At 36.1% G+C, this 62,734-nt stretch overlaps 1 pseudogene; it reads left to right on the forward strand.

Annotated features, from left to right (window-relative positions):
* Window positions 1–44,152: 44,152 nt before the first annotated feature.
* Window positions 44,153–59,277, forward strand: LOC123252397 (annotated as a pseudogene).
* Window positions 59,278–62,734: the final 3,457 nt, after the last annotated feature.

The following is a 62,734-nucleotide window of genomic DNA, read 5'->3' on the forward strand; positions in this document are numbered from 1 at the left end:
TATATATATGTATATACACACATATACATATACATATATATGTTTGTTAAATGATGCTTTCTCTTCTATAGTGAGGGAAGGGAGGATGGGAGATACCTGGGAATTTTAATGTAAAACACAAACTAATTATTTTTTAAAGTGTCAATAAGTACAATGGAAGAAATTAATCCTCTTAAGGAGCTTACAATCTAATGAGGGACTTTTAAGTTCCTTAAGGATAGGGAATTATTTATTGTTTTTCTTTATATTCCTAGCACCTAACACAGTGCTTGGCATTTTAAGGTTCCTGGTATTTAATCAATGCTTGTGGAGAAGGAAATCCAGAAAGAACAGTCAGGACAGCATTGAAAGCTACTGGCTGAAATTATTATGTCTTTTTTTTAAGCAAGTTGTATAGAATAGAGACCATTCATTTCATTTATAATCCCCCCTTTTTTAGTGTATATATAGAAATGACCCATTTATTTTATTTTTGTTAATTTAATTGACTTTTTATGGAGCAGTAGTTCTGCTACAGTGAATTCAGATCACTTCTGAGCCTCAGTATTACTTGTCAAGCTTTTCCTTACATCCCAACCTTCCATATAAAGGAGTATGAGGCTAGGGAATCAATGTGAGGGAAATTTCTCCAAAACTATTCCCCCAATATAATGATGAAAGTCTTCAGAAAGTTTCACTTTCACAATAACCATTGAAGTGAATATCTTTGTTGATGGCCACATGACTAAAATCAGGGAGGAAGTTGGATCATAAGTCAATAAGATCTGAAATTATTGAATAAGAATTCTGATATTTTGTATGAATTTCAATTATTCTCCATATACCACATACTCTTTGATCCTAACCAACTAAAAGTTGAGCAAATATAATTTCCAGATTTCAAGTACCCAAAAGGCATGACTAGGTCAGGAGAGACACTAGTTATTACACCTGAGTATATATGCATATCCCTATGTATATATTCATATGAATAATGTTTAGAGCTGATAATTATTCCCATGTAGGTTGGTGAATTCAAAAAGGGAGATAATATAGAGAAGGGGGGAAATAAAGAGGTCTAGGATATCTTTATATAGATTTAAAATCTGACAGAGGAGACTGAGAAGAGACAGTAAGACAGGTTGGAAGAAAATCAAGAATAAGCAATATTCCTGAAATCCAGGAAAGAGAAAGCATATAAAAAAAAGGTGATCAATAGTGTGAAATGCTACAGAAAGGTCAAGAAGGATGAAGACTGAGAAAATGCCATTAAATTTGGCAATTAAGAGATCATTGGTAAATTAGGAGAGGTCAGTTTCAGTTGAATGATAAGATGGACGTCAGATTTGAGAGAGCTTGGAGAATAAGAAGAGAAGTGGCTGCACCTAGTATGGATGGTGTGGTCAAATAATTCTTTTCCAGAAAGGAATGGGATTGAGAGATATAGTTTGATAACTAGAAGGAATGGTAGAATCAAGTGAATGTTTCTTTTTGTTTCATTTCTTTTTCATGAGAGAAGCATGGGTATGTGAATAGGCATCAGAAAATACAGGTAAGGAAGTCTGAAGAATAGAGAATTGTGTTGATGAGAACAGGGTCTATCATCTAAAGAATATTGTAGTGAGTGGATAAAGGATGCCTATGAAGTTTATGGCCTTTAAAAGGAGAAGGGCCACTTCTTTACATGAGAGAGAGGTATATGCGGAGATAATAAGGGGAGACATCTTAGGAGTATGAGATGGGCAATAAGGGATAAGAATAAATTCATAGGGAAAAGCCTCATTTTCTTTTCAATGAGGTATGAGGCAAAATTCTAAGGTTAGAAGGGAAGGTAGGGGTTGCCATGGGAGTCTTGAGGAGAGAAAAATTTTGGAAGAGACACTATTGAGACTGGGCTTGAAAACTAGTTAAGAAAGAGTAGAAAGATTGTCTTACCTTCAAGTGGGAGCCTAGCAGAGAAGATACACTATAAATCTGCAGTATTCTCAGCTAGCACACTTTCATGAATGCATAAAATTTTTAAATATGTTTTTATATATTTCAATGGAAATGATTATGATCCTGTGCAAAAGATGCTGGACCTGAATTTGAGTCCTGACTCTGTCACTTTCTAGTTGTCTAGTTCAGAAATTTTCCTTTACCTTTAAGAGCTTGTTCCTTTAATTATAACATGGCAGGATTGGGTTAAATAAGGTATAAGGTTGCTTCTCTCTTTAAAGATTCTAAGACTCTTTTTTCATTTACAACAAACCTCTAAGGCAGACATAATTTCACTTCCAACCAGCATTTTGTAGATAAAGAAACTGAAACTAAAAAAAGCAATGAGACCTACTCAAAATCTCCTAGTTCAAGATTAGTTCTTTGACTATTTACTCATATACTTAAATGGCTGAGGAGATGCAAAACTTATTTAAAATCACCACAGATTCTACCCAGTGCACTGTAAACCTACCTTGCTTTCTTCTATCACCCCAGGAGTCCTGATGGAGAACTCTGGCTGTCCAACTTTTACACCTTTTCCTGGCCCTCTGACCATATGACCATCTAATTTTCTCTTCAACTCAATTCTGCTTCCTACTAGTGAAATAATTCTTTTAGTAGATCAAAATTAAACTTGAGTAAAACAATGTGGAGTATGACTGGCTCTGAGGGTCATGCTGTTAATAAGAATAATCCACAAAAAATAAATAGACACCTTCTCAAATTATGTGGAATGGATTGCAAAGGGTTAAATATGGTCAATATCAGCTTTTAAAAAATTCTGCCATATGACATTGCTATAAAAATCACACCATACTCTCTATGGAAGGAAAGAAACTTAGTTAATGGAAAAAATGATTAGAGGTAGAAGGCAGCCCGGCAGGTCTAATGGTCTCAATTTTGTTCACAAAATAACTTATAAACCATTCATAGTATTCTACCAACACCTCCTTCTCTTGATTTATAATCTCTTTTTTTATGGGTTCAGAATGGAATCAATGATCTGGAAGAGCACAGGAGTGTAATGTTTCCCAGAAGAGATGGTATTAGAAAAAAATATGCTGCCCTTGCAGCTTTTGACACACCTTCCTATTGGTCTACAGGTTGTTTTCTTTCTTGGCTACAATATGAAAATGTAAAACCAGAAGATCTTAATAAATGCTCCAAAGTGTGACCAACTAATTTTATTAACATCAGTTTTCTCTGAAATGATGTCACCTACATTTATTGTGCAGGGAAAGTGGCCTGAATGAGGACACTAACTAGGTGACTTTTTGAGGCTAGTAAAATTGATCTTCCCTCTCTCAAAGCCTTGATGTAATTTCCTTCCTAATTTTTTGAGAGTATTTTAATTCATTTCAATCAACAAATCTTTATTAATTTAGACTTAGAAGGCACTAGTATTTAGCTAGGTGCTAGGGATAAAACAAACAAACAATCACTATATAAACCCTCTTCTCTACCAAAAAACCTTTATGACTATGCTTTTGTGGACAAAACTTAGGCAAATGTTGTTTCATGTTATATTTAAAGAAAGATATTTTAGTGGAAAAATTCATTCTTTAACAAGAATATATTTAATATTCAGTTTCATTTTCTGCAACAAAAATCCCAGTTTATAAACAACTCTATGACAGTCAAAAAAAGAGCTTAACCTTGAGTCAGGAAGATCTGAGTTTGACCCTGTCCCCAGAGGCTTATGAGTGTGAACCTGGGCAAATTCCTTTGCCTCTGTCTACCTCAGTTTCCTCATCTGTTAAAAAGAGGTAATAATAGTCACCTATTTTCCAGGGTTATGAGAACAAAATGTCATATTTATAACCTTCAGGAAGTACAGAATTGCTAACTCACTGTTAATGTAAGGAAGAAAATGCTATATATATAACATTTTTGTCAAAAGTCATTCTCACTTGTGACCCATGGCATACATTAATACCTGGTGGATGTTTGGGGCTAGAGGTATAATCCACAGAGACAACTAGGACTTAGGAACATGTGATCTCATTATCATTATGTAATAATTGATTTAGCTAACTGGTCACTACATGACCATAATAAAAATTGACACCTGGAAGGGAACAAGCTGCCTTCTATAGCAGAACTACCAATATGATGACCTTAAGCTAAACTATGTTTACTCTAATGACCTTGTCATTCTTAATTATCTAATAGATGTGATTATAAACAGTCACCCTCTATTTGAGAAAATAAATTCTTTTCAAAATCCACTATCTTCACTGTTGCCATGGGCAGAGGTAATTAATAACCATCATGGCTATGTTTCTGTATAAAAACTTAAAGCTAAAATTGTTTCATATTACCTTAAAGAGGGTAACAAATACTCTAAGAGAGTTGATTTTTTTCTATAGTTTTAAGGGATATCTGCTTATAAGAATTTTAGCAACCTATGACTGTTAGTATCTATTAAGAATCTGCTATGTACTTAGAATTCTGACAGTTCTTTTTTTTAAATAAGGTCCAACAAAGCAGCATACATAGCTAATATACAATGATCATGTTGACTGATATTTCAAATGAAGTTATTTAAAATGGTACAAATAAGACACAGAGTGTATGGGTGAAGCCACAGCTCAGAGGTTACTTGGCTGAACCCCAACAGGTAAAATTAGGGGCAACTAGAAGGGAGGGTGGAGGGAGATAGGCTACTGTAAAGGGACAGGAATGAAGAATTTCTAGCATGACTTCACAAAGATTTCTCTGAGGCTCTGCCCTACACCTGAGGAATTCCCTTGGCATGCTGTCCTTAGTCTCATCTTATTTCTGATTAACCTCCTCACTTCTGGTCAATGGTTCCCACTGGTTTGGAACTATGATCCTGGATTAACCTCTTAATACTTAATTACTCCACAATCAGGCCGAGTTTGGAGCTTTTATTCCTGATTGTTCTTTTCCCTTCTTGAACCATAGTAGTTATTGTTCAGTTGTTTCAGTAGTGTCTGACTTTTTGTGAACCCATTTGGGATTTTCTTGGCAAAGATATGGTTTGCCATGTCCTTCTCCAGCTCATTTAAAGATCTGAGACAAACAGGGTTAAGTAACTTGCCCGGCATCACACAGCTAGTTATGTGTCCAAAGCCAGATTTGAACTAAGGAAGGTGAGTTTTCCTGTCTCCAGGACTGGCTGCCTATCCACTATGCCACCTAACTCCTCCTTTGAACCATTAAAAACTTGGATTTCCCTGGGACTTTGATGACTGTTTTCCCTGAATAGCACTAACTTTGGATGTCTAAAAATAATGCATAACACAAGTTAGAGGAGAACACCCCAGTGGGTTACGGTAGCAAACCTTACCCCACCACTGAATAACTCAAGCATAAGAACAGACATAAATGTGGAGCACCATCTTTCTATATTGCAATTAATCCCTAACCAGCCCCCAGGAGTAGCTTCCAAATGAAGTCGGAGACATCTTCTATTTTATTATTGTGGGAAGAAGAATGCATGCAAACCTGACCAAGCAGAGGCACAGTGATCCATAAATCATTGCCAGTAGCATCCTTGCTCTTCCAGCATGTGAGCACAGTCTCTTTAACAACTAATGTGGTTTGTGGCAGCCATATTTTTGCCTTAGCTCATCAGCCTGGGAAACATTATCATTAACTACAAGAGAATGAGAGCAGTTCATTTGTTGCATGTGTGTCTTCTTCTCTTCTATTGTATTTTACACAGAAGAAGACTTAGAGATCATCTAGTTCCACATACTCATTCTGTATACAAGGAACCTAGAGATGAGAGAGGTAAATTCACTTATAGCTATTTAGTGACCTAACATGGATGAGAATCCAGGTCTCTTACCTCTAATCCAGTGTTCTTTTTATTAAATCATACTTCTTACTGTTATTTGTTATTTTATCCATGTAAGCACCCCCTCTACAAATACAGATTGTAACCTCTCTAGAAATAGTGAGAAAAAAATGTATCTGTGATTATATTTCTATACAGAATTCCCTTTTGAAGAAATATTCTTTACCATTGCAAATGGGATATTTCTCTGCAATTTATATCCTCAGTACCAGGGCATTAAGGGGTTAAGTAATTTTTCCTGACCCAGAAAATTTGTTTCTGATGTGCAACTTAAACTCAAGTCTTCCTGACTTTAAGGCTGGGTTCTCTAGTCACTAAACTATATTGCCTCTAATGTCTCTAAAGCCTTACTAAATTTTCTTTATGAAAATTTCACCAAAACCTACTTACTAGCCATTCCTGTGGTTATAAGGCAGGTCTGGGACAATGCAGTGTATCCCTGGGCATCCTTCACATAACTTTTCAGCTCAGTAAGATCTACCAGAGTCTCAAATCCATGAGCCTTGTCTCTGAGAACTCAGGTTATCCTTGTATCATAATGAAGTATCATGATAGAACTTTAACAGATAATGCTATTTCAAGTCTTGCTAAAATGTTCAAGTCCATTTTCTTACCTTAAGTCAACCTGGTAACCATGAATAAATCTTTCTTTACTGCTTAAACATTCTATTTCATCTCATATTTATCCCTTCAAACACAAATTCTTAATGTTCATATGTCCATAATGCTAATATTCCTTGTAAATAGTGAGAGAAGAAAGATTTAGTTGAATAATACTCATGTATTCTTGACTAAGAGTCCAGCACTCTATCCCTGATCCTGGCTGTCCCCAGAACATCCCATGAAAGCTAATATTTATTTTGCTAATTAGAATAATAACAATAACTTAACCTATAAAGAATTTGAGAGACTATAAAGTATGCTTTATAACATTTCCTCCCTTGAGTCTCACAACAACCCTAAAGGGTGGTACTACCAATATTATTACCCCCATTTTACAGGTGAGGAAACTTGACATTGGTCACCTAATTAATAGCGAGCAGAGATGGGATTTATAGTTGTCCTCCACATCTGGCTCCTCTACCCAGTGTGCTAGAATGTCAACAGACTATTGCCATTTTCCCATTTCCTTTACAAGTGAAGATTAACTCTGCATTCAAATTAAGGTTGAACTTCTGGTAAAGTAAGAGTAATTATTAACTGAGTTTTTATTATACAGTTCAATTCAGTTTTCAAGTCAAGCAATACTATTATGTTCAAGGTAGAGTACAAGGTGCTTTGGGAGCTACAAAAATGAGCAATACATACTGTCTGCCAGTAAAATGAAGTAGTGGCATCTCTACTTTCTCTTCTAGTTCTAAAACAATTCCCCAATTTTTGATTCAGTGAAAAAGAGTTGGGGTGGGAGTTAGATGGGAGATTCAGTAGGCATCCAGGATGCTGATGACTTCATCTAAAGTAAATTGGAAAATTCTTTACCCATGCTAGTCAACAAACATTTACAAAGTATTTACTATGTGCTAGGCATTGTACTAAGTCCTGAGAATAAAAAGAAAGGCCAAAACCCAGTTCTTGCCCTCAAACAGCTCATAGTCTAATGGGAAAGAAAACATACACAATAATTAAAGACATGCAAGACATGTGCAGAGTAAATACAATGTGATCTCTGAGAGGAGATGCTGCCATTTGAGGCAATTAAAAAGGGCTTCTTGAAGAAGATGGGATTTGAATTAAAGCCTGGACCTCTTTTCAGAGATGCATGTAGAGATTTTGACAGCAGCAAAAGTCATTCTATGTTGAAAATGAACCAGATCCACAAAAAGAGTCAATATAGGGAGTAGGCAGCCACAAAGATCAAGAGAGAGAGAGAGAGATCTTAAACCTCATTCTGTATATTCTGTGGTTTTTTTTTCTAACTTGACTGATGGGGATGGCTTTAGCTGGTTAAAGTTAATGATTCAAGCAAAGTTGACTGGTGCTGCCACAGTCTATATTCTGAACTCAATTTGCCCCAGTTTTGAAGGTTTTTAATCCTATGGGGTGGAGATTTTCTGAATCAACCAAATTATTACTCAACTTCAACCCAGACAAACATCAATTCACATCCTCTCTCCAAGGTGAAAAATCTAGCTGTTCAATGTTTTGTACTTATTCTTAAAAAAAAAAAATAGGGACATTTCGAAAGTTCACATTTTCAGGGTCAATCAAGGACTTTTCATTAAAAAAAAAAAAGGATTCAACTTTGCAAAACATAGAGGTCACAGAACTGAATGAGAAAATCCTCCGAAGAATAGGTCAGTGGCATAGATAATATTAAATAAGGGTTGGCATGCACTTTGAGGAACTGTGGCCTAACTGAGCAACTCACGCATAGTGGTTTTCATTAAAAAGTTGCCATTTATCTTATCATGGCAAGTTTATCTTACCATGAGCTGTCATTGAAAGGATAGAGAAATATTGTGACTTATTGCAGTAAGGCAGATATCGAAAAAAGACAGATGGCAACTTCTTAATGACAGCCACCGTTCTCTAGGGCTTATTCATGTCTCCAGATTCATAAGCAACAACTATCAATACCAACCTCTGAGGATGATATGAAGTGAGACATTAATAGAGAAAATGTTATATTAGTATTAAAAGGAGAAAGTTTCAAGAAGGCAATCTACCTTCCATTGGAATCAGTCAGTTTCCCTTAAACTGGGAAAAATATAATCTAAAACCATCCTCCCCTCAAAAAAAGTCATGTTTATTACTATTCTGATCAATTGTTTATATAACTTTCTTCTGCTAAATTTTGTGATTAGATAGATCAAAACTATCTAAAAATCCTGATGAAACAGACCAATGTTTCTAGTGATGAAATGGGGAATTTAATATCTGATAGCTATGCCCTAATTAAATTGCAAAATTTTGAATTGTCACTATAATATTACTTATTTCAACTTGCCAAGAAGATTACCCATGTGTTCATAAACCCAGATGCACAGAATGATAACAGCCAGCCCTGACTCTATGATTGCTTGTACACAAGGAATGATTCATAGGTTTATAAGATTTCTATCAGAAATCCATTTTCAGAGATCATCTCTTTCCTTTCTCAAGTGAAGAATATAAGGCCCAGCATGGCTAAATAAATTTGTCTAACGTCATGTGAGTAGAAAGTTGCTAAACTAGGATTCAAACCCAGATCCTCCAAGTACAAGTCCAATTCCCTTTGAAGTACGCATGATTTTTCCTTGTTTGTATTAAAGTGAATAAGATAGACATGTCATCTTTCAGTGAAATCCCATAGATTGTTCCAATCCACCAGGGATTCTCTCTTTTCTTGCCTCAATGACACTCCTCTATATTATACACAAGTCATTCTTCAAACAACATTTATGTTTGGTTTTACTCATTTCACTCTCCATGATTTCATGTGGGTCCTTCCATTTTTTCCAAAATTGACCTGCTCATCAGTCCTTATGGAGCAATTGTATTCCTTCACAATCCTATGCCACAATTTATTTAGCCATTTGCTAATTGATAGGGATCCCCTCAATTTCCAATTCTGTGACATCAAAAAGTAAGCTGGGTAGCTCAGTGGATTGAGAGCCAGGCCTAGAGATGGGAGGTCCTAGGCTCAAATCTGGCCTCAGACACTTCCCAGCTGTGTGACCCTGGACAAGTCACTTAACCCCCATTGCCTAACCCTTACCACTCTTCTACCTTGGAACCAGTACATAGTATTGATTCTAAGGTGGAAGATATTTTTTTAAAGAACATATATGTTATTTTCCTTTTTCCCTGATCACCTTAGAAAATAAACCCAATTCTGGTATTGCTGTGCCAAAAGGCAAACACTGACCTCTAATTCTTTGGACATAATTCCAGCTTTCTCTCCAAAATGATTGGTCCGGCTCAAAGTTCCACCAAAAGTGTATTGATGTCCTCATTTTTCCACATCCCCTCTGACATTTGTCATTTTGCCTTTTTTTTTTTACCATTTTAGCCAATCTGATAGGTATGAGATGACATCTCAGAGTTATTTTGATTTTCATTTCTCTTAATAATTTGTTCAAACAAGCAAACAAACAAAAAACAACTTTCTTGCCCACACAGTGGTCAAGTGGGCTAGGCACTTAAGGGGGGTTCTAAATTTAAATCAAATCGCCACTGCTTTCAAAGAACTTATATAGTGTTAGGAGGATAGCATCCAAAAAACTTTGCAGTATCATAATATATATGTATGTATATGATGCTAATATTTAATTATTATTTTATTAGTGAAGTGTAGAACAAAGTGCAAAGTGAGAGTCACTTACCTTTCTTGATTCTGTTTTCTCACCTATAAAATGAAGGCAGTAGGCAGGTCATATCTAAGGCTCCTCCCAGCTCTAGGCCTTTAATATTTAATTTTAACCAGAAGAAATGTTTAAAATGCCCACACATTATGTTCTGAGCATATTTCTCAATCACCTGCCCAGTGCTTACTCTAATGATGTAGCTGTTGGATTTCAGTGTTTCTTTCACCACTCCTTTAAAAAAAAAAAAGAAAGAAAAGAAAAACTGGATGAGCCATGATCATTGCCTTCCTCCCCTGCTCATTCTGACTTTGCTTTTTTTGAATAACCTGAAAGTCATTCCCGTTTAAATTGCCTTTCTCCCTTCAGTGCCTAGCTCTGAGCATTTTTCTTTATTTTCTCCATTTATCAGATGCTTAAAAACTACATAGAACGAAGTTAACTAATTGTCCATTAGATCCCATGGATCTTTCATCTATTTAAGGATGTCTCCTTGATGCAGCTCCCTCTCATTAGACAGAGCTTTAAGCTTTGCTGTGCATACGCCGATGGTATCCTTGCGTCTGCAGCAATGGGCACTTAAGCTCCAGGAAGCCCTGTTTAGACGGGGGAATTTTAATAGAGCAGTCCAGATCCAACCTCTCACTCTTGTCTAAGTACCTGCTGTTGATGATCACTTTGCTCCCTGCTGCTCTAAGTGGAGTCATTAAGAGGGAGTGCAACTTTAAGCAAGACTGGGAGAGGGTGAATACTCCTGTTTGATGGAAGGTCAGCTTCTACTAGAGCTTCCACATTTATTTTCTTTCCATTCCCATTCATTTCCTCATGCTGAGGGATTGAGAGCCATTTGAGGTCATAGTATCCATCCCCCTGCTGACAGCAAAAACAGTTGCAGGAAATGCATTTCCTCTCTCAGGGACAAGGTTACTGGAAGAAAGTGCTGAGCAAAGAGGCTTTTGCTGGCATGTGTAGTTGGCAGGGAGGATGAGAGGAAGAGAAAACTATGTCATCTTTTCCTATTTTCAGTAGCCATTTGGGTCAGGTAACTATACAGTAGGGAAAAGAAAACCCACAATGAATTTTTAGTCAAGGAGATTTCCAGTTTAGTATCCTACATTGACATAGAGTTGAATTTAGGGTATAGAATAAGAATAGTCCTTTGAGACCATCTAGTTCAACCCTCTCTTTTCCAGATGAGGATCTGAGGGCTAGAGAGGAGAATTGACCTGCCCAAGACCATACAGGCGATTTGAACTAAATGAAAGTAAATTCAATTTGCATTTATTGAGTGCTTATGTGATGAGAACTCTGCTACATGCTTTAGGGTGTACCAAAAAATGTGGCGATATCCAAAACTTGATAAGCTTGTAGTATCTTTCTTTCTATAACGTATATGTATATGCAATGATTATCTATGAATCAAATAAGCATGCTATGGCCATCTTTGGGTTAAGAGTCTGGCATTTATTGCTCTCCTGAATCTAACTCCAATTAACCTTCCCAGCCTCATTCACATAACTGCCCATCACACTTTGTGATCCATGCAAACTGGATCTTAGTTCTCCAGTCTTGTCCGGCATTTGGCCATCTCTCTCTGTCTCTGTGTCTCTGTCTCTGTCTCTTTCTATCATATCATTCATGACTTACTCATATTTCTTTATCTCTTCCTAGGGAAATCTTAATTTTCCAAGGTCCAATTAGGTTTCACCTCTTCCTTTGAAATCTCCTCAGGAGAAAGGGCTACTCTTATTCAAATATTTTGGCCATTTTGCCTGATATGTGCACTTACTCTGATCATATCTAACCTCTATCGTATTTATTTTGGTTATATCCCTTCTATTCAACAATGAGCCCCTTAACGGAGAAAAAGAGAACATTTTGATTTCAATAAAGGAACTATTCTTAAAGGAACTTATTCAGAAAGGGTAGCAGAAGCACATCCACAAATAGTTAACTGGCATAATTCCTTGACCAAAGTCAAAATAACTAATGGGTATGTAGAATTTTAAGTTTTCAAAGCATTTCACATTTATTATCTCATCTGCACCACACACAATATCCCTCCATGATAGGGACTATTATTATCCCCATTTTGCACATAAGGAAACTGGGGCCTGAAAAAATAAAATGAATTATCTGGAGCTACATAGCCAATAAGCTTCTGTAGAAGAATGGGAACTCAGTTTTCCTGACTCAAAGTCCATTAGCCACCAGGAAGTAAGCATATATCAAATATTTGTTCACCTGGATTAAATTAAAAATACAAAATTGACTATTAGTAAGTAATAAAAAGTAAGATAAGTGAGTGTTCTATACAGTCAAGATGGACCTTCTTAAGGGAAGAATCTTGAGCTTTGCATTGTTGGTTGGGGAAGGCTTCAGAGAGAAACTGGATTTTGAAATAGATCTTCAGGGTGCTTCAGATGGAGAGAGAACAGTAGAAGCAAAGTCCTAATTAACTTCCCTTTAGTCTCAAGAAAACTGAAGCAAATAAACACATGAGAAGGAGCCTCTTTTTGTTTACATAAGAATTTTTTTTTCTGGACTTAAAAGTTAGTATGGGCTGCATGTCCCTACTTCATTACCCATATAGCCCTGGTGCCCATGCATTTTATTAATCCCTATTTCTATTTTAGATTTATAAAATTACACCCTCCACTTTCAATAGCCTCAGGGTGCAAGTACCAATAAAATTCCCATTGATTAAAGTATTAAAATACATGAAAAGGAACAATAGCCAGCAGCAATAATGATTAAACACATAAGCATCAAACAAAATAAAATAAAACTGTATAAAAATAACAGCCTTCTCCAATCTACTCTTTAACATGGAACAGACCAGCAGATCTATGCAATTATTTAAGTTTAAAAAAGGAAGAAAACTGTTGTAACCTAATAGAAACAGAGGACAGATTGATCCAAAAGCATACCTACCTGTTTGGCTAAATTTAGGGAACTAGCTGATTTAGTTATTCATGTTTCATCTCCAGAAAAAAACTGGTTCAAAGAGACTGCCTGAGCCATTATATGTCTGCAGTTCATTGTGTTTTGAACACTGCTGCTCAATTTCTTCTTTCAACAGGGGATGAAGATACCCCTACCCTCCTCCCCAAGGCTACCACTACTTTCCAGAAATGACAAAGGGAAAAACAAAACAATAAAGGAAAAGTATTTTTAAAAGATACTTTATTCAAATGTTATTTGTTCTAATTATGAGTTTTCCCAGAAACCTCTTGGGAAGCTTTAATTCTTCCTCATATTTTCTTGCTGTGTAGGAAATTCCTATTCTCACTGACAGACATGGTGGCCACACAATGGTCTTCATATTTATTGAACGGAGCAAATGAATAAGAAATGAAACTTGAAAAGCCCCACATCGAATCTAATTGCTCAGTAACGGACTGGGTTATGATTTTTGCTTAATACTATATATTTTGAAACCCATGAGAGTACCCTAGGTCAAATGACCTGATCTTCTATTAAAGATGCTAATCTCACCTGACTTGGTTTGTTTAGGTTTGAAGCTCTTTAGCTCAAATATGGAGATTAAATGTTGCAAACTGTGTCAACACTTCAGAAGTTGTGAGCATATATTTACACACATACCAGTATAAACATGCAGCATACAGCCTACTGAAAAACGATCTTTTTCTCCAGGCCCCGAGGCCAGACGAAGAAATACATGGGCCCTTTGAGGCTTTGCAGCCAAAGTTATATATGTATCCCCAGACCAGATCCTTTGTGACCCAATCTTATCTGCATATGTAGAGGGTTCTCAATGGCTCACATCTACATATAAACTTGCTCTTTATATTAAGCAAAGAACAATGGCTTTTAATGTCAACATATCTGAATGTAAATTCTACTACTACTAACATTGCTACTAGTCACTTACCCCCACTGTCTCAGTTTCCTCATCTGTAAAATCATCATAATAAAATTTTCATTATTTTTCTTGATAGTTATAAGGTTCAAATCAGTTAATATGTGCAAAGTGTTCAATAAATCCTCAAGTACTACAAATATATACGCAATTACTATTCGCTGCAAATTTTCAGGGGAGATGGTTAGGTATGCATTGTTTTAGAGGCAAAGATGCCATGTATCTGTATATTCATGGTCACTCATATATTTGAAGTGATTTAACTAATTGGAAGAACACTGGGAAGTCCTGCCTGCCTCAGATGAGGCTAGTCCCATCAAATCTGGTGAGGTGTCTGAAATTCTACTATTAGAGAGATTTTTTACGATTAAGTCCTTTTCCCCCTAAGGGTTCTGTTAAAATGCATATCTTACTTGCAAAAGGAGACTTCATTATAACATGGGTCTACATCAGCACAAATCAATCTATCAGATGATCTGTCAGAGATCAAGGTTTTAGGGGAATGAGATATAGGACAGTGATGGCAAACCTATAACACACGTGTCAGTGCTGACACACATAGCCATTTTTGATGACACACTACCACATACAGAGAAGTATGGGGCCGCATGCCAAGGATTTAACATTTGCTGTAGTGTAGTGTAGACACTCTGTACACTATAGACAACAATTCTACCTATATTAATTTACCTATTTTAGTGTATTTTAGTGTATTTTGTTATTTAAACTATAAATATTGCAAAATTATATATTTTTTCACACACCACCCGAGTTATGCTCGGTTTTTTGGTTAATTTTGACACACCAAGCTCAAAAGATTGCCCATCGCTGATATAGGAGAAGAAAGAGGCAAGAAAAAGCCTCATGCCTAATGCTAGTATCATATTCTGGGGATTATATCCAAATTATCCTCTGTAGAGTTTGTTGAGTGCAGTTGTTTGCATATTGTCTCCCCTTTGGACTAGCTCCTTGAGGATCCCCAGTATGCTCAGCACAGTGCTCTCACATAGTAAGTACTTAACAAAGGTTTATTGACTGACTCTTTTCAATATGATGTGCTTCTTGGGAAATCCTGTTGCCAAGGGAAGGAAAAGGGGTGTACACTTATAGCAGTGAAGGGAAGGGCCAGACTAGAGCTTGATGGGATATTAGCCAATGGAACACCAAAGCGGGATTCAAGAAGAGGGTATGAAGGTGATGGAGGTATACACTACAAGTGTGCTGTGGAAGCCTAGTTCATCATTTCTCCTCTGCCTTGGATGTCTTCACGGCCAAACCTAAGATGTATATAATGAGCATCATTGCATCCAGGAAATGTCCTTAAACAGCTGAAAGAGCAGCAGAATCGAATGCACAATTAGTTAACTTCATTGTATTTGGGTTGTTAAGATGACTGGTTTGATCGACCATTTGCAAGGCAATCAATCGCTCAGCAAGCACAACCAGAGTGACAACAGCAGCTTCTTGGAGTACAAACCTACATCAATTAAGGGCAAAGGGTTGGAGAAAGATGAGGTGAGCAGAGTGCAGGCACAGCCACCCCTTTCCTTGTGTTTTCCCACACTCGGTACTGTCCTTTTCTACATTCTTTCAATTACCTACAAGGCCTCTATTCTCTCTTAAGTTATATTTTTAATAATATGATTATTATATCATACATTATTATATTATATATTCTATTAGATTAGATTAGAATAGAGGGAATGATAGATTTGCAGAAGGTTTGGGCTATGTAAATGCTTTGCAGGCAGCTTGGCACACGCATGGAACCGGATGGGTTCACATTATGGAATGGCAGAAACACTTAAAAAGGGACATTTGAATTCCAAGGGGGTCCACTGATCTCTGGACACAGAGGAGAGCAGAGGCTTACTTCTTGTGGCCACCTTGATATCAAACTACAGGAGGAAGCTGAGTTCCTGACTAAGCTTGGAGGTTCTTAAAAATCAAGAAGACTTCCCTGATCCTGATCCTGTGACCTCTATTCCCATCTTGATCATCTGTTCTGTGTGAGCTGCCATGACCCTATCTATCTAGCCTAAACCAAGCCAGACCAACTGGGCTCCAGTCTTTGGGCCTCTAGCCAACCCATCTGATTAAACTGAGCTAATCCTGTTTAATTCAGTGGACCAGCTAGTCAGGAATAGTTAGCTAGATTCAATTTAGGCAGATAGAGTATAGAGAGAATAACCCAATCTATTGGGAATGAAGTGACCTTTGTAGGTCAGTCTGGGGGGGAGGAGAATAAGAATTTTAGAGTAAGGGCATCCATCTCCCTACTCCACTCACCCATCTTGTGCTTTATTCAACAAACCAAGATCTTAGTGTATAACCTATTGAAAGAGCAGTCAGATCATGTTGTCATCAAACCACAGGAACTGAGGTCTACCATCTTGGCTTCAGCCTGTGGTCAACCAACACTGGGTCTTCAACACTGCTCCAAACCTCAACCCAATATCTGGTGACTTTTACCAGGTTCCCCCACTCACTTATTTCAATTAATAATATATTATTATAATATATTATATTATTGTAGTGTATTATATTATTAATGTGATTATTCTATTGTATTATATTTTATTAATACTAATATGGTTATATTTATAATATCTTGAGAAGGAATCAGACATCAGTCATTCACATTTTGGCATCTATACTTAAGTCACGTGATGTCCTTCCAATGTTTCAGAGCTGTTATAAACAATTGTGAAATGAAAGATTTTATCTCCTTTTAAAAGAAAAGAAAGCACTGTCATACAAGTAAGGGAGTGTGTGCTTTTCAGCATTTAGATCCTCTCTAGGTCCCTATAGAATTTGGAGTCAGAGGAAATGGATCTGATTTCTGTGTGACCTGGGTAAAGAACTTAACATCTCTGGAAGGCATTTTCCTCGTCTATAAAATGATGGGGTTGGTCCAATCCAAATCTACAATTATATTCTACTTATATTCCTTTGGTCAAACACAGAGGCCATAAAGTGTCTGCTAGGTGGCACAGAGTACTGAGCCTTGAGTCAAGGAAACTCATCTTTCCTGAGGTCAAATCTGGCCTCAGGAACTTTCTGTTTGTGTTATACTAAGCAAGTCACTCAACCCTGTTTGCCTTAGTTTCCTGATCCGTTAAAGGACCTGGAGATGAAATGGCAAACTACTGCAGTATCTTTGCCAAGAAAACCTCAAATGGGGTCGAAAAGAATAGGACATAAATGAAAATCAGCTGAACAATGACAACAAAAGTCAGAAAAGCAATGTTCAGGGTCTAGAGAGGCAGCATGGAGTTGAAGCATAAACATTTGGATTAAGGGGTTAGAAGTCAGAAGTCAGGACCTGACTCTGGACACTTACCGCATATGTGACTCTAATGCTCAAAGCCTCACTTCCTTTTTCTCTAAAATGGGAGGAAGAATACTCACAGTGCACCTCCACACCAAGGATTTAACTTTAAGGGAAGCAGTTTGCCAGCCACATTGTACATGCTAGTTGTGAGATACTATTATATTGATTTAGAATGGAATCTCTCTTCCCATTTCCAAATTGTACTAGATTATTCATTTCTACATTTTATTGTTGGGGTTTTTTTTTTGGTTAAAAAAATTTAAAAAAATAAAAAAAATCTTCCTGCTGAAATGCTTGATGGTAAACAAATCCAAGAAACTTTGGTGGAGATTATACACTCCTGACAGCCTAAATGTGATAAGTATATCAAGATTCAGTGTCCCATTATTAGTTTCTCTGTACAAGAGAACACCACAGCTGCCAGATCTGAATCATTATCCTCATTTTTCCTGATATAATCAGTATGAAAATGGGGACTACCTGGATATTGCCTCGATGCTAGCTGTTCTAACTAAATAAGCGGGACCAGAGCTATGGCATCACTGACTGATTAGCCGGCTGATTAATGTCTATTCTTTATTTTCATTCTCTGGCTGCAGACAATGCATATGACCCTGATCCATTAGAACTGGCACCTGCCCTGGAATTCAGGCCTCTCTGAGAGGTTTGCTGGGACTTTGGAAGAACATTAAATTCCTAGGCCTCTCAGGATGACTAACTTCTGGCAGAAACTTCCTTTTAATCCCTCTTTCATGTTTCATGTCGACTGAACCTATAGCCCAAAGGAAACACCCCAAAGCTGTGATACTAATTTGATTCAGCTGCATTTGAGCCTGTATGGAACACCCTCTACAGGACCCGTACTGGTCGAAGTGCTGTAGGCAATAGTTCCCAGTAGGCAGGAGCTCTGAGCAATGGGCCAAGGTTAGAGAAAGGCAGGCTTCTGAGTGACATAGAAGAAAAGCTCTCTCACAATAAGAGGAGCTTGGGCTCCTTCATCTGGAAGCCACAGGATCATAGATTTAGGGCTGGAAAATATCTCAGAATCCACCTCACCCAACCCTCTTGTTTTACAGATGTGAAAGGTCAGGATGGCTAAGTCACCTTCCCAACAACACACAGCTCATAAGTAGCAGATGTGGGATGTGAACCCAGGTGTTCTGGCTATAGAATCACTGTCTCTCCTTGCACCATGCTCATAGATTCTCCCTGAATGGAAAACATCCAAGTGTACAAGATAACCGCTGAGACCCCTGAAAACTCTAGGATGCTAGGATTCTGAAAGGAAAAAATAAACAAATCTAATGTTTAGCTTCTGTTCTCCAGGGGCTAATAATGTCATTGGGAACACAATGCATATACACATGAAACACTGAGGATATAATTCAAGAGAATATCTAGAAAAATTGATAGAATAATTGGCTATGGATAAAAGGTAGAAGCTTAATGAAAGACAAAGGAATTGAAAAGGGTTGGAAAAGATTTTTACAATGTTCTAGATATGAAGTAGTTGTTTGTCCTTCATTTTTGAAGAGAGCCAAAGGTATTATGGAAATATTTTGACTCTAGAGTGAAGTGAACTTAAGTGAAGCAGAGCTGCACAAAGCCATCAGCTTCACTCTTCCAGAGTCAGAGAAATCCGGGAGCAAGGTAAAAGCCAGGATGACTGGCGATGGCCAGAATGCTATGGATGATCTTGGCTTCTTTTATGTCTGACCTAGCTCTAAGCTCTCTACAGGTCCTGTTTCAGCTACTTTCAAGGCCATTGGAACAAATTATTCTCATCTACCTAGTCATGCCTGTGGCAGATATCCTTCTAACTCCCCAATGGGTTTGAGGCCTGCAGGGTACCCTCAATCTGGTTTAGCCCACCTGTAAAAATGAGGGCATGTAAAAACTTGTAAAAAACTGGGACATGGCTGCTGCACATGCTTCTTGGAGCCACAGATGAGAGTTGGGTGACATCCCGACACCAAAGGTAAATGAGCAGCCTTGAAAAGGGCTAGGCAAGGCCTCATACAAGATGTGCTAGTCCTCCCTGAATAGACCATATACCCTAATGATATAGTGGAAAGAGCACTGGATTTGGAAATAAAACAGCCAAATGCAAATCCCACTTTTATTGATAATACCTGTATGGCCTTGGACCAGTCATTTCTCTTTTCTCTGCATTTGTTTCTTCACCTATAAAATTAAGAGGTTAAATCAGGGGGGCAGCTGGGTAGCTCAGTGGATTGAGAGTCAGGCCTAGAGACGGGAGGTCCTAGGTTCAAATCCAGCCTCAGACACTTCCCAGCTGTGTGACCCTGGGCAAGTCACTTGACCCCCATTTCCTACCCTTACCACTCTTCTGCCTAGGAGCCAATACACAGAAGTTAAGGGTTTTAAAAAAAAAAAGAAGTTAAATCAGATATCCTCTAAGGTCCCCTTTAGCTCTAGATCAATAATCCTATAGTCCTACCTTCTACAGGAAGCCTCCTCTAATATCTCTTAGTTCAAGTACCTTTCCTCTGTAAATTATTTCCTATTCATCATACACAAAGCTAACTTTGTGTAAATTTGCTAGCATGTTGTCTCTTCTATTAGATTGTAAGCTCCTTAAGGGCAGAACTGTTTTATTATTTATATCTCCAGAACTTCAAACAGAGCCTAGCACATAATTGGAGCTTAATAAATATATATTGAGTGATTGATCCTATGATTATCTTTATTTCAGCCAATTACTGATGACTGTGACATGTAAATTAAACATTAGCTATTAGTGATAACTTAGTATATATTGAGCGAGATGTTTAGTTCTAAGGGCAGAGACATACAGTTTAGATAAGGCTCAGTCTTTGCCCTTGTACAGTGGTAAAAATACATGCCCTAGTTAACTTGGAAAAATATACAGTATTCTTGGATCATAAAATATCAAGCCATTCCCCAATTGATAAATGGGTAAGGGACACGAATAGGCAATTTTTAGATAAAGAAATCAAAACTATTGATAAGCACATGAGAAAGTGCTCTAAATCTCTAATAATTAGAGAAATGCAAATCAAAATAACTCTGAGGTACCACCTCACACCTAGCAGATTGGCTAAAATGATAGAAGGGGAGAGTAATGAATGCTGGAGGGGATGTGGCAAAATTGGGACATTAATGCATTGCTGGTGCAACTGATCCAACCATTCTGGATAGCAATTTGGAACTATGCTCAAAGAGCTATAAAAAACTGCCTGCCCTTCAATCCAGCCAAAGCATTGCTGGGGTTATACCCCAAAGAGATCATAGATAAACAGACTTGTATGAAAATATTTATGGCTGCGCTTGGGTGGTGGCAAAAACTGGAAAATGAGGGTATGTCCTTCAATTGGGGAATGGGTGAACAAATTGTGGTATATGCTGGTGAGGGAATACTATTGCACTCAAAGGAATAATAAACTGGAGGAATTCCATGTGAACTGGAAAGACCTCCAAGAATTGATGCGGAGTGAAAGGAGCAGAGCCAGAAGAACACTGTACACAGAGACTAATACACTGTGGTAAAATAGAATGTAATGGACTTCTGTATTAGCAGCAATGCAATGACCCAGGACAATTTTGAGGAATTTATGGAAAAGAACGCTACCCACATTCAGAGGAAGAACTACAGGAGAGGAAACACAGAAGAAAAGCAACTGCTTGAACACATGGGTTGAGGCGGGTATGGTTGGGGATGTAGACCCGAAATGAGCACACCAATGCAACTATCAATAATATGTAAATAAGTTTTGATTGATCACACATGTTAAAACCAATGGAAATGCGAGTTGGATATGGGGGGGGGCTGAGAGGGGTGAAGGGGAAAGTAAAAACAAGAATCATTTAACCATGGAAAATTTTTCTAAAAAAATAAAATATTTTTTAAAAAGTATTCTTGGTTCATCCATAGTAGGCTTTGGTTTACTATTGCATGGCTTAAGACAACCTATTTCACCTACTGGAAAACAAAGTTCAAAACATGAATCCTATTGATGTTATAAAACATCATCTTTTTTTATGTGTGGAAGAAAATAACTCACACTTGTAGGAAACTTAGCTCTTTATAAATCATTATTTTTATTACAACCCTGAGAGGTCAGTAATGTCATTATTACTAAAATACAGGCTAGTACTATGGAAAGATGACTAGAGTTGAGTTCTAGTTGTGACCAGAGAGATCATAAGTTGAATGGCTTCAAGTAAGCTATTTAATGCTTCTGAATTTATTTTCTAAGACTAATATCACTTGTTTTAAGAAATATGTAGGTTACTGAGATCTAGAGTTGAGATGAGCAGGTGACTGGTTACATCACCAAGGAATACAGAAAGAAGTTAAGCTGCTGAAGAATAAATAGGAAGCCAAAATACAGAAAATGCCAAGGAGTTGACATTTTGTGTGATTCTAATTATTTTCCCTAATCTTAGCCTACTGAATGGTAGAGACTTTTAAATCTGGCACAATTCTTCCAGACTTAGTCAATCCATCCTTCTGTTCCTTCTTGAAATACTGGGCCTAAGTAGTTTTACCCTTTGTTGCCAAGTAAAACAAGTTTAATCACTCTTCTATAGGATAACCCTTCAAATACTTGGAACAGCCGTGACACTCCAAAGTTATTTCTTCTCCAAACTAAACACCCTTACTTTAACCAGTACTCATATAAATTGTCTCGTCACCAAACCACAATATTTATCCTCCTCTAATGTACTAACTTTTCAAAAAACCTCAAAAAATAAGGTCTTTAAAAATGGGCACAATACTCAAGATACAGTTTGCTCTTTACCAACACATCTTTAATATTATCTTTTCTTATTGGACATTTAGTTTATTTTGCCATTATCTTACATTTTTATTTTAGTAGTTTTCTAAAGCCATCAAATCTTAGTAGATAGTACTATGACTTTGACAAGTCACTTAATTCTTTATGTCTCAGGTTCCTCCTTTGTCAAATGGGAGTGTTTGACTTGCGAGCCTTTCATGTCCCTTCTAGCTCTGAATCTAGATCTTATGATTCATTCCCATGAAATAATGTTGTAAAATGTAAGATAGCATAAAATCTAGAGCCCTAATTATTATTATATTTAATGAGTGTTACAGGAATTCAGAGCAAAGAGTGATTATTTGGAATAGAGAGACATCAGGGAAGTCTTCATAGAGTAGATGGGATTGGGTTAGACTTTTAAGGAAAAGTGGAATTTTAACTGGCCTCCAGGAATGGGAAATGAATACTAGGGGAGCAATGTCAGCAAAGATTTCCAACTCAGGACCATCTGGGTCATAGTAAGGAGATCACTCTGACTAGAATAAAGTGTTAAAATATCAGGACTTGGAAAATTCTGCAAGGTAGAAGAACTATATATTCTTACTGTTTTATAGTATCATATAGACATCCTGGGAATTCCCAAATGTTTTTTTCAAGGGTAACTGCTGGGGTTCTTATTCAGCAAATCTTTTCATTTGTTTGACATCTGTCATCTAAGTGCTCCTTTTTAACAAAGATTATGTCTGAGATAAAACATTTGGCAGCATTAGAAAAGTGGTCAACTCAATAATGAATGGGTATGAAGAAGCTGAGAGTAATTAGCTATTTCAACACCAAGATATTGGATACTTGCAGAGCCACCACTGGAAATGTGAACTCTCTCCATCATTAGCATGAGGAGCAAACATAAGTACTCTAAAATTTATAGAAATTTCAGTAGACTTAATTAGGATGGTAGACCTTTCATGGACAGAGGCCTTTAGATGGCTTGAATATTAAAAAGTAAAATCCAGGTAAGGGCTTAGTCCTGTATAGTAGGGGTTTCTGAAAAGAAACTTCCTTCCTGTTCCTTCCTGTGTGAGGGTATTTATGTTTTTCCTCAAACCAAAACCCTCCAATTTGAGCCTTCTATCTCCTTTAAGCAAAGTCTCCTAAAGGCCAGGCTGAGTTGTCTTCCATCAGTGGAAGGAATCTATCATTACCTCCTAGACACCAGCACTGGTGAAGAAGTGGCATGCCTGTAGAGGCGGCATTCAGGCTACTGCTCTGCTCCCCCATTTCCCAGCATCTGAGGGTATTTTTACATGCCCCTCCCCTCTTTCCATATGCCCAAAGCAATCACTTACTCCTTCAGCTCTCTCTGGTAATCCGGGGACTCATAGACAGCTTAAAATTTCCCTCTGGGTGCTTGACATCAGAAAAGATTCACCATAGGTGAGAAGACTTCAGCTGGGCATCTTCCATTTGGTCCCAAACAACCACTTCCATCTCTGACAGCACAAGGAAACTTCTGCCTCTTGCAATCATTACATCTCCCAGCTGTAATATAAAGAACATCCAGTTAAGAGATGAGAAACTCAAAGAACTGTGGGAGGAGAAACACAGAAGAAAAACAATTGCTTGAACACATGGGCTGATGGGGATATTATTGGGGATGAAGACACTAAAGGATAACTCTAGTCCAACTATCAATAATATGGAATTAGGTCTTAATCAATGATACATGTAAAACCCAGTGGAATTGTGTGTCGACTATGGGGGGGTTGGAGGAGAGAGAAAGAACATGAAACATGTAACTAGGGGAAAATATTCAAAATTTAAATTAAAAAAGAGAGAGAGAGAGAGAGAGAGAGAGAGAGAGAGAGATGAGAAACTCTCCCTTTAACTTCAGGCCTCACAGCTGCTACACATTTACTTTGAGAATAGAGGTGTGACACCCTCTACTCAATGATAAACAGTTTCAAATCTGGTCATACTCTATAAGCCAGTGACTCAAATCCTGGAGCTCCTCATCCAAACCCTGTGCCATAAACTCTACCAACTGATTCATCATTCCCATCCTCCTCAACGCTCCAACCCCATAGTCTCAACCTAACTCCATTCGGGCCTTCCACTGTGCCCTCTGGAATATCTGGAATTTTAAGCAGAAAACTTCCCTTTAGCTTAAATCTTTTCTTATTCAACTCCTTCCCTCTACTAAGTCTTACTGAAAACTGGCTTCTTCAGGCTGACAAAGTTCACCTGACCACATATTTCAGTAGTGGCTACAACTGCTCTCACCCTCCTGGACTCTCTGGTAAATGTGGGGGAGTTAGAATACTTCATTCTCCACACTGCCACTTCCAACTTCTCTTCCTTCTTCCCTGACTTAGCAATTTCTCTTCCTTTAAGGCTAATGCTACTCATATCTACCACCTAATCAAAATCCTGGTAGCTGTTGTTCACTACAACCCCTTTTCCCTATCATACATTGTCACACTTCTTTGCTCAATGAGTTTAATATCTGGTTCACATTTTTTCTTACCTCCCTAATTCCTGTACCCTTAGTCAAGAACATTATATGTATATGACAAGTCTCAGCCTTGAATCACTCCCACAATTCATAATCTATGCCCATATACATGTGCTGCTAAATAAAGGCAGAGAAAATCACGCAACCTTTCTTATTGGGTCCACTCCAAAATTATGTTATATTATCTCAACTATTACCTCACTACAAATAGTAAAAAAAAATTAACATCCACTTTGAGTCTTTAGCAAAGTTGCAGAATATAAAATAAACCTATAAAAATCATCAAGATTTCTCTATACCACCAATAAAGCCAAACAGCAAGAAATAGAAAGAAAAATCCCTTTTAAAATAACTGAATACATTATAAAATACCTCCAAGTCCACCTGCAAAGATAAATATGATCACAACTTCAAAAACTTCTCACACAAATAAAATCTGATCTAAACAACTGGAAAAGCATTAATTGCTCATGGGAAGGCCAAGCTAGTATAATAAAAATGACAGTTCTTCCCAAATTAATTTACTTATTTAGCACCATATCAATCAATATTAAAAAAAATATCTCAAAAAGCTAAAAAATTAATACCAAAATTCTGATATCTGGGAGAATAAAAGAGCTAGATTATCAAGGGAATTAATGAAAAAAATGAAGGTGATTTAGAAGTTCCAGATATCAAATTATAAAGTGTCAATCATTAAAGCAAACTGGTACCAGCTAAGAAATAGAATGGAAGAATAATGGAATAGATGAGATGCTCAAAATGTAAATGAACATAATAACCTAATTTTGGTAAACACAAAGATCCAAGCTTTAGGAAGAAGTCATTACTCCTGGGAAAACTAGAAAACAGAATGGTAGAAATTAGGCAAAGACCAAAATTTCAGGCCATGTACCAAGGTAAATTCAAAATGGATATACAATTTAGAAATAAATGTTGACATGATAAACAAATCAGGGGAACACGAAATAGTTTACCTTGTCAGACTTTGGATAAGGGAAGAATTTGGGTCAAAAAAAGACATAGAGAAGGTTATGAGATGTAAAACAGATAACTATAATAACATTAAATTAAAAAATTTTCTCCACAAACAAAAGCGAAGCATCCAAGATTAAAAGTCAAACAACAAATTGGAAAAAAAATCTTTATATCAAGTGTCTCTCTCAAATTCTCCATTTTTTAGATATATAGAGAACTATGTTAAACTTACAAGGCTATAAAGCATTTGCCAATAAACAAATGGTCAAAGGATTTAAGCTGACAATTCTCAGATGAGAAAATTAAAGCTGTCCTTTAGTCATATGAAAAACTTCTACAAATCACTGTGGAGTGCAGAAGTTCAAATAATTCTGAGGCACCAATACACACTCATCTGACTGATTAACATGACGAAAAAGGAAAATGATAAATGTTGAGGGGATGTCACTAACACTCTGCTGATATAGCTGCAAACTAATCCAATTCTGACAAGCAATCTGAAACCATATCCAAAGGGCCACTAAACTGTTTGTACTCTTTGACCCAGCAATACCACTACTACGATTGTATCCTAAAGAGATTAAAGATCTACCTCAACAAAATATTTTTATCAGTTCTGTTTGGGGTGGCAAAGAACTAAAAACCAAAGGAATGTCCATCAATTGGGGAACTGCTGAATAAGTTGTAGTATATGCTAGTACTGTAATACTATTGTTCCATAAGAAATGACAAACAAGATCACCAAAAAACCTGGAAAGACTGATATGAAGTGATTCAAAGTGAAGTGAACAGGACCAAGAGAACATTGTACACAGTAACAACAGTGTATGGATGATCATCTGTGAATGACTTGACTACTATCAGCATTGCAAGGATCCAGGTTAACTCCAAGAGACTCACGATGAAAAAGGATATCTACCACCACAAAAGGAATAGATGAAGTTCTAATGCAAATTGAAATATATTCCATTCTTTATTTTATTTTTTTCCATGAAATTTTCTCTAGGGTAAGCAATATATGTCTTAACAAGGAAATATGGATTTTACACAAATATGTATATAACCTATATTATTGCCTTCTTGAGGAGAAATACAGGGGAGAGAGAGAGAGAAGAGAGAATAGAGATTGTGAAATATAAGAAAATGAATATTAAGAAATCTTACTGAATTGCAATCTAGAAAGAAAAAAATAACAATCCACTTCCTACCTAATTTTCTCTTTCCTTCTCTCTGGGCCCTACCCCAAATATTAAAAAGGCAAACAATATTATTCACATTGTACATGTGAAACCATGCAAAACAAATGTTAATATTAGCCACATTGGGGTGAAAAACAAGTAAATAAAAAAGTGAAAAATAGATTTCAATATACACTCAGAGTTCATGAATTCTCTCTCTGGCAGTGGACCTCATTTTTCATGGAGACTTTTATAATTGTCATGGGTTCTTTATTAATTAGAGTAGCTAAATTTTTAATATTTGATCATCATTAAAATATTCCTTTTACTGTGTAAAATGCTATCTTGATTCTACTCATTTCATTTTGCATCAGTTCATAGTATTTTTGAAACCATCTCCCTTGTCATTTCTTATGTTACAATAAAATTCCATCCCAATTGTATTCAATAACTTCCTGGACTATTCCCCAATCAATGGGGATCCCCTCAATTTACAATTCTTTGCCACCACAAAAAAAATCTGCTAAACATTCCTTGGTACATAGAGATATTTTTTTCCTTTTTATCTTTAATCTCATTGGGTTTTTTTTTAATATAGTAATGGTTTTGTTTGATAGAACATATACACAATTTTTCAGTTCTTTGTGTTTAATTCCAAATTGTTTTCAAGATTTGTTGGGCCAGTTAATTACTCCACCAAAACTGCATTAGTGTACTTATTTTTTCAACATCACCTCCTTCATTTTTCATTTTTTGTCACTTTAGCCAATCTGATAAGTATGAAGTGGTACCTCAGAACTATTTTAATATATATTTGTTTAATAAAAGGTGACTTAGAACATTTTTCCCATTTAATGATTGATAATTTTGATTTTTTTCTGCCAGTTCATAGATGTTGAACATTTATCAACTGGGAAATGGCTCTTATTTTTAAAAATTTGGCTCAATAACATACATATTTGAAAAATAAATCCTTTATCTGAGAAATTTGCTATTAAAATCTGTGTATTTATTTGTTATATATTTCTCTCCATCATATATTTTTTGTTTTTCCTTCTTTTTCTTTTTTCAACCTTCTCCCTCCTAAAAAGTCTATTTTATTTCAGATCCCAACTGCTTTAGTCCCCTCTCCCTTTTATCACCCCTCACTTTCTCAGCTTCTTCCCAGACTACTTCATTTTTAATAAAACGGATTTCTAATTGTGAGTGTACATTCTTCCCTCTTTGAATCAAATCAGATGAGAATGAGGTATGAGTGATGCCTGTCCCCACATTTTCCTCTCTATTGTATAAATTCATTCTTGCATGCCTCTTTTGTGTGAGGCCTTGTTTCTCTTTTTTTTTTAAATAATTCTTCCTCTCCCTTTATCTGTAACCCAGTTCATTCCTTTCTATCCTTCTATTTTTTTAAGATCATCCCATTTTGACTCATATCCATGACTCTGTCTATGTAGACTACTTTTAACTGCTCTAATAATGACAAAAGTTTTTAGGATGTATCATTCTCAAATGTATCATCTTCACACATTGGAATATAAACAGTTTAACCTTACAGAGTCCTTTATGATTTCTCTTTTATGATCACCTTTTTATTCTTCTCTTGTATCTCATAGTTGAATGACAAAATTTCAATTCTGATTCTGATCATTTTCTAGGAATGCTTGAAGGTCTGCTCTTTCATTAAAATATCCATCCTCCACCCTTTAAGGATTATACTATGTTTGATGAGGTAGGTTATTTCAGATATAATCAATCCTATTTCTTTTGTCTTCTAGAGTATACCTTCCACAACTTTAATGTAGTATCTGTTAAATGACTGTGGCTTCATGGAATTTGAATGTTTCTTTCTGAGAACTCAAACTATTTTCTCTTTGACCTGGGAGCTCTGTAATTTAGCTAAAAATTCCTGGGGGTTTTCATTTTGTGTCTCTTTTAGGAGGTGATCAGTGGTTTATTTTTATTTCTCTTTTGCCCTCTGGTTCTAAGAAATTTGGACAATTTTCCTTCAAAATTTATTTAAATGTGATGTCTAGGATTTCTGTCATCACTTTAAGAAAGCTGAATTATTTTCAAATTATCTTTCCTCAATCTATTTTCCAGATTGCTTTTCCCCCAATAAGATATTTCATTAAAATTTTTGTAATGATTTTGATTTTGTTTTATCACTATTAATCTCTCATGGAGTAACTGGTTTCTACTTGTCCAATCTAATTTTTTAAGAAATTATTTTCTTCAGTGAACTTTTGTCCTTTTTCCATTTGGCTATTCTGCTTCTTAAGAAACTCTTTTTTTTTTTCAGTGAATTTTGTATCTTTTTTCCAATTTTGCCAATTCTACTTTTTAAAGAATTATTTTGTAATGTTATTCATTTTCAAAGAAAGAATTGTTAGAGTCATGTAGACTGAAGTATGATTTCTTCACTATTTATTTCTGTTGCTTTTTCCCCTACTTAGCTAATATGGAAATATGTTCTGAATGAATGTATATTAATAATACATTTTTTACCTTCTCAATGGATGACAGAGAAAAGGAATTCAGGACTCATTTTTTAAAAATTAATGTTAAAAAACTAAATAATATTAAAAATTAACCTTTGACATAGGTTATTCATTTAGACTCTTCATTTCTTGGAATCAAAGATTATAGCTAGTGTTTTCTGTGTATTAAAAATAAAGCAGTTTTGCAAATGACCGCAGGTTTAATATGTGCTTTTTTGGGTTGTAGTTAATTACATATTATAATACTATTTTAATACAAGAAAAGTATCCATAGTGTTATTTTTTATGATGTTCATTTTTTAAGAAGGGGCTATTTTTAAGTAGTTTTATTCCTCTTCTAGCAATCATTAATTCTCGTTAATAATTTTATTGAATTGTTCTCATTTCTTCCCCTATTCTTTTTCCTCTGACACATTTATTTTATTTATTTGCCTTTTTAAAATGTATTTCTTTAATTCTTCTAGGAATTCTTATTGGGCTTATGTTCAATATTATTTTTTCTTTGAGATTTTGCTCATAGATGTTATTACAACATTTTCTTCTTCTGAAGTTGAATCTTAAATTTCTATGTCACCATAATAACTTTTTATGTTCAGGTTCTTTTTTGTTGATGGAGTCATTTACTCATTTTTCCAGCTCATTTCTTAACTTTGAAATTTCTATTAGGTTTGGTCTCTGATCACTTCTAGTGGTAGTGGCAATAGGCTGTCACTGTCCCAAGCTTCACTCTTTTTTTCTTGCTATTTTCACAACTAGTTCTGTGGAGGCTGTAATTTTTCTGTTTCCAAAGTGGTTTGATCTAGGGAAGAAATATGGTTACTGCTCTCCTGGTCTTATTCTAGTCCATACCTAGTTATGGCCCTGCTCCCTTTATGACCTAGTTTTCCTCTCTTTCTCAGAACAGTGAGCTGGCACTGATTAATGAGCAGTAGAGTTGGCAAATAGCACTTGGTCCTAAGTTCAGTGCTTGCATAGGATTGCTCTATAATGTCTTTCTTATCAGTTTTCCAATTCCCTTACCTTTCTACATAGCAAGAACCTGAAATGGTGCTCTAGATATTACTGAAGCAACCTCTAAGGTCCACACCCTGCTGGTCTCCTAGCTATCTGCCATAGGCTTATCTTTCTGACCTCCTAAATTGTTCTTGCTGGGGAAAAAATCTCACCTCAAAATTTTGTTGGTTATGCTATTACAGAATTTGTTTCACAAATTATTTTGAAATTGTTTGAAGGTGAATATTTGGAGACTTTGGCCAAAATGCTCCTTCTATTCTACCATCTTGTTACTGCCTCATAAAAAAAAGCCAAAGTTGATACCACCAAGGTTTTATCTTCCCCAATGATGCCTCTTCTCCGAGACTGAATCTTGTGCTCAGTGATTTCAGGTTGAATGGGAATGGTATTTATGTCTTGCATTCATAGGTGATTATGTATAGAGATATCATTCTCTTAACCCTTACACCAAAACACCTAGGAGAGACATTTGATGAAATAATAATAAGGAATAATAATTAGAAAAAGGACCTGTGCAAAATATTTATAGCCACACTTTGTTGTGGCAAAAAATTGGAAAATGAGGGAATGCCCTTCGATTGGAGAATGGCTGAACAAATTGTGGGTACCTCTTGGTGATGGAAGACTACTCTGCTCAAAGGAATAATGAACTGAACCAGTTTTTCCAATTTCAGAATCCTGCCTATTACTCAATATTCAATGTTAGGTCCAAGGGTCTTAATAAACTCAAAGTACCTGTTCATTCCTTTGAATTGTTCAATGACTCCACCATTCATTTTACACAATGTCTTTTATGCCTTTCTTGATGCTTATTATTCAATATTGTACTCTATGTATTATGGATTATATTAGAAGAGAAATATAGTCATAAAAGAGGAGGAAAGGATTATCACTAAGAAAGAAAAAACATAATTTTTTCTTTTTATTTCATTTTAGTGAAGAATAAGAAACAAATAAGAATAAGAAACAAAAAAATTGCTAATCCTGGCACAGCTACTCAATACATAACTGTTTTCTGGTTATAGCACTAGAGAGAAATTTTCATGGAATCCAGAACTCAGCAATTGGTGAAGGTGAGAAGAGGGAGAGAAAAAAGAGGCAATACTTGTTTCTATTATAGGTACAAGAACATTGAGTGTAAAAATGTTTCCTGAACCTTTTATCCTTTTGAAGAAAATATTGCAACCAATTCTTGAGGGCAAAATATGAAGGGAGAGAGAAAAATACATTGATTTCTTCCTCAGCTTTTAGGGTAGAGGAAAATAAGCAAAAGAGAAAGATTTCAATGAAAATATAATACAGTGCATCTCTAAGCAAGGTCCTTGACAACATTTCATGGAATCAGAGAATCTAATTTTAAGAAACCTTAGAAATCATGTACCCTGTGATCCCCCACCACCAACTTGTTCTGCCTCACATAGAGCAGGCAAGTCAGTCTAGATAAGACAGCAGGACATTTTGTGGAGGGAGCATGTCCTAAGCAGTCAAACAAACACCACTACCTTAAGCACCATTTCTTCTCAGATGCTGATAGAAACTACGTTAAGACCCTGAATCAAATTGCCTTAGGAATTGGAGTGCCTCCAGAACCACTCTTTCCCAGGCTAAATAACATTATTTCCTTCAACTAATTATTATAGGGAGTGATGTCAGACCTCTTTAATTCTACTGGATGCCCTTATCTCTATGCTCTCCAATTTATTGAATTCCATGCAAACATGGTGGAGTGGAATCATAGGCCTAATCTCTGTTTTCCTCTCTACAGAAAAGGATTTATTTCAACTCTTTTATGAATTCTAAAGGTAGTCATGGCCCAACAGCCACTAGATACTTAGGCTAAGTCTATCACTGATATTCTTTTCTTCTCGCTGAGCTACTACTCTCTGAATTCACTCAGCTGTTTGATTTGGACTGAAGACATTCTCTACAACTTCTTCTTATCTGTTGTTCCTAGACTAGATCCACTGCAAGGAACACCAATAGTGTTATGTGGCAAGACTTGAGGGGCTCTTGTAATGGCCTTAGTCTTCCTGTCCTCCGTGTATAGCAATCATTTTTCTCTGCCTTTTAGTACATGCCCAATAACTTATTTTCAAATTATTCTGGTTTTTTTGTTAGTCCATCAAAAATATTTAATGTAGGTAGAAAAGGTAACTATCAGAATTTAATTTGAGGGGCATATTTAGGCAAACATAGAGCAAGATAAGCAAATAATTCTTGTGTGAAAAATAAATAAATGTATATGAGAAACACGATGAAGAAATCAATATTTAAATACAGCCATGCATAAACAAGTTGCCAGAATGGGTAGGCAACAACATATAAAGTCCTGGTTTAATCATTGCTGAGCAATTGCACGTGAGACATGATTATAGGCCATGGGATGGTAGAATTAGGATTGAGGGAAGGGAGACACTTTACTTTTTAAAAGTGCAGGCTCATTGTTGAAATTCTATCTTCAGTTGTACATTTTACTTGAAGTTTGATTCTTTTGGAAATGTACATTCTGGGTATGTCTACAATTTAAGTGTGAACCTTAGTGTGTTTGAGTTTCTTTTTCTGCTTAGATTTCCATTTTTAAAAAATAGATCATTGAGCATCTAAGGCGAGGAAGAGAGGAGAAAGGGTTAATACTGGATATATAAGAAAATGATTTGAGAGGCTTGGGGCAGAAAAAAGAAAATTATGGAAGTTCATAATTTTGTCTAGAGCTGGAACAAATTATAAATGATTCTACAGTATTCATCAGTAGTTTCCTGAATCCTTTTTGTAAAGAATAAATCCAATCTATCACAGAAGTCTGAAATCCACATGCTGAATTAATGATTAATGTACTGTATACAAATGACTGGGTAAATACAACAGTGGGTATGGAAAAGTATGCTTATCCTATATGACAGCCTGCCCTCTGGGCAAACATTTAAATAGCGATACTGTGCTCCAAAGCTCTGTTATATTTTATTTTTTTTCAGTTATTATCACCATTACCTTGGGATCTTATCTTTTTTTTATCATTCAAGAGCACTAACCAGTGAGGACCAACAAGATAATATTTGTAAAGTGCTTAACACATTGCTAAACATAGAACTGGAGCTTAATAAATGCTTTATTTCCTTCCTTTCTTTTTTCTTCCTTCCTTGTCCTCTCTCTCTCACCCTTCCTTCCCTCCTTTCTTTCTTCCCTTTCTTCCTTCTTTCCTTCTACCTTTCTTCCTCCCTCCTTCCCTCCTTTTCTTTCTTTCTGCCTCCCTTCCTTTCCTCCCTCTCTTCCTCCTTCATTCCTTCTTTTTCTCTCTCACTTCCTTCCCTCCCTCACTCCTTCTTCCCATCTGTCCCTCACTCCTTCCTTCCTTCCCTCCTTCCCTCCTTCCACATTTAAATCCTAAGTCCATTGAATTCTTCTCATTTTTTAGTTTAGTCCTTATATCCAAGCTTCCTTTTACTTTCCAGGATAACAATTAGATCATTTAACTTTTAAATCTGTAGAAGATTATATGATAATTGCAGAATTATATAACTATATTGCAGTGTTGTTCTTCACTCTTGAGTATAAGTTCCTTGAGGGCTGGAACTGTTTTCTTTTTTTCATGATTGTTACACAGATACCTGTCACTGTGTCTTTCATATGGCAAGCATTTAAAAGTAATTTGAAAAGGAGCAGCTGGATGGCTCAAGGGATTGACAGCTAGGTTTAGAGATGGAAGGGACTAGGTTCAAATCTGGCCTCAGACACTTCCTAGCTGGGTGACTGTGGGCAAGTCACTTAACCCCCACTGCCTAGCCCTTATTCCTTTTCTGTCTCAGAACCAATGCACAGAACTGATCCTAAGACAGGAAAAGCAGGCTTAAAAAAAAGTGGGTTGAACTTAATTGAAAATTACCCCTTTGTTCTTAAAGGGAAGGGAGAAATTGACCCATCTAAGCCAAAGGAATTTTCCAAGATAGTTACCCAGGACAGATAATTAAGTAGGATAATAAAGGACTGTGGCTTTCACTTCTAGAACCTCAATTCTACTTCCCATCACCTCTCACCTCCATTGCTGTGACATTTCCTAAGGGGCCTCCCTGCCTCCCTTCTCTTGCCACTCCAATAAAATCCTACATTTAGCCACCAAAGGAATTTTCCTTCTACACACATCTGACAATCCATGTTACTCATCTGATTCCAGGAGCTTCCTTTTACCTAAAGGCTAAAAGATTAACTCTTCTGTTTGGATTTTAAAGCCCAATCAGACCCAAATCTAAATTTCTAGCTCACTGGATATAACTATCTCAAAACAGAAATAAACTGGCTGGGTCAGCTAAGTGGGTCAGTGGAATTGATTGAAGTCTAGAGACAGGAAGTCCTAGGATATTCAGAAAGGCAAGAGAATTGGATCTACAACCAAGGATCACCTACCCATCAAAACTGACTATACACTTCCAGGGGAAAGTATGGGCATTCAACAAGATAAAAGATTTCCAAGTATTTGTAAAGAAGAGACAAGAACTAAATGTAAAGTTTGATATCTAACCACAAAAACTAAGAGAAACATGAAAAGGTAAATAAGAAACAGAGGGGAAAGAAAGAAAACTTATTTTTAAATTTGCCTCTTTAAGGGCTTCAATAAGATCAAATTATTTGTATTCCTATATGGAGAAATATTATATGTAATTCTCAAAAACTGTATTCACTATTATAGTAATTAGAAGAATTATGCACAGAGAGAGGTTGGAGTACTAAATGGTGTAAGATGATATGGAAAAAAGGGGGGGAATAGAAGATGGCACCAAGAGAAACTTGAAGGAATAAGAAAAACAGGATAATCTATACCACACAAAGAGGGCATGGGAAGGGGAGGGAATGAATACTATTATAAGAAGGAGAGGAAGAGAGCATTAATAGGAAATACTTAACACTTACTCTCAACGGAATTAATCCTGTGAGGGAATAGTAGCTAGATCCACTGGGATATCGAAATCTATCTTTCCCTATGGAGAAAGTCAGAAGGGATAAACCAAGGTGGGTAGTGGGGTGAGGTGTTCAAAAAGGGAGGGGAAGAGATGGGGGAGAGAATTCATTAGGCCTTAAAAACAATAATAGGAGAACAAAAATGAAGGGGGTGAAAAGGGAAGTAAACTAAGGGAGGGTATAAAGAGAACTGATTTAAAACAAACCACTGGTTTAAAAGGAAATAGCGTAAGTAGAAGGAATAGAACTAGGAGAGGATATCAAAATGTTGGGAAATACACAGCTGATAATTATAGCTCTGAATGTGAATGGGATGAACTTACCCATAAAACCGAAGCAAATGGCAGAGAGGATTAGAAAACAAAATCCTACCATATGTTGTCTACAAGAAACACACATAAGGCAGGTAGACATACATAGAGTAAAAATAAAAGGCTGAAGCAAAATCAGTTGGGCTTCAAATGAGGAAAAGAAGGCAGGAGTTGCAATCATGATTTATAGCAAAACCAAAGTAAAAATATGTCTGATTAAAAGAGACAGGGAAGGTAATTACATCCTGATAAAAGGCTGTATAGACAATGAGGAAATAACAGTACTCAGCATGTATGACCAAATGGTATAGCATCCAAATTTCTAAAAGAGAAATTGGCAGAGCTAAAGGAGGAAATAAATAGTAAAACTATACTAGTGTGAGACCTAAATCTTCCTCTATCAGATCTAGATAAATCAAACCAAAAAATAAATAAGAAAGAGATAAGAAAGGTGAATGAAATCCTAGAAAAAATAGTTAATAGATATGTGGAGAAAAATAAATAGGGACATAAAGGAATATACCTTCTTTTCAGCTGCACATGGTACATTCACAAAGATTGACCATGTAATAGGGCACAGAAATGGCAAACAAATACAAAAGAGCAGAAACAATAAATATAAACTTTTCAGATCACAATGCAATAAAAATAGTAATTAGTAAGGGCACATGGACAGGCAAATAAAAAATTAATTGGAAATCAAATATGATTCTCCAAAATCAGTTAGTTAAAGTACAAATCATAGAAATAATAATTTCATTCAAATTGACAATGATGAGACATCCTACCAAAATCTGTGGGATGCAGCTAAAGCAGTACTCAGGGAGAAATTTATATCATTGAGTGCATATATTAACAAACTAGGGAGGGCAGAGGTCAATGAATTGGGCATTCAACTTAAAAAACTATAAAGTGAACAAATTAAAAATCTCCAAATTAGAGATCATAAAATTAGAGGAGAAATTAATAAAATTGAAAGTAAAAGAACTATTGAATTAATAAATAAGACAAAAAGCTGGTACTTTGGAAAAAACAAATAAAATTGACAAAGTACTGGTCAATCTAAAAAAAAAAAAAGAAAGAAGAAAACCAGATTAACAGTATCAAAGATGAAAACGGAGACTTCACCTCTAATGAAGAGGAAATCAAGGCAATCATTAAAAACTATTTTGCCCAATTATATGGCAATAAATATAGCAATCTAGGTGACATGGATGAATATTTACAAAAATATAAATTGCCTAGATTAACAGTAGAAGAAATAGAATACTTAAATAATCCCATATCAGAAAAAGAAATTGAACAAGTCTATGTGTTACCTGTAATACTTCCAACTCCCACTACCATTCTTTTAAATTTGCTGGCTTCAGTGACTAAAATGTACTCTTACCTTTGCATCACTGATTGCCTTTCTTCATCAAACATGCAGCTTAGGCATTTTAGATGGGAGAGTGAGGAGAGAACTTGCTTGATTTCTCCCAAATTCTCCTTCAACCCTTTTTTAAAACAAAGTCTCTTACTGAATTTTGGAGCAGTGAAGTAGTTCTCCTACCCAGGAGAAGTCAGAGAATCAGGAGGGGAAGATCTGTCTTGGTAGATGGGCAAGAAGCTTAGTCCTCAGCAGATAGCCTGAGCCAGGGAAGGCAACACCCATATGGAGAATGGGCTAGGTCCTGCCTCCCATAGCAGAGAAGCCTCAACTCAAAGCAAGTCAGCAGTAGGTTAGGCAGAGGCAAGGTTAGAAGAGGCCTCAAAAAGGATCATAAAATAGTCTACCTATTAACTCTGTGGATAAAGAATGAATTTAAGAGCAAACAAGAGAGAGGGGGCAACATAAAATGTGAAATAAATAACCAAGACTAGAAGAAAAACAGAAAGCTGGGAAAATTTTTTGCAGCAGGTATCTCTGATAAAGGACTAATTTCTCAAATATATAGAAAATTAAGTCAAATTTATGAAAATAAAAAAATATTCTTCACTTGGTCAATGGTTAAAGGATATGAACTAGCACTTTTCAAATAAAGAAACCAAATCCTTCTACAGGCATATAAAAAATGCTCCAAATCACTTGATTAGAGAAATTAAATTAAAGAACTCTGAGGTACCACTTCATACCTATATGAATGGCTGATATGACAATAAAGGAAAATGGTAAATTTTGGAAGGGATGTGTGAAAATTGGGACACTAATACATTCTTGGTAGAATTGCCATATGATCTAACCATTCTGGAGAACAATTTGGAACTATGCTCAAAGGACTCTAAAATTGTACATACTCTTTGGCTCACCAAAATCATTACTTGGTTTGTACCCCAAATAGTTCAGAAAAGGGAGGATAGGATTTATTCATTCAAATATATATATGGCAGCTCTTTTTTTGATTACAAAAATTAGAAATTGAGGGATCATCCATTGACAAGGGGCATGGCTGAACAGATTGTACTGTTTGATTATAATGGAATATTTCTTTGCTATAGGAAACAACAAGCAGGATGATTTCAGAAAAATCTGAAAAAACTTACAGGAACTGAGGCAAAGTGAAGTGAGCAGAGCCAGAGAAATATTGTACACAGGGTCAGCAATATTCCTTAATAAACAGACATGAATGATATTCTCAGCAAAGCAATCTAAAAGAATCCCAGAGACTTATAATGAAAAATGTCATCTGCCCTTTGTGAAAGAACTGATGGAGTCTGAATGCAGATTGAAACATACTATATTTAATTCCTTCCTTTTTTAATTTAAGATCTTTTCCACAACATGACTAATACAGAAAAATATTTTACATGATTGCAGCACAAGTGAAATCTGTTTCAGGTCGCTTACTGTCTCATGTAGTGGGAGCAGCAGGCAGGGAGTGAGAGTCAGAAGAAAGGAAAGAATTTGGAACTCAAAACTTTTCAAAAGTAAATGTTAAAAATTATTCTTATATGTAATGGAGACAATAAAATACTATTCAAATCAATAAAATATAATAAAATGAAGCTCAGGCTCCATCTTTATCATGAAACCTCTCCTGATTTCTCTAGCTACTACTGTCCTTCCTCCCAAACAGCCTTAACTATTTATTAACTATTTATGATTATTGTTCTTGATGTTCAGTCTTTTCATTCATCTGACTCTTCATAACCTCATTCGAGAGGTTTTTGGCAAAGATACTACAGTGGTTTGTCATTCCCTCCTACAGTTCATTTTATACATAATAAAACTGAGGTAAACAGGATTAAGTTACTTGTCCAGTCAAACAGATCTGAGGTTAGATTTGAACTCACAAAAATGTCTTCCTGACTTGCAAGCTCCACTGCATCACTACTTGTACATTATGATACAAACACATCTATGTAATTATAGATAAATCCATGTACATGATACATATATACAAATTGTTATTAAACGTACAAATCACAAAACTGAGTTATTATTGCTATTATCATTATTATTATTAAGCATATTTGTTATTTCCCCCATTAGAATGTTTAAACATATTGAGAGTATGGATTATTTCATTCTTCATATTTGGATCCCTAGCATCTAGCACAGTGCCCAGCTCATTGTGGGCATTTAATAAATATGTGTTGATTGATTAATACAGGGAACACAAAGAAACTGGTAGTGGATTGTGTATAGTGTTTGTTCTTCTAGCATGGTCAAATGGGTGCTGTCTATTTTCTACAAGCAGATTGGCTTCCCAAAATTTTTTTTCTTTTCCTGAATATTAGAAAAAATAAACTATTCCTCTGAAAAATAAAAGTAGGGCTCAATTTTAAAATCAAGTCTTACGGATATATTTTGTTTTGACATTATTATAGGTATCAACATATAACCCTCTCTCAGAGACGTCTCTGGGGACAATGTAAAACAATTAAATAAAACTAAAAAAATAGAGTGTCCTCCTCTGAAAGTGTAAATACCATTCGCCTCTATAGTTCCTCTCTTTCTCTTTCATTCCCTCTCCTTTTTTAAAAAAATGAACAATAATAGATTTTCTTCTCCTCCCATCTCTCATAGTTCATAGTATAGATTTGGAGGGAGTGGTAAAAGGAAAACAAAGTCTTTTTTAAAAAAACTACATAGTGATGCAAAATAGTTGCCCAATGGCTTTTTTTCCTATACGTGTGTGTGTGTGTGTGTTTGTGTTACTGTGTGTATATGTGTGTGTGTTTAGTCTCAGTCTAAATTCATCATCTCTGATGTAATGTTAATACAGAAACATATTTACATACATATATATATAAATCAATATGTATGCATATATGTGTATTAATGTGATTTTCATATTTTGCTTATATATTGTGTAAAAATTTTAATATCTTTCTATGCTCTCAGAAAGACGTCTATAAAAACAAAGAATAAGAAAAAGAATAGCATTTCAGCAAAATCAGCCAACGTATCAAACAATAAAATAATGCATTCATTGTTCCACTCTCATGGTTCCCCCAGTTCTGTGAAGATGAGAGGGAGATGCATTCTCATAGCTGTGAACTGAATTTTTAATTGAACTTTATCATATTTCCCAAGTAACAGACATTTATTTATCTTCCTCAAACACCTCCTCCACAAAACAATAAAAAAAAAGAAAAACTTGAGGCTTACTACAAATACTTTTAGCTAAACAACAAAAATCCAGACTTTGGCCTTGTCCATTAAGATATTCCCATTCTGAATTTTAAGCCTATCATTTCTCTGGCAGAAAGTGGGTGGCATTTTTCATTCTCACACCTCTGGACTCATGATTTATCATTGCATTGCTGAGTGAATTAAAATCTTTCAAATATTTTTTCTTTTTAATTTTGTCGTAATTGGTAAATTGTTCTAGTTCTACTCATGTAATTATACATCATGCCCATAGAAGTCTTTCCATTTTTCTCTGAAACTATTTCATTATTTCTTCTGGTTCAATAATATCTCATTACATCATATGTCATAATTTGTTTAGCCATTCACTGCTATATAGGTTGTGTAAGTGGAATTTTGTGTCCCAGGACTACATTCTGGCTCTTATCCCTCTCGCATCCCTTTTCTCTTGCCTTATCACTTTTTTTCCCTTCTTTAGAAGGTATTCCCTTAAATTTCCAAGTTAGATATGAAGGTCTTATAAGATAACTGAGTTAGAATTGAAAGAGTAAAACATAAGAGGACATACAATTCAATTCCATAATTCTACATGAAGACATTGAGATTAAGAAAGATTTCATATCTTGTCTCAAATTAAGTAGCAGAATCAGAATTTGAATTTAAACCTCCTCATTTCCAATCTAGTATTCATTCAACTATGAGCTCTGTCTCCTTTTATTCTTAGAGTGGAAGTAGTTAGAACTTCAGAGGAAGAGGTAACTGTTTATCCAACAAAGAACAATGTTGTGGAGTTACAAATGTAGGTTACACAGTGAGAGTCGGAGAAAAAGAAATGGGAGTAATGAGTGATGATTCTTTGTTTTGGAGCTAAGACAGATGTCATTCATTGGTTTGTCATCAGTTATAGCAAGTGTTGCTCTCTCTCTGGCACTTGTAACAAGCTTCTGATGAAGAACCTCTGTAGAAAGCATTGTTAGGATAATGGAATTATGAGTAATAAGTGGAAGATCTTAAGGGGCTTACATGATACTTGTAGGCCAAAGACAAGGAATTCAGGAGAGATGACAGATATAGTTAAGGAATAGCTGAGTGGTTTCTTATAAGATGAAATGTAAAGGAAAATAATTTTTAAATTATATTTCAATACCAAAAATCATATCACAACTGCAAGATGGGGAATGTATGGGCAGACAGCATTATGAGCAAAGAGGTTTAGTGTGCTATAACACCAACATAATTTAATAGTGAATTACTACAAACAAAATGCGGTAATAATACATTTTAAGGTTGCATGAAGAGAAGCAATCATGTTTGGAACTTGGAAGGTGAAAAAGTCTTGCTGTACTTTGCTTAAGTCAGAATACATTTGGAACATGAGTTTAGTTTGTGAATTCACATGTTTGAAGGATATTGAAAAGCTATAGAACATCCAAAAAAGTTCATGAAGGACTTTGAATTCATGCTATATGAGAATCAATTGAAAGAAATGACGGTGATTTATTTTATCCAAAAGAAATAGAGAACATTCTGAAAACATTTTAACTGAGTCTAAATTTTTGAAAGGCAATCATATGGAAAAGGATGTAAGATTTATTGTCCTTGCATCCACTCAGAAGGCAAAAAAGGGAGCAATAGGTTAGATGTTTCAGAGTCGGATTTAAACCTGATGGAAATATATATATTTCCAACAATGAGATTGAGTTATCTAAAATTTCCATGGGTTTCTTTGGAAGATAGTGGCTTCTTTGTTCCTCTAGGTCTTCAAATAAGTTTGGATGTTCACTACTAAAGTTGGTCATATTGGAGATTCTTGTTCTCATATTTGTTGCCTTAAATGAAATCTTAGGCTCCTTACAAATTTGTGTTTCTAGATGGATATTAATGATTGGAATTTCTGATTAACTATAAAGAAAATGGTGTCCAGGGCCAACCAGTCTGCCAAGAAGACAAATGTTAAAGGGGCAGTGGAGTCAACAAATATCTACTGAATTTCTACTCTGTATTCACAGTTAGCAAACAATATTTATGCCCTCTAGCACCTCTACTACTCCAAAGCTAAGTATTCCTAGAGGTGGGAAAGTCAATTACCCAGAAATAATAATTCAAGAAGAGAAGAGGAAAAAATGCCTTTTCTGTCATGACCTAGTTGTTCTGTGAAGATATTTTAAATTTCCAAAATCATATTTCAGACTTTTCCATGTTTTTATCAGGGGCTTGATCTAAGGCAATGTTAAGTATGGCTTAAAGTCAGGAAATCTGCTGCCTCGCCCCAAACAATAACAATAATTGCTTATATTAGTCAAGTTGATTAACATTGCTGTGACTGTACCCTAATATGTAAAGTGCGACTCTTGGGAGTCTCAGATGAGATTATACATATATGAGAAAATGCTTCGTAAAAGTAGAATAAGTTTTTCTCAGGCAGGAATGGAGGAGGGTAGGTAGCCTTTGGTCATACAAGCATTGGTGGTCCCTCAAATTCAGATGTCTGTGGTGAAAATATCTATTTCAAAGTCTGAAATTGTTCCCTTTCCTTTGGCAAGGGATAGACATAACACTGCTTCTCCCTGCCTCGATTATCCCCCTTATGGTTCTAAAAGAGAACATTGTTTTAGGTAGTATATTTAAAAAACTGAACTAAAATTGAAACCCAAAAACCGACCCTACTACTTATGTCTTGTGCAATCCCCATTTCATTTCTCTGGGCCTTAGGTTTGTAATCTGTAAAATGGGGGGAGGGTGGCTTAATACATATGCTTCCTATGCCACAGGACTATTTTGAGGAAAGTCCTTTGAATGCTGTAAATAACTATAAATTTCAGATGTTATTATCATTATCATTACATCAAACTCAAGAGAAGTGGCATTTTGACCCCATTCAGCAGATAAGAGGGAGGAGTTGCCTGGCACTCTCCTCCTAAGGAAGCATGACCCCCTAATGTGCCTATCCTCCCCTTCCCCACTCATCCCCAGGAGGTAACAGTTGGCAGCATTTGAGAAATATACACTGTAAGTAGGCAGGCATGGGCACCCTTAAAGATCATAAAATAAACATGAATACCCTTTGAAAAAAAAACTTTATATTTTCATCACATCCCCTGTAAGCTAACACACTGCACTGTTTACAGTCTTCTACTACAATATATTTTGAAACGATTACCTTCCTCTGAGTCATTTGTGTCATAATGCTCTCCATAGGTACCCATAAAATGAAAATGTAAGCCGGTTTTATTGGCCACACTACATCTTAATTGAAAATATTAAAGGGGATTGCTCTCCTACTGATTTTTTTCCTCCATTTAATTGGCTAATCATATGATATTTTTAATGGAATAATCGTGAAAGAAAATATGAATCTAATTTAAATTCAAACTGGATTTGGGATATTTAAGAGATTATCCCAGAGTAGCAGAGGGTGCATGAGGCAATAAACATCTGTTCATTCCTGACCACTAGCCTTGGTGTTTATGAGCTTGGGGGATATTTATTTTCAAGAGACATGATTCTCTACATTTGAGTTTCAGCCATTTCATGGCTGTGTTTTTAGAGAAATTTCTAAATTTAACAGCAGGATTTTGTCTGTATCCCTCCCTTCTTCTCCTCATCTCAACCTCTCCCCAAGCCTTTCTTTCGATATTTACATCAGAAAGCAATTCTGACAAATGAGAAATGGTCCCAGGATATCTCACAGCCCAAATGAGAAAAAAGGATTGAACTATTTCATTATTGGCAGCACAGAGAAGTACCAATGGACTGGCAGAGTTAGCCAATAAGAAATGGCTATAGACAATGTATGTGAATATAAGTTTTAAGCAGGACATACTAGATATGTGCTTATCAAGTCAGAATGATTTTACTGATTTTTCTGCTAATAGTGCCCATGCTAGGTCCTTTGCTGGTTCCAAAAAAAGGAGGAAAAAAGAATCCCACAATTTAGATTCTGAAAGATCTCAAGATCTAATTGCAAAAACATTAACATACAAAACGTTAACTAACAATGTAAGCAAAAACTACTTAATATAAGGGTAAATATTTCACTACCTGAGTAGACTCTGAGCCCTAGCACAGGGGAGCTCATACTGCTATGAGCTCTGCAAGCCATCAGAAGTTTCAGGGAGTGATTGAATCAGCAGTGGGAGGCAGCTCTGAGAGTTCCCAATCCATAGGCCATCATGCCACTTTGGAAGAACTGAAATTTGTAGAAATTCAGATAAGGAGGTAAGGGCAGCAGGAAGGAAAAACTGAAGTCAAAGAGAATGTCCCCTTCACCCTGAGAACAGAGCCCAATGTTTAGGATAAGTGAAAGCCAAGAAAAAGTTTGGGAAAATGAGCAAACATCAAATAAAAAAATAACTAACTGTAGAACATTTTTATGGAGAAATATAAGAGCTAGGCACAGAAACAGAAGGGGACAGTAAAAAGCAAAAGCAGTTATTTGCAAAACTTCAAAGAAGAATATGAATTAGTCTCAGGCTCTGGAAGAGCCCCAAAAAGGATTTCAAAATTCAATTAAAAGAGGCAGAGGAAAAATTGAGAAGAGAAATGAAAGCAATGCAAGAAGAAAATGACAACAGAATTGGCCAATGAGAAAGGAGGTTCAAAAGCTCATGGAAGAAAATTATTTCTTAAAAATTAGAATTGAGCAACTACAAGCTGATTATTTTATGTGATATCCAGAAACAATAAAATTGAATCAAAAGGAATTCTATTAAACATTTAAAAAACAATTAATCCCAATATCATATGAGTTGTTTTTTTTTTAAACCCTTGTACTTTCGGTGTATTGTCTCATAGGTGGAAGAGTGGTAAGGGTGGGCAATGGGGATCAAGTGACCTGCCCAGGGTCACACAGCTGGGAAGTGGCTGAGGCCGGGTTTGTCATATGAGCTTTTTGAGAAAGTTGGCAGAGAAGGAATCCTACCAAATTCTTTCTATGACATGAATGTGGTTCTGTTACCTAAATCGGAATGGGCAAAAACAGAGAAAGAAAATTATAGACCCAAATCATTAATGAATTTAGAAACAAAAATTTTAAATAAATAACTATCACCTTACACCTAAAAATGAATTCTGGGAAATGGCAAACAACCAAGGAGACAGAGTGAAGCAATTTTCATGCAAAAGACAACTTGAAAGGTACATAGAGAGCACCTGGGGCACTGGGATAAGAGGGGAGCACAGCCCACTAGGAGTACTAGCATCAGCCAACAACAAACACCACCACCACCCATTCCACATGTAGTCCTCCAGATTTTGAACCTGGGCCCAAGCCAATGTCTAGAATCTGTGACCCTGCCTAAATCAAGAGTAGTGCAACCCCATACACTTCCAAACCCCAGCCCACACCTGTAGTAAGGTCAGGAATCCCAGCATGAGTCAGTCTATGTGGCTTGCCTGATCTGAGTAAGCCCAGAGTGAGGCAGGGAATCCCAGCCCAAGCTTGTGGTTAGGACTTGAACCCCAGCACAAGATAGTATCTAGCACTACTGGTCTGTATAAACCCAGGGAGAGGCCCAGAGCTAGCCCCTACCAAAGGTCAAGGCAAAGTTAAAAGTATCAAAGTAAACTGGTCCACAGAGTTCCTGACCTGATCAAGCCCTGAGTGACACCAAAAGCAGTGACTGCCAATACGATTAGGAGTGAAACAAGGATGCCCATTATCACCACTATTATTTAATATTGATTTAGAAATACTAGCTTTAGCAATAAGAAAAGAAGAAAGTAATTGAAGGAATTAAAGCAGGCAATGAGGAAACTAAATTATCACTCTTTGCAGATGATGTGATAGTATACTTAGAAAATCCTAGTCAACTAAATATTAGTTGAAATAATTAATAACTTAAGTAAAATTTCAGGATACAAAATAAATCCACATAAACCAACAATATTTCTAATATTGCCAACAAAGTTCAGCAGCAAGAGATAGAAATTCCATTTTGTACAGTTAAAAAAAAAAAAAAAACCTTCTGAACCCTGGGAGACTACATCTCCCAGGACTCCCTACCACAACTTCCTCAGACACATCGCAGCACTTCCTTTGCTTTAATTCCACTCTTTTACTGTGAAATCCCCTGGAAATGGGCACAGAGAGCTCCAGGGGGAATCCTTCCTCCTATCTCTTCTGTGTGTTCTGGGAACAATTTAAAATCACTCTAGACAACATAAAATACCTTGAAATATACTGGGGGGAATGGGGGGAGTGAGGAATGAGAGAGGAAGGTAAGATGGATGGGAGAAAGGAGAGATGAAGGTAGAGGAAGGGAAAGGAAGGTAGTGGTCCCAGCCCCGGCAGGGGGAAACTGACCAAAGCCCTCAAATGAATGATCAGAGAGCAACTTTAGGGTTTTAATAGCTAGCTTTTATTTAAATTAGAAAGAGGAATGTCTAGGAAAAACTAGGAGGTAGGAATAAGGGGGAAAAGGCGTCGAGAGAGATCAGGGTCTCAGGGTAGAGGGAGCTCCAGGGTAGAGAGCTCAGGGTAAAAAGCTGAGCTTCCAGCATAGAGCACACTGCTTCCAGGATTGCCCACCTCCAGGGTCAGAGAGAGAAAAGGCGCCAAACTTTCCCTTTTATACTGTCCCTGACACCTCCCACAAAGGAGTGGGAGTTGTCAGGGGAAGTTGTAACAGAGAAAGTCCTGGGAGCTGTAGTCTTCCAGGTCTTATAACAATTTCAAATGACACACTTGCCAAGACAAGCACAGGAATTATATGAATGCAATTACAAAACACTTTTCACCTCAATAAAATCAGATCTAAAAATCTAGGAAAATATTAATTGTTCATGTGTAGGCTGAGCTATTATAATAAAAAATGACAATTCTGCCTAAATTAATTTACTTATTCAGCGCCTTACTAAGCAAACTACCAAATGATTATTGTATGGAAAAAATATATATAAACAAAAGGTCAAGAAAATCAAGGGAGTTAATGAAAAAATGTGAAGGAAGGTGGCAGTACAAGATCTCAAGCTATCCATTACAAAGGATCAATAATCAAAACAGTCTGGTATTGTCTAAGAAATAGTAGATCAACTGAATTGATTACATGTATAACATTTAGGGGCAAATGCCTTGGCTATCTAGTGTTTGATAAACCCAAATAACTCAGCTTTTAAAATAAGAATTTACTTTTTAATGAAAATTATTGGGAAAATTGGAAAACAGTATGGCAGAGATAAAGTTTAGACCAATATTTCACACTCACCAAGATAAGTTCAAAATGAGTATATGATTTAGATAAAAATTCACACTGTTAGTAAATTAGGGGACCATAGAGTGGTTTACCTGACAGATCGATGAAGAAGGAAAGAATTTATGACCAAAGGAGAGAAAGAGATCATTATAAGATGTAAAATGAATAATTTTCACTATATTAAATATTTTTAAAAACCCTTCATATGACCAAAACAAATATAATCAAGATTAAAAGAGAAACAAAAAGTGAGAAAAAATTTTTATTGCAAATTTCTCTGATAAAGCTCTAATTTCTCAACTCTGTAGAGAACTAAGTCAAATTTATGTGAATACAATCCATTCCCCAATTGACAAATGTTTAAAGGATATGAACTAGCATGTTTCAGAAGAAGGAATCAAAGCTCTCATTAATCATATGAAAAAATGTTCAAAATCACTCTTGATTAGAGAAATGCAAATTAAAACAACTCTGAGGAATGGCTATTCACCTCTCAGATTGGCCAATATGAAAGTAAAGGCTTTTTTTTTTCTTTTTTTGACAAATATTGGAAGGGATGTGGCAAAATTAGGACACTAATGCATTATTGGGGGAATTGTGAACTGATACAACAATTCAGGAGGGCCATTTGGAACTATGTCCAAAGGGCCATAAAACTATATAAAGGGCTATAAAACTTTTTGTGGTAGCAAAGATTTGGTAACTATGGGGAAGTCCATCAGCTGGGGAATGGCTGAACAAATTGTGTTCCAGATTGGTGATGGAATACTATTGGGCTATAAGAAATGATAGGCAAACTAATTTCAGAAAAAGCTGGAAAGATCTACATGAACTGATTCAAAGCAAAATATTAGCAGACCTAGGAGAACATTTTATACAGTAACAGCAAAATCATACCAGGATCAACTTTGAAAACTTGGCTTACTCTCAGTAATGGAATGATCTGGGACAATTCTGAAAGACTTATGACAGGGAAATGCTATTCACCTCCAGAGAAAGAATTGTTGAGTCAGATGGATGCAGAAGCATACTATCTTTCACATCACTGTATTTCCTTTTTTATTTTGGGGTTTCAGTTTTGCTTGAGTATACTCTTAAATCAATGACCAATATTGAAGTGCATTTTGCATGATAATATATATGTATGGTCCAGGTCAAATTGCCTACCATTTCTGAATGGGGAAAGTGAAGGGTGGGTTGAAGACAGTTTAGATCTCATAGTTTTGTAAAACATGCTAAAAATTTTTATTATCTGTAATTGGAAAAATAAAATTTCTTTAAATTGAAAAAGAAAAAGAAAGTTGAAGCATGCTTCCTACCTTCTGAGAGTTTATATTCTAGCAAAGGAGATAAGATAATTATGCAAATAAATATGTTGAAACAAGAAAAAGTATTGAGTTGACTATAAGAAGCACTGGGAATGTGAAGACAAAAAATAAAACTGCTTTCATTCTCAAAGAGTTTACATTGGGTGGTAGGGGAGGAGAGCAAGTGCTGTTAACAGTATGCACACAGAAACTTAACTGCAAATATATAGAAAAGTATATGGAAAGTGATTTCTGATGAGTGCTTTCTAAATACTTGGAGGATCAGAGTATACTTCCTGTAGCAGTTAGCACATGAGTTGAGTCATGAAAAGATTATATGAAATAGAGATGTACAGGGAGTGGATTTTAAGGATATCTAGGTAGAAAGGAGAAGACAAATCATGCACATGGAAGATATGGTACACAGGGAAGTGTTGAATGATTGATTGAATGGCAATAATGTTTAATAATTCTGGGAAGGTAGACTGGATTTAAATAGAAGGCCTTCTGTGATTAATTGATAAATAAGAGTTGTTCTATGAAGTCCTCAACCTATGAGGGTTTAAACCTAGCATGAGATAGGTGGAACTTGCTGCATATATAATAAGATATGTAATGATTATATCAGGAGAGGGGGAGTAGCAGGGTATTTCTGTGTATCTGTATGTAGAAAAGCTGCTTTCAATGATCTCTCAAACATTTTGAGGAAACACAATCCATATGCTTCAATTGGTCTATAAACCAGTATTTTACAAGTTTAGCATTTTGTGCTTCACATCCTCAAAATAATTTTGCAATATGTTGAGTTTTCTTTGGGGCTGTGCCCCAGAGGCCAGGAGAAGACCCTTCCTACCATGGAATAATTCTCTGGTTTAATCTCCATGAAAGTTCCAAATCTGGGACCAAGTGTTCCATACTTCCTTATTTCCCAGACGTGGAAGCAGTAAGTACTGTTGTATCACTGTCCCTGAATAATTAAATGCTGCCAAAGAAGAATTGGGAGTTCTTCTAGACTAGGACTTAAGAGATCTGGGATCTAATCCCAGCTCTGCTGAGCTATTGACCATGGGCACATCTCTTCATGTCTTTGGACTTCCAATTTCTCAATTCACTAAATCAATGTTGACTTAAATAATCTCTAAAGGGTCTTTGAAACATAAAATGTGATTTTCTGTTTTCTAATTATATCTTCACCCCTATGAATGTGTAAGATTAGGGAAACTGTAAAATTATGGGTCAGTGGCAATGGAGTCTCCCCAATCCCAGATCTTCGGAGAAGCAGGCAGGCTTGACTGGATGGGAGGGGCAATAGCCTGTGGAGTACTCCTTCACCTCCCCCCCTCCCTGTAAGCAGTTGGAAATCAGTTAACTGTCTGGTTATGGAGGATAATCTAGCTTGATAACTTCTGGGCCAAGATGGTGAGTGGATGGAGACTAAACCCCTTGTGATAATATCTTTCTCTGTATATATTATTTCCCCACAGGATAAAATAGTGAGGCTTAATGTCTTAGGAGGAGCCCACTGGTTCAGAAGTTAGGATCAACTTCAGAGCCACTAGTAAGAGGAACTTGGCTTATGGAGGATGTGAGTATTTCCCCAAATTACTACACAGTTCCTAGATGATAAGGGTTTATTGATATCTGGAAATAGGAAGGGGGAGAAATGGTTTAGGAATGATAGGTATGGGGAAGCTAACTAAAACAGCTATGTCAAATAAGCAGCCCTTTCCCCCCAAAGTGGGAAATGTATCTTGAATGGCTGACCTCCTATTTAAGCCCCTAATAATCTTCTTTCTAAACTTAAAACAGCTAAACTAAGGTAGACTGTGGTCTTGCTTGAAGGTCTAACAAAGTAAAGCAGTCTTGACTGTCAGAGACTGAATGGCTCCAGCAGCTACACAAAGAGTATGTGTGCCCAGAGCCAAGAATCAGGACACTGCAAGGATTACTCCTCTTATGCCTCACACCAACAAATCAATTTTTGGCAGGAGCAATTATAGACATTTTATGTGAGTTCATATGTATTTTCCCTGGCATCAATGTCTTAGATTAGGGATAACCTCAGAGCATTCATTCATTCATTCATTCAATCAGTCATTCTATCAGTCATATCATCATTCAACATCTATTGTAAATATCTGCTATGTGTATAAGGATGATAATGAGTGAGGGAGTCTAAGAGATTGCTCCCAGTGGAGTCCAAAATCTTAGTTGACTTGATGGTTGTAGTTGTGTTGAAATGGCTGTGAGTAGGGAATCAGGGTTTCAGTTTCCAAGGAAGGCCTCTGGACCAATCAGAGCTGGGTTTTCGGCCTCCTCTCTCCTCCCAGCCCCCCAGCCCAAAGACCACTCTTCTCCCTCCTCTCGGGAGAAATTCCCAGAATCCCCTGCTAGTTTCAATTGCCAGCAACGGTCTTCTCCTCCTTCGGTTTCATCTCCTCTCAACAAAATTCCATCCTTACACGTGTAAGGAAATATAGGAAACTACTGGGTTTTTTTTGTTAAATCATATTTTTATTAAATTTTAACCTATAGCAAGCATTGTGCAAATCATAATTTACCAACCTTACACTCATTTGAGACATTCAGTAACACTATGAGGGGAATACTATTAGTAATATCATTCCCATTTTATAGATGCAGTTATTTATAGGAGAGATCATTCATCTAGGAAATATTAACAAGAATTAAACACAGCTCTTCCTGCCTAGTACACAATCTGTTATATTACAATCTTTGTCCATAATTAATATCCTATCCCTTGGAGTAATGAAGTCAATCATCATTTTCATCATTTCAATACTTAGTACATTGACAAAATTGGTTACCAAAGTATATCTCACTCAACAGGAGAATAGGAAGGAAAGTGAAGAAAGGGTCAGGATAATAAAAGCAAGGGTAGATTAACGATGAAATTAGTCATAAGCAAAATAAACTAATCAATACAACAATATTTATAACTCTTTTTGAAGTGGGAAAAATGGGAATATGATGGGATGCTGAAAAACTGGGGAATGGATGACCAAGTTATAGTATATAATTATTTTGTAATAGTATTATGCTGAACTCATCATCCTAATGTCCAACGAGAATTCCAGACAACTAGTAATGAAACTAGTAATGAAATATACTAACCATCTCTTGATAGAGATGTCAAGGATTCAGAATTCAGAATAAGAAATTTTATTTTGGATATGCATTAACATAGAAATTTGTTTTGATTGTGTTATGAGTAAGATGAGATTAGCTAGTTATTAGGAATTAAGATGTACCTAGCAGGAAGGAGCTGGAGCTGGGAATTCCAGGTTGGAATGAAGGAGGAGGAAGTTTGCCTGTGCCCTGTGTGTGGACTCCATTAGTGGTGGGCAAAAACTGTTGCCAGCCTGGGAGCCCTCAGAGCAAAGGACACCTTGCATCCTGATTTCCCCTGGGATCCTGTGTGGTGTGGCATCTAGTAAAGGACAAATCTACAAAGCCAAGAGAAGAGGTGAAGTTTGGGTACTGGAGGAGTGCTTCAAGCAAACCCTCACTACTTGGTTCCTGAGACCATCCTGACTCCTGGCATCCAGAGATCATCAGTGGATTGCAGTGAAAATCCCAAAGCCACAAAGCCCTAGCTGTACTCAAGCCTGACAGGTTCCAGGTTTGAGGCAGAAACCCAGAGACTCTATTTATAGCTCCTTGGGCCCTGTTAGTTTAGATCACTTAGATAAGAGTAGAATAAGTCCTCCCATTGCCCTGTGGTTTTATCCCTTAGATTTTAGTATAGAAATCCTTTCCCACCTTTTTAGTATAACATAATTAAAGCTGTTAAGTCCCTTTTACCTTGTTAGCCTGTTACTATACTCTGGTCTAGTGGAAACTGGGTGACAGTTAAGATCAACTGCCATTCCTGTGGAAATACAGTAAACTCTGGTCTCTTCACCCTGGTCCAGTCTCTCATAAATCCTAAAGTGTGTTCCCACAAACCCCTTAGTTTATTGTAATATCCCTGGTAACCCCATTACCTTATATTTTCTTACAATTGACTATACATTTTGTAGTTATTTGTTTTTGGTTTTGCTTATGGTTGGGGAAGTCTTAGGGAGGTGATGGCAAACCTTTTTTTGATGACACTCGGCCACATGTGGCTGCATGCAGAGAAGTATGGAGCCACATGCAGAGGATGAAACATTTGCTGTAGTGTAGTATAGATACTGTGCACTATAGATGACAATTCTACCTATATTAATTTACCTATTTTGGTTTATTAAATAGTTATACATTACAATTATACATTTTTGTTATTTAAACTACAAATATCACAAAATTATGGCTTTTATTCTCAAAGTGACACACCACTCAAGTTATGCTCAGTTTTTTGGAGAATTTTGACACACCAAGCTCAAAAGGTTGCCCATCACCGTCTTAGGGTGAGTGAGAAGCTGGATTTTGGCTGACTAAAGTCAATAAATATTAAAATAATTTAAAAAGCTAGATGATCACTTTTCAGGGAATTTGGAAGAAGGGATTTCTTTTTAGATATTGGTTGCAAATACTGCAGTATTTGACCTCAAGAGTATCTGACATCTCTTAGTGTCATTAAATCTATTCTCATATTCCTTTTCTTTTAACACATCCTCTGAGACTACTTCACCAACTTCTCCTAATTTTGGCATTTCATGTCCTCAGAAAGTAACTATTACTCTTAGGATTTTAAGGAGATTACTGAAGGTTTGAGGCTTCTAACACTATCATTCAGAAATCCCTACTACTGTACTTTCTATCAATCAAAATCAGTTAAAATTAACAGCTGAGAATAGGATTTTCTAGGGTAAGAGGAGTTGATACAAGGTATTTCCTTTAAACTGGTGCTACTTTCTCTGTATACACGAAGTCCTTAGAACAAGAGCACACCACATTGTTGTTAAGGCACATATGTAGAAAACATTTTTTTTTGTGACCAAGGGGATATGTTGCAAGTAATGAAAAGGATTTGCTGAAAATATTTTCTCCCTTCCCAGAGACTGAAAGAAGTTCCCTTTAGGTATAGCTAATATTAGGGAAGCTAGGTGGACAGAGTGCCAGACCTGGAGTCAGCAAGACTCAGGCTCAAATTAGGACTCAGACATTTACTCATTATTTCCCTGGGCAAGTCACATAACCTTGTTTGCCTTACTTTCCTCATCTGTAAAATAATCTGGAGAATTAAATGGCAAAGCATTTCAGTATCTTTGCCAAGAAAACTCCAAAAGGGGGTCATGAAGAGTTGAACATGCCTGAAAAAAGACTAAACAACACAAATTTTCTGGGCTTTGAGAATCAGTCTTTTCCTAGAGTCTATAGTCAGCACTTCCCTCTGCCAAAAAGGGTCTCATTTCCTATATATGTTTTCATTATATAAAGAAACCTTCTCTGTCATCAGTTACTACTACACTTTTGGTCAATGATACCTTATCTGGTCAGTTGAATTATTGTGGATATCCTTAACATATTTCTCACTAACCAACCTCAGGTGATTTTACCTCTGGTGATTGCCTAGAACTATTCTACTAGTAGGTTGGTCCGCCACGGAAACTTGCAGAACTCCCTTAATACTCACTCTTTTATAGTTAGCCTAACAGGATATGGCATTCTTTTCAAACAAACATAAGATATCTTCTGATGTGGCATCATCTGCTTTCATCTAATGACCCACTGCCCCTGTGATAATTTCTAAATAATTAATAGATTATCACGCATAGATTATTTTTGATGGATTTATTCAGTGAAGATGTCTGGAACTTTTGTGATTAATTAGGGTGGAGGTGGAATCCACCCTTATATCAATAGTTGACAAGGTATTAAATTCAGATTCATACTTGTCTTCCTTCCTTCTTTCTTTCTTTCTTTCCTCTCTTCATTCTACCCTTTCTCCATTTTCCAACCTTCTCACCTCCCTCCCTCCTTTCCTTCCTTTTTTCTTTCCTTCTTTCTTTCTTCATTCTTTCTTTAATGCCTCTCTTCCTTTCCCCTCTTCCCTGATTTCCATTTTCCTTTATCTCATATACAATTTTAAAATAACCAGAATACATTGGGACCATCATTATATCCATGAGAGAAGACTCTGGGACATAACTCTTGCTCTTTGATTGTTTAAGGGTGAGTTTTATCTCTTCAAAAAAATATAAAGGTACTAAGGGAAGGAACTATTTCTTATATTTCTTTGAATTTCCCTTCTCCGATTCCCAACTAGCTTTCACTAAGCCATTCACTTAGCTACTAGTATAGTATAGAAGCTCAATAAATATTAATAAAAGAGTAAATAGATGACAAGTTCAAGTTCATGGTATTATTTTTTCTTTGGGATATAATAGTCATATCTTAGATTAATGCTAAATTTATTATTGAAGTTACAGCCTTATAACTTCACTTACAAATGTGAAGTTTTTTATTACATCATTTATAAACCTGAGCTGACATCTTTCTACTCCTTTTCCATTTCCTCTTCCTCCTCCTCTAATTTCTTTTTTTAAGGATATTTTTTCTCAATTATATGTAGTAACAATTTTCAATATACATTTACTGAAATTATGAGATCCAAACTGTCTCTCTCCCTCCCCCTTCCCAGAGATGGTAAGCAATTTGATCTGGATTATACACGTATAATGCTGCAAAATCTATTTCCATATTGATCATTGTTTTAAGAGAATCCTTATAAAATCAAAACCCCAAAATAAAAACCCAAAGAAACCAAAGTGAAAAATAATATGCTTTATCTTCATTCTGACTCCAACAGGTTTTTTTTTTCTTCTGGAGGTAGAGAACATTCTTTGATATATAGTCCTTCAGAAATGTCCTGGATCGTTGTATGGCTGAGAATAGCTAAATCTTTCACAGTTGATTATCATACAATACTTCTCTTACTGTGTACAGTGTTCTCCTGGTTCTCCTTGTTTCACTTTGCATCTGTTCATGTAAGTCTTTCCAGATTTTTCTGAAATCATCCTGCTCAACTTTTCTAACAGCACAATAATGTTCCATTACCATCATGTACCACAATTTTTTAAGCCATTCCCCAATTAATGGACATCCCCTCAATTTCCAATTTCCAATTCTTTGCCACCACAAAGATAGCTATAAATAGTTATATAAGTTCTTTCCCCTTTATTGTGTTCTCTTTGGGGTATAGACACAGGAGTCATATTATAGGATCAAAGGGTATATAAAACTTCATAGCCCTTTAGGCATAGTTACAAATTGACCTCCAGGATGATTGGATTAATTTACAATTCCATGAACAATGTATTAGTGTCCCAATCTTGCTCCATGCCCTCCAACATTTATCACTTTCTTTAATTGTCATATTGTCCAATCTGATAGCTGTAGGGTGGTTCCTTTCAATTTGCATTTCTCTAATCAAAAGGGATTTAGAACATTTTTTCATATGATTATTGAGAACTCTGATGTCTTCACCTGAAAACTGTTTGTCTAATCCTTTGAACCTTTGTCAAATGGGAAATTACATATCTGACTTAGATCTCTATAGGTTTGAGAAATTGTACCTTTTTCAGAGAAATTTGTCATAAATATTTTCCCCAGTTTGTTGTTTCCCTTCTAACCTTGCTTTTGTTTTTCTTGTACAAAAGCTTTTTAATTTAACATAATCAAAATTATTCATTTTACATCTTATAATGCCCTCTATCTCTTCTTTTGTCATAAAATTTCCCCTTCTCCACAGATCTTCCAAATAGACTATTCTATATTAATTTACTTATGGTATATAACTCTTTATGTTTAAATCATATACCCATTTAGACCTTATTGGCATAGGGTGTGAGATATTGGCCTATACCTAGATTCTGCTCCATTTTCTAGTTTTTTTGGCAGTTTTTGTCAGATATTGAATTTTTATCACAAAAGCTAGGGTCTTTGGGTTTATCAAATACTAGATTACTAAGGTCATTTACCCCTATATATTGTATATCTAATCCATTCCATTGATCTACCATCCTATTTCTTAGCCAGTATCAGACTGTTTTGATGATTACTACTTTATAGTAGAGTTTGAGATCAGGTATTGCTAGGCCATTATCCTTCACAGTTTTTTTTTCATTAATTCCCTTCCAATTCTTGACTTTTTGTTCATCCAGCTGAATTTTGTTATTATTTGTGCTGGTTCTAATTTTTGGTAGTTTGATGTTTATGACATGGAAAAAGTAAATTAATTTATCTGCAATTGTCTTTTTATCATATTAGCTTGGCCTACCCATGAACAATTCATTTTTTTCCAACTGTTCAGGTCTGATTGTATTTGTGTCTTGTTATAATTTCTTCTTCTCTTCATCCTCTCCTCCTCCTCCTCCTCCTCCTTCTTCTTCTGATTCAGCAAACATTACCTGTAATGGTGATAAACTAGTTGCTTCCCAAAAAGATCAGGGATGAAGCAAGATGCCCATTATCACCATTACTACTCAATATTATACTAGAAATGCTAGCTATAGCAACAAGAGAAGAAGAAATTGAAGATAAAAGATAGGCAAATAAAGCTATCACTCTTTGCAAATGGTATGATGGTATACTTTGAGAATCAACAATAACAACAACAAAACCCTAATGTTTTAGCAAAGTTCCAAGATGTAAAATAAACTCACATGAATCACCAGTGTTTCTCTATACTACCAATTATATCCAACAGCAGGAGAAAGAAATTGTTTGAAATAACTGTAGACAGTACAAAGTAACTAGGGGTCCACATGTCAAGATAAACCCAAGAACTATATGACTACAACTACAAAACATTTTTCACACAAATGAAGTCAGATCTAAATAATGGAAGGCTAAGCCAATCAAGTAAAAATTATAATTCTACCTAAATTAATTTACCTACTTGGTGCTATGCCAATGAAACTACCCCAAAATTATTCCATAGATCTAGGAAAATTATTAATAAGATCCATTTGGAAGAACGAAAGACTAAGAATATTAAGTGAATAAATGAGAAAAAAATATGAAGAAAAATGTCTTAGCTCACCAGATCTCAAACTGTATTCTAAAGCTACAAATAGGAGCAGCTAGATGACTCAGTGGATTGAGAGCCAGGCCCAGATATGGAAGGTCCTGGGTTCAACTCTGGCTTCAAACACTTTCCAGCTGTGTAACCCTGGGCAAGTCATCCAACCCCTATTGTCTATCCCTTACCACTCTTCTGCCTTAGAACTAATACATGGTATTGATTCTAAGATGGAAGTTAAGGGTATAAAAAATAAAGCAGCAAACATCAGAACAATCTGGTACTGTCTAAAAAGTAGTGTTCAATCACTGGTATAGACTAGGTACTTAACATTCAGTAATAAATGAGCATAGTGACCTAGTGTTTGACAAACCCAGTGTTTCAAGCTTTTGAAAGATCTCATTACACTATAAAAACTGCTGGGAAAACTGGAAAACAATATAGTTAAAAACTGGGTACAGGGTTTCTGCCCTCTTGCCATCATTCAGTCAGGTGGAGACAGAGATACTTATGGAAGGACATCACGGTGGCCACACAAGGAGAACCCCAAGTGCAATTCACACTTGTATTAGCTGGTGATGGAGGTACTGGAAAACTACATTTGTAAAATGTTACTTGACTGGTGAATTTGAGAAGTATATAGTCACTTTGGGTACTGAGGTCCATCCCCTTGTGTTCCATACTAACAGAGGTCCTATTAAATTCAATGTATGGAATACAGCTGGCCAAGAGAAATTTGGTGGTCTGAGAGATGGTTATTATATCCAAGCTCAGCGTGCCATTATAATGTATGATGTAACATTAAGAGTTACTTACAAGAATGTACTTCACTGAGAGAATGTCCTTCGATTGGGGAATAGCTGAATAAATTATGGTATGTGATAGTGATGGAATACTATTGTGCTTAAAGGAATAATAAACTGGAGGAATTCCATGTGAACTGGAATGACCTCCAGAAATTGACGCCGAGTGAAAGGAGCAGAACCAGGAGAACATTAAACAAAGAGGCAGATACACTGTGGCACAATTGAACATAATGGACTTCTCCACTAGCAGCAATGTAAGGATCCAGAGCAAGGCTGAGGGACTGATGAGAAACAAAACTAGCCACATTCAGAGGAAGAACTGTGGAAGGAGAAATACAGAGGAAAAACAAGTGCTTGAACACAGGGGCTGATGGGCATATTATTGGGGATGAAGACACAAAATGATAACTCTAGTCCAATTATCAATAATATGGAATTAGGTCTTAATCAATGATACATGTAAAACCCAGTGGAAGTGTGCGTCAGCTAAGGTGGGTTAGGGGAGTTTGGGGGAGAGGTTTGAAAAAACATGGAACATGTAAATATGGGAAAATATTCAAAAGAAAAAGAAAAAAAAAGAATGTACCTCACTGGCATAGAGATCTGGTATGAGTATGTGAAAATATCTCCATAGTGTTGTGTGGCAACAAAGTGGATATTAAGGACAGAAAAGTCAGGGCAAAATCAATTGTCTTCAATAGGAAGAAGAATCTCTAAAACTATAATGTTTCAGCCAAAAGTAACAAGAACTTTGAGAAGGCCTTCCTTTGGCTTGCTGGAAAACTTACTGGAGACCCTACTTGGAGTTTGTTGCCATGCCTGCTCTTGCACCTCCAGAGGTTGTCATGGACCCAGCCCAGCCAGCACAGTATGAGCAGGACTTACAGACTGCTCAGACAACTGTGCTGCCTGATGAAGACAATGACCTATAAAGGAATAGAGCTAGAGTCCAGCTTCAGAGGTCTAGTTTTATAAGTAACTGTCCTGTGATGTCAGTGCTGTAGCGTGTTTGCCACTATATTATATAGCTCAGCAAAACGTGTGCTTGATATTTGGGATGATGAAGGAGATGAATGGGCTTCAGAGTGAATGTGGCAGTTAAAAAAATCTATATAATTCATATTTTGGACCTGCGAATTTAGCTGTTTTGGACCCCAATTATGTCCCCTTGACTTTCAAATATAAGACTGCTGCAGTCCCATCACATTATTCTGTGGTGAATCTTTTTGGTTACTCTCATTTCCATTCCTTTTTTAATTAGATCATAATAAAGTTGTATTTCAAATATCTAAGCAAGTGAGCTCTTATCCCTTGTTTACAAAATAAGCATTTTAAAATCTGTTGTGTATGGTCTATGGTAGATAAATACCATGTTACTATTTAAATGGCCTTTTCATTTTTTATGACTAGTTGTTTTTTAAATATTATTATCAGTTAAGATACATTTGAGTCATACATTTCACAGAGTAAAGATAGGTGCTGGACAAGTTAAAAAAAAACTTTGTGCTACTATTATTTGATTGGTCACACCTTGGTAATATAAAGTTAAAAAGTGTGAACATATTTTATTTAGACAATAATTATAGGTTTTCACACTAGCTAGTGTACCTAAGGTGGCTTTTGGGAGAAGGATAAAGTTGAAGAATAAAATAATCACATGAATATTGTATCTTTTTTCCTGTGTATGAGCTATCAGTAGAATAGAATTTAATTTACGTGGATTGAGTATCAGTTGAATGCAGCTTTTTAAAGACTATAATGCTTAGCATACATGGGAATGGTAACCATGCTTTGAAAGGGTGGCTTAAAGTGATTATGAAATAAGCTAGACTGTTAACTTCAACTTTGATAAGTTTTAAATCCACTCTAGGCAAAGTATTCTTATTGGAAAGGATGCATTAATCAGGTAACTACTGGGATGACCACCACCAGAATAATGAGAAAATGGACCATTTTCAGTGATGTCAACCTAAATTGAAGCCTTGGAATGAGTTTTGTATTTTGGGTTCTATAATAAAAGTGAAGCATTTAATGAAAAAATAAAAACAAACAAAAAAAACTGGGTACAGACCAACACTCCATGCCATATACTAAGATAAGGTCAAAATTGATACATGATTTAGAAATATAAGGTGATATAATAAAGAGAATAAAGTATATATGTATATATGTTAATGTATAAAAGGTGATGGAATTTGTTTATATTCCAGGAGTGGGAGGTGGGATGGGGGTGGTGCTTACTCAAACATATGAGGTCAAGAAAGGCATCTTCTAGAAGATGACATGAGCCAAGCAATGAAGGAAACTAGATGTTCTAAGCAAGAAATTAATGAGGACTTTGATTCATGCCCCCTTGCACAGCCAAAACAGAGATAGAAAATGGAGTATATGAAACAAAAACAAGAAGTCCAGTTTGGTTGTACTATTGTATTCTATCAGGGGAAGACTTTGCAGCCAGGCTGGATAAGTTGGTTGGAATTGAGTTATCAAAGGCTTTTTAATATCAAAAGTAGGAGATTATATTTGATCCTGGAAATAATAGGGAACCACTGAAATTGATTGAGTAGGGCAATAACATGACCAGATGTATACTTTAGAAAAAGCAATTTGGCAGTTGTGAAAAAGGTGGTTTGGAGAGGGGAGAGACTTGAAGCTTGAAGACCAATTAGAAGACTGTTGTAATAGTTTGGGTGAGAGGTAATGAGAGTCTGAATTAGGATAGTGGCTGTGTGGGTAGAAAATAGGAAATAGATATGAGTTATCATGGAGATAGGAGAAAATATCAATATTAATTCATTGATGCTTTATACCAGTGATTCCCAAAGTGGGCGCTACCACCCCCTGGTGGGTGCTGCAGCAATACAGGGAAGTGGTAATGGGCACATTATTTTTGTATTACATTCTATTCTGAGTTCAATAAATAGTTTCATAGTTTCCAGGGGGCGCTAAGTAATATTTTTTCTGGAAAGGGGGTGTTAGGCCAAAAAAGTTTGGGAACCACTACTTTATACTTTTAAAGCACATTTAAGAAAAGACACAATGTGTGATTTGATCAACTAGGAAACATGATATTATTTAAGGTACTTCTCAGTAAGGCAGGAGTTGGCAATGTTTGGCTCTCCAGCCATATCTGGCTCCTTTTAGGGCCAGATATGGCTCTTTCTGCAGGAGCCATAAAGTCAAATTTTTTTCAGGCGCTGTTACAGGAGCGCACACGGTAAGCACTGTACGGAAATTACATGTGGTGTTTATGGCTCTCACGGCCAAAAAGGTTGCCGACCCCTGTAGTAAGGAGTAGAAGACTAAAGAAAAGAAGAAGAGGAATTCTGATCATAGGGAGGAAAAAAATAGAGAGAGAAGAAAGCTCTTTAGAAGAAGAGAAAGAACCAAATATTGAGAGTAGAGAAAGGAAATATTGAGAAAACTGAGAGCTCAGCTTCTTTGAATATAAATGTAAAATTTATTATTTTTTCCTAACCCAGCATTACCCAATTTTTTTCTATGACCTGATGATATTCAAGATCAGACTAAGTGTTTATGGGACCTGGATTTATTAGCTTATTAGACTTTCCAAAGTGTACATCTATTATGTTCTCTGATGTGACCTACATGACACATCTAACAGGAGAAGACAATATATGACAATATGAATGTTTACAAATCGTCCATAATTACTCAGAGCTATCTTTAAAACATGATTATTCTCTAGTTTTTAAAGGTAAATCTGTATCTCTCAGGAATGAAGCAATTAAATGACAATATAAATTAATATTTATGTCTTGGCATTACCAGGATCATTAAGGTAAAGAATTGTAAAAAATGTCAAACACTTGGATAAAAAGTGAAAAATTCCCTGTCCTATGGATATTGTAACCCTGGTTTGGAAAGATTCTGTCTAGACAGGATTAGTCTTAATCTTGTGTATTTTGCTGACCTTAATAGATAACATTTAGATTTGTATAAGGATGCATAATCTTCCTTCACACACACTCCCCATCACTCCTAGGATGTGGCCATTTGCATAGATATTAGGGAAGGAAAGGAAAGAAAACAATCATTATACCTTGAGAATCTCTGGATCAGTTCTTGTGTATGTTACTAATATGTGACAGAGACAGGGAATAAGGAGATTTCATTTAAATCAGAGAGATTAAAAAATATAATGAGGCATTATATATATATATATATATACACATATATGTGTGTATATATATATATATATATATATATCCTCTTCTGGACATATTCTCCAGCTCTGATTCCTAAGTTGGAGTCCCATAAGAGTTACTAGACTCATTGAAGATTCCACGTGGATTCAAACTCCTAAAATTAACTTATAAGCCCCAACCAGTATGTATGCTTTCAATAGACAGCCAGAATACAAAATAG

The sequence above is a fragment of the Gracilinanus agilis genome, chromosome 1, assembly GCF_016433145.1.
Source record: "Gracilinanus agilis isolate LMUSP501 chromosome 1, AgileGrace, whole genome shotgun sequence".
Taxonomy (NCBI): domain Eukaryota; kingdom Metazoa; phylum Chordata; class Mammalia; order Didelphimorphia; family Didelphidae; genus Gracilinanus; species Gracilinanus agilis.